Source organism: Bombina bombina, chromosome 1 (assembly GCF_027579735.1).
Source record: "Bombina bombina isolate aBomBom1 chromosome 1, aBomBom1.pri, whole genome shotgun sequence".
NCBI lineage: Eukaryota > Metazoa > Chordata > Amphibia > Anura > Bombinatoridae > Bombina > Bombina bombina.
Window position 1 is genome coordinate 517932307 of NC_069499.1, and position 72089 is coordinate 518004395.

Here is a 72089-nt window from a genome sequence, read left to right on the forward strand (position 1 = left end):
CTGTTAGTGCCATAGAGAGAAAAGATCTCCTGCATTTGAAATCCGCTGAGAAGACTGGGTTCAAAGGTGTAACCTTTGTTACCAATCATAGTGCACAGTATCAAGACATCTGTAAAATTGTCTCGCAAGCACTTCTCACTCCTCTCTGCGGATGATAAACTAATTAGAACTGTTAAAAATGGCATCAGATGCTCCTATAGGAGGAGCCCAACTTTAGGTAATATCTTGGCACCTACACTACTTAAACCAAAAAATGAGCCAGGGGGATCTTGGTTAAGGCATACTGGCATGTACAGATGTGGCAGACGAAAATGTAAACCGTGCGACCTTGTGAAAGTGACAAAGAAATTTTTGTAGTAAGGTCACTCCACAGAACTTATGATATTGACACTTGCATGAACTGCACTACTGAATATGCCATATACCTCATCGAATGTTCCCTTTGTAATATTCAGTATGTAGGGCTCACCTCTAGAGATCTCAATACTAGAATATCGTGAACACCTATCATCGTTTAAACAAAATAGAGCAACTACACCTATAGTTCAGCACTTTGGGAGGTTTTCATAACAATGATCTCAAGCATTTTTCATGGTGTGCCATAGAGAAGATCATAAGACCAACTAGGGGTGGTGACATTGACACCATTCTGGCACGAAGGGAAGCATATTGGATATTTACATTAGATACTAGGCTGCCAAACGGACTTAACTCCAGGTTTGATATTATCAATCACTGGGAGTAAGTATTCTCTGCTCACTTCTGTTTATGAGCATTCTATGCTCACTTTCCTTCCACCTATAGTTTAAAACCTAATAGTTAGTTTACCGTATAGATTTGCTCTTTAGTCCGGTCCTCTGCGCCTTAGTCCTAACATACATGATATATCTATCTATCTGTGATATTTAGAGAGTGTACATAGTGTGATATATTTAGAACACTTATTGTAGATTATGTTCTTATATATCATTCATAAATTTTAATATTTATGTATACTTATATATTTGATACAATATTATCTATCTTTCGATATATATGAACTTTATATATGATCAGCTACTTAGTGTATTTAGACTGTGTACCTATACATACATATATATATTCTTTTACGTTGTTATTAACATACTATTTGTCTACTATCATCATAGCACCGATTTTACATGCTCTCATATGAGAATATATCAATAGATTTTGTGCTAAACGTAATATCAATATGTCTTTTGAGCTCTTCTGTGCATTTAATCTTAGCCTATGTAGAATTACTTTGTTATTGATGTACACAAATTAATATATCTCTTGCCTATCATTTTGTTAACATGTACATGCAGCAAGAAAATGTAATCCCCCTTTTTTTACTTTTTATATATGTATATTTATATTGGAATGTATACACAGAGTCTATTTTCTCACTTGTTCTCTCTCATTTCTCCATGTTTGATTTACATCTATCAGGTGTTTTGTCAATTTAACCTCCTCGCCTCTTCATTTAATCTAATTCATTTCTTAGAATTACATGTGTAATACGTGTGCCATTATGTTACTCTTTTAAAGAATAGATACTAGTTTCTTAATGACATATTTCATATATTGGTCAGAAAAACTAGGGGCGTTGTTTTGTTTTTACCAATCACATTTACCCTTTGGCTTTTTAAATGGGACGTGGGGGTTTAGCACTTAGGCTGTGACTACGGAATTCACTTCCGAAACGCGTATGCCTGCGTGCTGCGCCTTGGTTTACCTGACCGTTTGTTTGCTGTGTTCCTGTTTTTAACGAATATGAATAAAGACTGAATACTTTTATATAAATGATGGATGTCGGAATCTCTTTTCATGTGTGACTTATTCCAGTGTCATCCGACACATCAGCTGTGTTACTGTTTTGGAGCGGACCCCGAGCGGCAGTTTCTTTCCTGGTAAAGAATCCATATGATTGGTGGATTGCCGAGCACGTCATCACCCACACCTTCCAACAAGCCACTCAGCGTAAACCCTGTGAGCCGCGTAATTTGAAGCTGGCGTCTTCGTGTGCGGCACAGGAGTAGCCGAAGGATATTGGCAGCGCTAGTGGCGGAACTTATGTGTCGATCTCATGAAGTGGTGTGGTGAGTTTTTCTTTACCTATATGCTTTCTGCTCCAATATCAAAGGAGTGATACTGAGGATTGACTTTGTGCAACTTGGGTCTATATCGAATTGTGAGCCAAACATAGCTCACGGCCGTACTGTTTGGGTTTCTTTGTGTTTGTATTTTGTGTATTGGGTATACCCTGGATATACCAACACCCACACAGAGGCCACCTCAAGTCTTCAACACACACGACACAGAAATGGATACTACACAGCAAACTTTTTATTCTTTATTACCAGTAACGGAACGCACCACTAATCACACTGACTGTGAACTTATCTTTTCTGAGGATAAAAGCATTCTAGCTTTAAGCACACTGTTTGAACTTTTGGAAAAACTCCTGCTGAGAGAATCTAAGATGCAGTGGGATATTTGGACTCTAGAAAAATATAAGAGTCTTAACATGATACCAAGGGGACTGCGGGTCTATAAATTTCCCACATTTGAGGTGGATTTGAATGAAAAAGAATTTATAGACTCTTGGAATGCAGTGCTTTCAGAATGCTCATTGAGACTTATGATGTTACTAATAATGTTTAAAACCAAACAGTTGGAATCTATCAGAAAGGATATTAATGATTTACAGGTGGAAATGAATAGAAGGAGTGGCAATTCTGATTTTATGAAATTTGACAAAATACTTAGGGATCTTGTTGCTAAGGGCAGGTCTGAAATAATGGATAGAAAACACACTAAATTCATTAGAGATAAATACGACTATACAAATAATGCTGTGTATATCTGGAACAGAAAAGTGAGAGGGAATTTTAGACAAAATCAGCCCCGCTTTGGTAGACGGAGGAGGGGTAATAAGAATAATTCAAATAAAAAAAACAAAAACAACCAAAATTCACAGAAAAATGTCACTTTTTCAGGTAGCGACACAGAATATTCTAGTGATGGAGAAAGACACACAGAAGAAGAGTATGACACACAACAAACAGCAGGTTTAAATACAGATAACACGGTTACTAATACCATTGTTCCCTACCCCATACCTACCCCTATTACTAGTCAAGCAAAACATTCCACCAAACCAAAACAGTCCATATACGTAGAAACTGCACGTAATATATCAAGTATTGATAATTCCGTTATGGAACAGGTTTTTTCTCAGGCACAGGGGGGTGTAGCGGGGGGAGGGGGGAAACCGCCTAATTCAGGGCCAAAATCTGGCCAACAACCGAGAAGGTTACCAGTTGAGGGAACCAAGACCACAGACGAAGTACAAATAGTGGGCAATGTGGTTAACCTGTCATCTTTTTCTTTAAATGCAGCAGAGTACAAAGTACTTAATCTTGGTCTAAACTTTGCTCCTACAAATGATTTCGATCTATTTCAAACCATCATAGATGTCAATAGACTTACCAGAAATATTACACTTCAAAAACATTTTTCTGATGCCCCAGAGAATACTGATGAAACTATATCTGATATTACACAGAACCATGATATGTATCTTAATAAACCTAGTTTCCATGAAGGTTGTGACATTGTTTCCTTACAACAACTTCAAATTAGCTCAACTACTGAGCAAGATATGAGAAGTAGGGGACCTAGTATCAAAAAAAAGTCCAGATTTTATCCCATCCAAAGTAGAGGAAACATTATAGAAACCTTCCATAGCAGAGTAGAACAAGACCTAGTAGCACTTAAATCTCACAGATCTAGCCGCAAGTCCAATCTGTCCTTGTCTGAAAAAGAAGCTATTTCTTCTCTAAAAAACAATAATGACCTGGTTGTCAGAAAATCAGATAAGGGCGGAATGGTAGTGGTATTAGATCGTACACAATATGTGGCAGAGGGTTTAAGACAACTACAGAACGAAGAAGACTATTTGATCTTAAATAGGGATCCTACACCAGAATATAAACGTGAATTGAAACATCTTTTGGATGATGGTTTGGAACAAGGGTGTATCGATACTAACACGGCTGAATTTCTTTTTGTTGATAGCCCAAAGACTCCCTTGTTCCACCATTTCCCAAAAACACATAAATCTCTTACTGAAGTAAAAGGCCGCCCCATTGTGAGTGGTGTTGAATCCCTTTTGGGAAATTTGTCCCAATGGATCGACAACATTCTGCAGCCTTTGGTGTTGTCACTGCTCTCCTATGTAAGAGATACCAAGCACATTCTTAATACACTTGAACATGTAAAATGGTCAGACTCTTGTATATGGTTAACTATTGATGTTGTTTCCCTCTACTCCAGCATTCCACACTCTAAGGGAGTGGAAGCTGTTACCTTTTTCCTGGATTATTTTACTGATTATGACTCCACTCTTAAGAATTACATTCTGAAAGTACTCACATTTTTACTTACTCATAATTTTTTCAAGTTTGAGGACATATACTATCTCCAAAGGTGTGGTACAGCCATGGGGGCGAAGTTTGCCCCCTCCTATGCAAATTTATTTCTAGGATGGTGGGAGTTTTGCCACATCTTTGGAGATAGTAACCCTTTTAGAGATCATATATCTCTTTATCAGAGATATATAGATGATCTCATTTTTATTTGGACAGGTGACGAAGCAACTATCCCAGATTTTCTGGAGTATCTACACATGAATGACATTAATCTTAAATTCACCTATGAGTACAGTTCACATAGCATTAACTATCTCGATGTAACTTTAAGCAGCAATTCTCAAGGTAAGATTGAGTCTACTGTATATAGAAAACCAATATCAGGTAACTCTCTGCTTCAGGGTACCAGTTGCCATCCGAAACATGTCCCTTTCGCTATCGCAAAAGGTGAATTTACAAGACTCAGACGAAACTGCACAAGTCCTGAGCAGTTCGAAAAAGAGTCTGTTGATCTTGAACAGAGGTTGATCAGTAGAAAATACCCAAGAGCTATAGTAAAAAGAGCCAAGAAGGCTGTTAGTGCCATAGAGAGAAAAGATCTCCTGCATTTGAAATCCGCTGAGAAGACTGGGTTCAAAGGTGTAACCTTTGTTACCAATCATAGTGCACAGTATCAAGACATCTGTAAAATTGTCCGCAAGCACTTCTCACTCCTCTCTGCGGATGATAAACTAATTAGAACTGTTAAAAATGGCATCAGATGCTCCTATAGGAGGAGCCCAACTTTAGGTAATATCTTGGCACCTACACTACTTAAACCAAAAAATGAGCCAGGGGGATCTTGGTTAAGGCATACTGGCATGTACAGATGTGGCAGACGAAAATGTAAACCGTGCGACCTTGTGAAAGTGACAAAGAATTTTTGTAGTAAGGTCACTCACAGAACTTATGATATTGACACTTGCATGAACTGCACTACTGAATATGCCATATACCTCATCGAATGTTCCCTTTGTAATATTCAGTATGTAGGGCTCACCTCTAGAGATCTCAATACTAGAATACGTGAACACCTATCATCGTTTAAACAAAATAGAGCAACTACACCTATAGTTCAGCACTTTGGAGGTTTTCATAACAATGATCTCAAGCATTTTTCATGGTGTGCCATAGAGAAGATCATAAGACCAACTAGGGGTGGTGACATTGACACCATTCTGGCACGAAGGGAAGCATATTGGATATTTACATTAGATACTAGGCTGCCAAACGGACTTAACTCCAGGTTTGATATTATCAATCACTGGGAGTAAGTATTCTCTGCTCACTTCTGTTTATGAGCATTCTATGCTCACTTTCCTTCCACCTATAGTTTAAAACCTAATAGTTAGTTTACCGTATAGATTTGCTCTTTAGTCCGGTCCTCTGCCGCTTAGTCCTAACATACATGATATATCTATCTATCTGTGATATTTAGAGAGTGTACATAGTGTGATATATTTAGAACACTTATTGTAGATTATGTTCTTATATATCATTCATAAATTTTAATATTTATGTATACTTATATATTTGATACAATATTATCTATCTTTCGATATATATGAATTTTATATATGATCAGCTACTTAGTGTATTTAGACTGTGTACCTATACATACATATATATATTCTTTTACGTTGTTATTAACATACTATTTGTCTACTATCATCATAGCACCGATTTTACATGCTCTCATATGAGAATATATCAATAGATTTTGTGCTAAACGTAATATCAATATGTCTTTTGAGCTCTTCTGTGCATTTAATCTTAGCCTATGTAGAATTACTTTGTTATTGATGTACACAAATTAATATATCTCTTGCCTATCATTTTGTTAACATGTACATGCAGCAAGAAAATGTAATCCCCCTTTTTTTACTTTTTATATATGTATATTTATATTGGAATGTATACACAGAGTCTATTTTCTCACTTGTTCTCTCTCATTTCTCCATGTTTGATTTACATCTATCAGGTGTTTTGTCAATTTAACTCCTCGCCTCTTCATTTAATCTAATTCATTTCTTAGAATTACATGTGTAATACGTGTGCCATTATGTTACTCTTTTAAAGAATAGATACTAGTTTCTTAATGACATATTTCATATTATTGGTCAGAAAAACTAGGGCGTTGTTTTGTTTTTACCAATCACATTTACCCTTTGGCTTTTTAAATGGGACGTGGGGGTTTAGCACTTAGGCTGTGACTACGGAATTCACTTCCGAAACGCGTATGCCTGCGTGCTGCGCCTTGGTTTACCTGACCGTTTGTTTGCTGTGTTCCTGTTTTTAACGAATATGAATAAAGACTGAATACTTTTATATAAATGATGGATGTCGGAATCTCTTTTCATGTGTGTTTTACTAAGGAGACTCCGCTTTGTAGTAGAGTTAAGTCCCTGGACATTATGTGTTATTACTTGGAGATGCATGAGTATCGGTGAAGGAGAAATATATATTAAAAAAAAAAAAAAAAAAAAAAAAGGGGGGGGGGGAATCGAGGGAAAGGGAGGTAAGGGAGGGGATAGGGGGGAACTAGTTGTGTAGAGGAGCTGATGTACTGGCAATGTTATATGGGTATTAGAGAATCAAAGTAAATTGCTTCTGTTCAAAACTGAAAGGGAGGAAAAACTATTTTGTGACAAATGTCTTTTCTCTTTTTCTCCCTTTTTTCTTTTTCTTTTCCTTTTTTTCCTTTTTCTCCTTTTTTTTTTTTTTTTGAAGGGTCTTGATTCAAGGAACCTGATGTAAAGCGAGGGGGGAATCAGGGAGATGTCAGCGGATAAGCACCGCTCTAATTACAAATAATATATCTATATAACAATAGTAATAAAATACTAAAGATATAGGGTATAAGCAATAGAGATAGTGTTATTGTCAATTATGGTCACCTGCATTAAGGAGGGGGGGCGGAGGACCATAAGAATGTTAATTGACAAGGTCAATTAGCTAGTATGTAATATGCTACGGGGTGTGGTACTAAGTTTTATGGTGAGTGAACAAAGTATCAATTCTATGTTAATAGAAATAAGAGAGAGGAAACATAAAGAAAAAGGGGGGGGGGGCGTAGCCCCAATTCACTAAAGTTGAGAAGTAGTTTACCATGCAAGAAAGATATATCTATCTTAGTGTGGGTTGTACATATATTACAGTGAGCCGTGAGGGGAAAAAAAACAAAAACAAGCCTTGTGTATGTTGTAGAAAAAAAAAAGGGACTCACAGGTGTACACTGGAAGGATACAGTTATATAATCAAATTAAACTCCTAGAAAAGGCCCATTGCTAGGGCTAGAAGTCTAGTTACAGCTATACCAAAACATAAGTGTACAAGCTAGACTCTTCACTTACAAGTACATCATGGCATCCTAGGGTTACATAAATTAACATTAAACAAGATTGCTTCTATTAAGAGTCTATGAGGGAAAATACATACACCAAACATTTTACATTCAAGTAATATAATGAGGCATGAACCGAAGACCTGAATAGCTGTATGTAGATTTACTAAAGATAGATACAAACATAGAAGAACAGTAACTTATCTGTTTGGGGCATGCTCTATTTATGATAGTAAAATTATATTAGTAGAGAATATTTAGGGTTAGAATGTCTATACAATAACGTAAAAGGGTATCTACTTACCCTCAGGAAGTGGTTCTCATCAGACATAGCCATACTGGTGTCTATACCCATTGCTCAGGGATACGGGTATTTGTATGTATAACCTAAATTGCCCTCTAGAGATCTAACCTGTATTATTATATAAACATTAATCTATTCTAAACGAATTGCTAATAATTATGACAGATCTTCTGGATTCAACTAAATGCCTAAGAACATAACAAATACTGTAAAACATCAGTATTATAAACTTTGGAGATAAAAAACAGTTAATGTTATTTAACTAGTTGGAATTTAAAACATTATGCATAGTACTGGAGATCCAGTGTACATTTTTGCAACAGGGTAATATTCATTTACCATTTCTTGTATATAAACCCCTAATAGGAATCAGGGGGGAGAGATAGTAACTTTTACATTCTCAAAGATCAGGAGGATCAACTAAAGTTGAGCCTGCCCTTTACTTCAAGAAGGCTCCTGGTCTGACAAAGTTCTTCTTTTAGAAGGTGGGGGTGAGCGTCTAGGTTTTGGAGCCCACTCCAGGGCTGTGGCTCGAAGTAGGAGAGGGTGGTCTTGAGGGGAGGGGCCCTGAGTGAGATCTTTTTGGGGACCCGGTCTTGGATCTGAACTAGAAGAAAGGGCTGTAGGAGATTTCTGAAGAAGATCCAGTTTCCCCAGCATCTCCAATCCTTGTTTAAGGTCAAGTATGGTGTAGGAATTACCGTCAAATTGAAAAAAGAGTTTCACTGGGAAGCCCCATCTATATTTTATTGAGTACTTCCGTAAGCATTGGGTGACAGGAAAAAATGATCTTCTTTTTGCCAAAGTGTGCGTAGAAAGATCAGGGAAAAACTGGACCTCCTTGTATGGTTCAGGTAGGTCTTTGTTGAGGAAAGCCGCTTTCAAGATTTTTTCTTTAAAGTCGTAATAATGTAGTCGTACAATTACATCCCTCGGTTGTGCCTGGTTAGCATTTCGAGCTCTCAAGGCTCTATGAGCCCTATCAATCCTGTAGTCAGAGTCTTGAGGTGAATTAAGTAGGGTAGAGAACATTTTCACTAAGTATTGTGGGAGATCACTAGCTGCAACGCTTTCAGGAATCCCTCTGATACGGACATTATTGTGTCTAGATCTATCCTCTAGATCAGCTAATTTGCCCTCCAGGTCAGAGATCAGTTCAGCCATCGTTTGAGTATATGATAGAAGATTTGAATGATCCGTAGCCAGATCATCATGTTTACGCTCTAAAATGTCCGATCTCTCCCCTAGGGTTGCTATGTCTCGCTTGAGTTCAGCAACAGATGACTTGAGTTCCAGCTTCATAGAAGTATGATGGGTATCCATTTTGGCTGATAGGGAATTGATAAGTTCTCTGAGAGAGGATGTTTCGGCACTATCTGAAGGTCTAGCACCCGAGGGATGTGCTGGGACTTCATCTTCTTGTCTCACAGGGGAATCTCTTGAATCATCATCAGAGAGATCCCTCTCAGTGGTGAATTTGCTATGAAAGTGGTCAGCTACAGTTCTTTTAGGAGCATCTGTCTGCCTATGTTTTTTCCTGCTGGAGTGGGACATCATGACGGAAGTCAGCGAATACAGGTGTATTAATGTAGGGTAAGAGACCAGAAGCACTTCTTTATTATGTTTGAATTGGGGCCCCGGGCCACCCTCTACTTAATGCTCTAGCACATCTTTACAATGTGAAAGTATAGGTGGGAGAATAAGGATCTGCAAGAAAAATAGTGTAATAAAACCTGTAGCTATTACAGTTTACAATAAAAGAATACTCAGTCAGGTATAAGATAAACGGTAAATACCAATCCAATAGAGAGCTAAGCTACTCTCAGTATTAAAAACCTAATGTGGTCCTCTCCTGGGGTGTTGTCACTATTTGACTATATTGGAAAAGGGAAAGGGGATATGACCCGCCAGCACTGGTCTGGCGGGAAAGTGATGGAGAGGATCCAGTAGCAGTTAAACAAAAAAAAGGCGATTATTTGTGAATATACTAAAACCACAATATAAGGTAAGCAATGTACATATAGCTAAATGAGACTCTGGAACCCTGAGGGGTAAAAATTGCAAGGTTAAAACAGGATATTAAATTACACTCCACCTCAGGATATGAGCCTGAGGACAATAAGGCTGACGCAGCAGCCAGTATATTCTAGTTTTGTGACAGTGGTATCTAGAGTCCCCAGTTCATATGCATGAGTATGTGTTGCAGGTACAGATATTAGGAACTTAGGATGCAGAAAGTGTTACATCGCTTAGTTATAGAAACTGAGTTCTTTGTTGAAGAGCAGAGTTGCAGAACTCACAGAAGTTCTAGTTAGTGGGGAAGGGCAGATCAGTAGTTGTATTAGATTTGTTTCAGGATATAAAGATATTGTACAGGGCTAGATATGAAACAGAGTCACCCAATATGTTGTGTTAATTGAACTTTAACATTCCTGTGTATTCAGCCTGGGTTTTATTTGCTTGCCTCTGTATTAACACTGTTTCTTTTTGTTCTGCTGTTATTTAATAGCCCCTTGCTGTTCCGTTAGGAGCCCTCTGTCAAGAGCCCTCTTTTTGGGCGTTTGGTGAAATTAAGTTAGTAAGACTGCTCCTGATTTCTAGAGTGTAAGGTGTATTACAGCCGTCACATTGTTAATACCCAGACTCAAAATGGCGTGGTTTCGCGCCTTTTAGACGCCACCGATCACTGACTGCAAGAAGGCCCTGCGGCTAACCTCGTGGTCATTAAATTAATTGGGACGGCTCACCCTCTTTGATGGGAGATTAGATTAGATGCGCCCTTCTCCTCTCTTCCTCCACCCATACACTGACCTTATTTGGGCCGAGGCTTCTAATGAAATACAGGACCGATCAGACTGACTGCAAAGTGTCCGGATCTCTGGGTAAGTGCTCCGGAGCGGATCCCCGACCCTCCGGAGCAGTGTATAGGTGAGTCTGTAGTCTGTAGTGATCAGCCTGCTGAACGTGATCTCTCTCTAGTCTCCAAGCAGTATAACCGGTGGATTGGGTTCTCACTCCCCAATTGCCGCTAACAGTGTAAGTGCTCCGGAGCGGGTCCCCGGCCCTCCGGAGCAATGCGGCAACTAGCTTTCAGGTAAGCAGCGATGAGATGCAGAATGAAGATCTGCGGCTTGTATCCTCACCGCTCCAGCTGCGTGAAGAGTCCGTGATAAGTAGTGTTCCGGCTCACAGCTTCTGTATTACCTCCCAGGTTGGTGTAGAACTGCCTTTAGAGATAACCGTTATGAAGGTGGCAGTTAGGAGTCCTGAGGCTGAACTTTATAGGGCTGTATTGAAATAGATAGGTGCCGCCACTTGTTAGGTAAAGTAGCAATGTCTCACAGATGAAAGTATTAAACAAAAGTCCACAATGCGGTTTCCTAGCTGTGAGATATATCAAACAGACCGTAAAATAGGACTATATATCACAAATATCTGTATCTCGGTCAAGATTTAAATATAAAATTACAACTTTATATCATATATCAATTGTATATCACCGGAGCTCAGCACACACACGTCTTAGCTGTATAACGGCTAGCTCCGCCCCCAGAATGCCATTTTAAAGTCATTTCTATGTATTTTGAATGTCATTGTTTTCTTTTGTGCTTGAAAAATACATTGAAATGAATGTAAAATGGCATATCATAATGTTCCACATTGCATTCTCTTTCTAACTTAGGTTTGGCAATGTTAATACACCACATTGTTCTTAAAATGTTATTTAAAAAACACAGTAATCACTGACCTTTTAAGTCTCCACAATGCTGCCATCCAAACACAGAAAATCTGAATTATGATTGCAACCATAGTTAAATACTCATGTGATTATTTAGTTAATTGCACAAACAATACACCTGCATGTATTACAGCTGCTGAACTCACCTGGATGATCTAATTCTAGACATTCATTTTGACACAAAATTGTGCTCGTCAAATGACGCAATAATAAAGAAATTTGGTTAATCGTGAATAAATTATTAAATCAATTTGCTCGTAAAATGACGCAAGACTCATGAAATCCTGTAAGTCATTGGTTAGGTAATGTGTGGTGCATCTCTTATTCAATTGCTGAAATCATTCACAGCTGTAGAACTTGGCAGTATAAAAGGGGCTTTCAATCACTTCAATTCATTATTATTTTGAGCATGGACATTCTAAATGCTTTACACTTTGTTCTGTTCTTAAGGAGATGCAGGGAAAGACGGATGTTGATGGCTGCGGTTGTGCGACAACGAAGATGCCAGCGGGTGCCGAGGGTGTTCCTGCCTAGGGTTGGTCTCCATGCCCTCAGTGACCGAGAGGTGATCCGTAGATTTCGACTAAATAGGGCCTCTATTGAGAGGCTCTATGTCGAAATCAAGGACTCTCTCGAGCCACTCACTGCAAGGACTAAGGAATCCCTGGGATGGTGAAATTACTATTGGTTCTCTATTTCTTGGCAACTGGATCATTCCAGGCTGTGGCAGGTCTAGGCGTAGGTATGAGTCAGGCAACCTTCTCATGTCATCTGAAGGTTGTCCTGAATGCCTTGCACGAATACCTAGGCCATCATGTTCACTTCCCAAATACACCTGAGGAGTGGCATGCTGTCAAGCTCCAGTTCTATCATCTGGCTGGATTGCCAAGAGTATTGGGGGCCATAGATTGCACGCATGTATTGGTGCAGCCTCCCAGGGGTACAGAGGAGCCATACCGTTACAGGAAGCACAACCACTCGCTGAATATCCAGGTCATCTGCAATGCCAGGTTGAGGATAATGAGCGTACGCTCTGAACTCCCTGGCTGCAACCACGATTCCTTCGTCCTCCGGAATACGGCCATCTACCATTGTTTCCAGGAGGGACAAATGCATCCTGATAGGTAAATATCTCATATATACTCCAACATATGTATATGATATATTTTATTAATTCTGATTGCTAATGTCAATGATCTATTTTATTACGCAGGTGATTCTGGATATTCGTGTCTTCCGTGGCTGTTCACACCCATCCACAACCCCAACAGAGTGGAAGAGGTGCGCTACAATTTGGCACACATCGCCACTAGATTGGTGATTGAGCGCACCTTTGGCGTATTGAAGAGCCGTTTCCGCTGCTTGGACATCTCTGGTGGGGTTTTTCAGTATGCCTCCTCCTAAGTCTCCTTAATTTTTTTGATTTGCTGTATGTTGCATAACATTTACCTAACAATCCCTGATATAGATCTGGAGAGCTTGGATAACCATGAGTATGGGGAACATCTAGCTCCATTAGAGGGGAATGATGCTAGGGGATTCCAAGCTCGAGCAGACTATATTCAGGCGGTTTTTGGGCAATAATGTTGACAGAGCAACATACAGTATTTATTTTATTCCTATTTACTTTACAGTATATTTTTTAATCCAAAAGATTATATATTTTGGATTGTTTTTGCAATATTTGTCATTTAAATATCGACAAAATGATATTCTATATCATCGTCTTTCCATTGATTTAAAGTGGTTAATATCTTCAAATAAATATTTTTTTTGGCTGTTCACTTGACTCTGTTTTTATTTTTAAAGTTATAGCAATAACATTTTTAAATATGTGTTTACCTTCTATCTATGTTTTTTCAAACTGCCCCCTTATTTCATTTCTTTAGACAGACTTGCATTTTAGCCACTCACTGTTAACTTCAGGGTAACTTAATGTGCATGAGCTTAATGTTATCTATATGAAACACATTAAAGGGATACTAAACCCAAACATTTTCTTTCATGATTCAGATAGAGCATGCAATTTTAAGCAACTTTCTCATTTGCTCCTGTGGAGTTATAAAATCATGATTAGAATAAATTATAAAATCATGATTAGGAAAATATACAATTTCAAAGAAGAATTACACATTAAATATGTTATTCATAGATAAAACATTTAGATATAAATTAAGATATAGAATATGGAAGAGTTATAAATTAAATTAACTTAGATAGGATTAGTCAGTTTAGTTAGTAATGGGTTAAATAGTGTTTTAAAGACAATGTATTTAAAACTGTGACATTTACATTCAGTTGCTGTTGTCAATCAAAACACCTATACTGCTAGCTAGACACATAGTATTATTAACACTCTAATACACTGCGCATGAACAAGTTAAAATAGTATTTTCTATATGTCAGCCAAAATTATAAAGTCTTTTAAGGAAGTTAAAATATACAAAGATAGCATTTTCATTTATGGTATGCTTTGATTTCATTGGCTTAAAATGTGTATATAAGCTTTGCCTATGTATGAGGCTATTGTTATCTTCTGCCTTAAGATCTCGAGGTATGTAATTAATCTTGCTGTGATTAATAAATAGTTTATGTCAACTAATATTTGATAAATATGAGTATTAATTTAATCTGTTAGATAACCCAGATTAAATATTTGTCTATAGTTAGGGTTTTGTCTAACGAAGGCATATAAAGTCATATAAGAATAATTCTTACAAGCATCTAATTTTTATCTTCTTTTGCGAGAATCATACATATACATCTGTTGCTAAACACTCATTTAGTGACAGCCCTTAGACTAGAGAGGTATATACGACACTTTGGGGGCATCGTCCTGTTGAAATTCGAAACCCTTGGACCATAGTGCATTCTTAAGCTGGACTTTGAACACTGTGTGTGTGTCTGCTGCCACTGATGCTCTGTAAGTAACTTATTCTTTTTTATCAAATAGAGTTAAATTATGGCTGTGCACACCATGAATTTTGACTTAATTGACATAGATCAGAGATTAACCCCTGTATTGTATAATCTCCCTCCTGTGTTTCAAGATTGTGTAATTGCTAGTATAAAAAAACACGGTGGTCCTTTTAAAATGCAAGATGCTTCTGAGCCTGCTTTGCATGAATGGTTGAATTCTTTAAGTGATATTGTAGATATCAAAGACAAAAGAATTAAGAAAGGAAAAATATTGCAGGGTCTATTAGACACATTACTGCAATCTTTGTGTTTAAATGAGCAATTACATATTAATTATAATCTGCAGGCATCTCTTTTAGATTCCTTAAATATACAGTTAGAAGATTGTAGGAAACAGAGTATGTTATCAGCACATACATGTGGTCTTTTGCATGATAAACTTTCTATATTAGAAAATACTAATACTTCTCTTGAAGGAGTTGTTGAATCTTTGCAAAATTTGCGACAAACCTCTGCAAATGTTAAATTCTCTGATAGTACATATGGCAGTGGTATTTTTATGTATTGTACTAAACAAAATTGTTTTATTCAAATTGGTACTTTAAATACTGACCTTCCCCATAGTCTGAAACAAAATGAGAATGTGTTTTTAGACAATTCAGATGCATGTGTTACACCATCTGCTCCTCCCTTGTATAAAAACACATATTCAGACTTTCAAAGTTCTGAGACTATTCCAGTATTTCCTCTCTCACGCCCTCCTGCTTTATCAGAAAATGAGGTACTCTCAGCTGAAAAGTTACAATCTCTAATGGCCCATTATGATAAAATATGTAAAGATTTTTATGTCAACTAATATTTGATAAATATGAGTATTAATTTAATCTGTTAGATAACCCAGATTAAATATTTGTCTATAGTTAGGGTTTTGTCTAACGAAGGCATATAAAGTCATATAAGAATAATTCTTACAAGCATCTAATTTTTATCTTCTTTTGCGAGAATCATACATATACATCTGTTGCTAAACACTCATTTAGTGACAGCCCTTAGACTAGAGAGGTATATACGACAGCTCCTATTATCAAATTTTATTTGTTCTCTTGTTGTCTTCATTTGAAATAGCAGTAATGTAAGGTTAGGAGCCGGCCCATTTTTGCTTCGGCACCTGGGTAGCACTTGCTGATTGGTTTGTTACATTTAGCCACCAATCAGCAAGTGCTACCCAGGTTCTAAACCAAAAATGGGACGGCTCTTAAGCTTACATTCTAGCTTTTTAAAATCAAAATATCATGTAAACAAGGAAAAATTGATAATAGGAGTGAATTAGAAAGTTGCTTAAAATTGCATGCTGTACCTGAATCATGAAAGACAAAATTTGGGTTTAGTATCCCTTTAACTAATGACCTCTAGTGGTCTAAATTATTTCTGAATAGAGGCAGTCTTAAAGGTTTAATACATTTGCATATGAACTTCCTATGCTTTGTTTTCAACTAAGAATACAAAAAGAACAAATCAAATTTTAAAAATAAAATTGATTTTATAAAATTAAATTTTACATTTTAAAAACATTTTTTTTGTACATTTTGATTTTTTTAAAATTAACTTTTCACCCATATCAAAAAATGCAATTCATTAGATTGCTATAATTTGTTGAAGTAGCAGCAATGCACTACAGGTTTAGAAATGAACACATGTGTCTCTCTCTCTCACACACAAAATTTCTCTCTCTTTTGCACTCTCTCTTTTGAAATATATATATATATTTTTAAATTCAACAAATAGAAGGTTTATTTAGCTGTTCAGCCTTCACTTCATCACAGTTTGTTGGATTAAGAGCTTACATTGTTTGGCAGTTTTAGTGGGACACAGGTTTTTGAAGCAACCTTGACGAGGTACCCGTGCTTGTACCATTTTTCAAAATGTGTTAACTAACCCTTTAATTATTGATTTTCATCTTAGTTGAGAGATTGTGATTGAGTTATGTACTTGCTCTGTGTATTACTTTAAAAATATCTTGATGAATGTTCAATATTGTACTTGTGCACAGTACTGTCCATGCTTAAACACCCAATTTGGTTTCAATAAAAAATGTGTAATTCTTTTTATTACACATTCCCCAGTTTAGCAACAATAACAAAAACAAGGTTATATTGATATACTTTTTACCTCTGTGATTAACTTTTATATAAGCATATTCTGACAACCCCCCTGATAAAATGACATTTAATTAATTAACTATTGACTTTCATTTAGCAAATTAAAAATAAACCTTTAATAATGTTTTTTTATAAATATACATTATTTGTAAATATTTTATATTATTACTATTAAATGTTGGATCTGAGTTTTACATTTCTTTGTTGGTGTTCAGTGTCCCTTTATTTAAAATGGTCATATATAAATGAAATATGATAATGAATACATTTACACAATTTTAATATATTTTTAATTCCTTGACTATCACATGGTAATTATAACTCATTAAATTAAAATTATGGATGTATTGAACCTTTAATAGAAGTGATTTGTTTAGGCCAAAGTCAAGACTATATAATTGTTTTTTAATATTTTTTATTCAAAACATATATATCGTAGATTCAACCTTTAAGAAGCAGAAAACAGTATATCTTACACATGCATTAAATTTGATCAATCAAAATTTATTAATTTTCTTCGAATTATTTTTATTCATAATTTGGATAAAATCCAATTTCAAAATTTTATAAAAGAAAAATACATACATAATCACACAAAAACAAAATAAATTAAAAAAAAATATAAAAGAGCACAATAAAAACCCTTTTTTTTCGCTATTTTGAGGATGGAGACAGGGGGGGGAGATCTATCCCTTGTTCCCCTTCTCCTAAACATTAAAAACAATTCTCTATTAAAAATCCGGTTGTCTCCGTCTCCCCTCTCCAGACGCTGGAGTTCTCCCTGCTCTACAGCTGCCCTGGCCCTATCTACCTCTAATATCTCCCTATCAAAATTTATTCTATCAGTATCCCTCTGCCCTTCGTAAAATAAATCTATCCCTCTCTAATTCTAATCTTGCACTATCCCTCATCCGTTCATATTCAAATCTTTCCCTCTCCAAATCTATTCTACCTGATTCTATTCTCAACCTTTCCCTCTCTAAATCTAATCTTTCTCTATCTACTATGATGACCCTCTCTAATATCTGCCCCTGTTGCTCAACAGATAATCTTAATGCCCCTTGCAACTCATGGTGATCATTCCAGTACTACCTGGCCAGATGTAACATTTGACAAACTGCCTCATCATCATTGATGGGAGGCAGTTTGTGGCCAGGATCAGCATAGCCATGAGCTGCTGGGGCATGAGCAACAGGTGCAGGATGGGCACCAGTGTCCAGAGCAGCTTGGTCTTCTGGGGCAGGAGGGGCAGCATAGATGAGAGCCTCCATATCCGATGTCCCCTGGGAGATTCCCTGCTCCTGGGATTCTGTTAATTGGGTATCTCCCAGGGACTCCTCCTCCTCCACAATGGCTCTCATCTGACAAACACAACCATCAATCTCCTCTGAAACATTATGTGCATGTTCCATATCTAAAGAAATTGGAGGGGAGAAATCTTAGTATCCCATGTAATGTTAAGTGAAAGATTAAAGTCATATAAAAGTAAACAGATAGCTTCCATGATTCCTATTGTGATTATCAATTTCAAACACTGTATTTTGACAGGAAGAATTCTGCTACTTATATGTTATCTTAAAGGCATACTCCATCAAAGTTTGTAATACAAATGAATGTGTCTCACCTTTTTCAAAAATATATTTAATTTTTGCTATATAAATGTTTGAACAAAAGTGCTTATTATAAAAGCTATATCATATTCAAAAGTGTATTTAAGTATTCACCATGCACCATCATTTTCCACACAGCACTTTTTTTTTATTTCCGTTTTAAAACTGTTTTTAGACTGTTTCTTAATTACTGACATGATACAAGCCGCACAATGCTGTTGCGCAGAGAATATCGTATTCTGAGCCACATGGATGTGCATGTAAAAACATAAATTATTAAAATTAATATTTAGATTTTAGCTGAGATAGATAGATCTATCTATATATTGATCTATCTATGTGATAATGCTGATGTTTGCATAGGCTAAAGCAATATTCTATTCAAAATATAAGTGTAATGATTGTGATAGAACATGAACTTTCAATGAACTTTATACTTAAATCAATTAACATTTTTATCTGTTAATATTGTTTGAAATGTAGTCTTAGATGTTCTTTGTTTGTTAAGCACATAGGTATCACTTGATGATTGTTGTTGGAATGTAGGCAAACAATCATCAGGCAAAACACAGTTGATGATCCAAACCTGTGATTCCTTCTAAGTTTAAAGGGACATGAAACCCAAAAATGTTCTTTCATGATTAAAGGGACACTGAACCCAATTTTTTTGTTTTGTGATTCAGATAGAGCATGCAATTTTAAGTAACTTTCTAATTTACTCCTTTTATCAAATTTTCTTCATTCTCTTGGTATGTTTATTTGAAAAGCAAGAATGTCAGTTTAGATGCTGGCCCATTTTTGATGAACAACCTGAGTTGTCCTTGCTGATTCGACAGCACCAATAAACAAGTGCTGTCTATGGTTCTGAACCAAAAAATTGGCTCCTTAGCTTAGATGCCTTCAAATAAAGATAGAAAGAGAACGAAGAAAACTTGATAATAGGAGTAAATAAGAAAGTTGCTTAAAATTGCATGCTCTATGTGAATCAGGAAAGAAAAAATTTGGGTTCAGTGTCTCTTTAAGCTAGAGAATACAATTTTATTTTTTTCAATTAAAAATTGACTTCTATTATCTAATTTGTTTTATTCTCTTGGTATGCTTTGTTGAATGAGCAGCAATGCACTACTGGTTGCTGACTGAAGACATTGGTGAGCCAATGACAATCAGTATATATATTCAGCAACCAATCATCAGCTATAACCTAGGTTCTTTGCTACTCCTGAGCTTGCCAAGATAAACATTTCAGCAAAGGATGACAAGAGAAGAAAGCACATTAAATAATCAAAGTAAATTTTAAAATTGATTACTATAGTATTCTCTATCTGAATCCACAAAGTAAAGGGTTGTGTTTCTTGTCCCTTTAAATTTTTTAATAAAAATAGATAATAATATTAAGAATAATATTTAAATATTTGACAATTTTTGGATGTATATATTAAATGCATGTTCTATGTAAATGAGGAATATCATCGTTTGACTATACTATTATTATAAATACTCTAAAATGACAGTTTTTATCAACCATCAATGGAATTTAACATTCGTGTTTAAGAATGTGATATTCTTCATTAATACAAAGTTAACTTTAACATGATGTTATTGACAGTCCCGCTAATTTGAGCAAACATAACATTAATGTTTGATCTTGTTTTTGTTACCTGAGGAGATCGAAGATGTTGGAGGGTGTCTCAAAGCCCTTGTGACCTCAGCTGGAAAAAAAATAAATGTGTAAATACAGAGTTAAAATCAAATTACAATCATCTGAGTAAGAGCATTTTAATCAAACAAAATATAACATTAAAAAACATACCTGTAGAACGGCCAATGCTTGCTCCATCAGCACATTATGTCAGGATGTGTGGCGGCCGAGGAGAAGCTGTGGCTGTAATCAGTATGGATACTGAAGAGCAATAGTAGTGTCTCATCCCCAGTAGTGGCAGCATCAGCAGCAGCTGTACCTGCAGCAGCAGCACTGGTAGATGCTTTAGAAAAAGAAAAACTTGAGTACAAATATAATTTTACACCCTTATGTCAACTAAAAAAAATTTGCGACATGAAAAACGCAAGTAATAAAACTTTAATTACCTGCCAACTCGTCAGTATCATGCCCAACCAAATCCCGACCGAGAGTCATATTTGACCCCAGCTTCTCCATCAGCTGAGTCTCGTATGTAGACAACTCAGATGTATACCGCACGCCACCACCTGTAGAACGTGCAGCCTGCTTCTCCCTGGCCAGCTTGGCCTTCAAGATTCTCTTGATGTCCGAGAATCTCTTCTTACAGTGCTCCACCGATTTTGCATGAGCGCCTTCAGCGGAGACACTGTCAGCTATATCTCTCCAGATCTGTTGTTTTCTAGAGAGAAGTGTCTGTTGGGCTTTGGAACCATATATAAAATCATAGTTTTCTAAAACCAGGGTAACTAAAACTCTATTATGCTCAAAAGAAAACTGAATGTTTCGCCCGGACTTAAGTCTTTCCGGACGCCATTTCCAAAGAACAAAAGTAAAGCACACCAAAGTCGCAATAAAACTAAGAAAAAACAATAACAAGAAAACCTACAGCTCTCATCAAAGCTTTGTAGGACTTAATATACTCCATTTTCATCCCCGTTTTATAGTTAGTCAATACGTAGACAATCAGCCGTTAAAAATTATACAATTATCAATTAAAAAGTGTTACAGTATTAGCTTTATTGACCGTTATTCAATTATTTTAGTACATGCTATTAATAATTCCGTCATTATTGACGCATATATTATTAAATGTTCAGGTAAGTGAGTTCTAAAATTAAATTGTTTGTTAAATTTAATCAATATTGTTATATAATCAATAACTTCAATGAAATTCGTTAACATTGATTCAATACACTTATGTAAGTAAATATACATTTATATTTTTTTATTGAGGATTTATAAGCAAGTGAGGAAAAAAAAAGATGTTATAGGATATAGTTTTCATAACTCAATCATTGGTGACGCATATTATATAATATGTTTATATTTTCAATGTGGATTACGCAGCAATTGTCATAAACACATGATGAATATAATCTGCCAATCAGATATTAATATTTTTTTTCCACTGTCAATAACCAATCAGATTGCTCTCTAATTGGTATAGTTGTGTCACACTTAAAAAATATGTTATATAATTGTTTGGAGTTCAAGATGGCGCAAGTTTTAGTGATGGGGAAATGTTGATCCTAGTGTATGGGACGGACAGATATTTCCCAAGGAGGATAGGAGGTGTGCGAGGGATTGCTCATGGGATAGGGACCGTATCATCTATGAGATGATGCGGCGCATGAGAAGGGTGTCGGGTATTTGGAGGTCGCGTCAGGGGTTGTCTACGGAGGTTTTTGGACCTTCGGAGATGCAAAAACTAGCGATACCAAGTTTTGTTGCAGGCCCATTTTAATTTCAAAAAATGGATTGTTTTTAATGAATGTTGGCTTTATGACAGTCACCAATTTTATGTCAGCCCCCAATAAAACAGTTCTGTACAGGGTCATTAAAATAAAACTGGCTGCCTCCTTAGCTTATATACATTATTTTTTTAATAAAGACAGCCATAGAAAGAAGAAAAATGGATAATACGAGTGAATATGGTTGATTACAAATTCATACTCTATCAGAATCCTTTCCAAAAAATAAAATCAAGTTTATTTAAAAAAATAAATATATATACAGTGGGGCAAAAAAGTATTTAGTCAGCCACCAATTGTGCAAGTTCTCCCACTTAAGAAGATGAGAGAGGCCTGTAATTTTCATCATAGGTATACCTCAACTATGAGAGATAAAATGTGAAAACAAATCCAGACAATCACATTGTCTGATTTGGAAAGAATTTATTTGCATATTATGGTGGAAAATAAGTATTTGGTCACCTACAAACAAGCAAGATTTCTGGCTCTCACAGACCTGTATCTTTTTCTTTAAGAGGCTCCTCTGTCCTCCACTCATTACCTGTATTAATGGCACCTGTTTGAACTTGTTATCAGTATAAAAGACACCTGTCCACAACCTCAAACAGTCACACTCCAAAGAGCTGTCGAAGGACTCCAGAAACAAAATTGTAGACCTGCACCAGGCTGGGAAGACTGCATCTGCAATAGGTAAGCAGCTTGGTGTGAAGAAATCAATTGTGGGAGCAATAATTAGAAAATGGAAGACATACAAGACCACTGATAATCTCCCTCGATCTGGGGCTCCACGCAAGATCTCACCCCGTGGGGTCAAAATGATCACAAGAACGGTGAGCAAACATCCCAGAACCACACGGGGGGACCTAGTGAATGACCTGCAGAGAGCTGGGACAACGTAACAAAGGCTACCATCAGTAACACACTACGCCACCAGGGACTCAGATCCTGCAGTGCCAGGCATGTCCCCCTGCTTGAGCCAGTACATGTCCGGGCCCATCTGAAGTATGCTAGAGAGCATTTGAATTATCCAGAAGCGGATTGGGAGAATGTCATATGGTCAGATGAAACCAAAGTAGAACTGTTTGGTAGAAACACAACTCCTCGTGTTTGGAGGAGAGAGAATGCTGAGTTGCAACCAAAGAACAGCATACTGACTATGAAGCATGGGGGTGGCAACATCATGCTGTGGGGCTGTTATCTGCAAAGGGAACAGGACAACTGATCCGTGTACATGAACGAATGAATGGAGCCATGTATTGTGAGATTTTGAGTGCAAACCTCCTTCCATCAGCAAGGGCATTGAAGAGGAAACTGGGCTGGGTCTTTCAGCATGACAAAGATCCCAAACACACCGCCCGGGTAACGAAGGAGTGGCTTCGTAAGAAGCATTTCAAGGTCCTGGAGTGGCCTAGCCAGTCTCCAGATCTCAACCCCATAGAAAACCTTTGGAGGGAGTTGAAAGTCTTTGTTGCCCAGTGACAGCCCCAACACATCACTGCTCTAGAGGAGATCTGCATGCAGGAATGGGCCAACATACCAGCAACAGTGTGTGACAACCTTGTGAAGTCTTACAGAAAACGTTTGACCTCTATCATTGCCAACAAAGGATATATAACAAAGTATTGAGATGAACTTTGACCAAATACTTATTTTCCACCATAATTTGCAAATAAATTCTTTCCAAATCAGACAATGTGATTGTCTGGATTTGTTTCCACATTTTGTCTCTCATAGTTGAGGTATACCTATGATGAAAGTTACAGGCCTCTCTCATCTTCTTAAGTGGGAGAACTTGCACAATCGGTGGCTGACTAAATACTTTTTTGCCCCACTGTATATATATATATATATATATATATATATACTGCATGTGTATATATATATATATATATATATATATATATATATATATATATATATATATATTCAAATATATATATATGTTATATATATATATATATATACTGCATGTAAATATATATATATATATATTTTTTTTTTATTTTAAATTGGCTGTTATTTTCATTGTAGGAAATAAAGATTACATACATTACAGCTGCAGATACATTACACAAAAGAGAAATATCCCATGGATCTAATGTTGACATACAATGTTATATTTTTACAGACCTCAGGCTTCCCAGAGAACGTATCCCCCGGTACGTCAGGCCAGTGTCAATGGCGACACCTATGAGCAACCGCTCTTCTCCCCCGCTGCCATTGACACTCCTGGAGGGTCATCATGAGGATGAGTCAGGGACAGATGTGGACGTCCCTGATATCCAAGGTAAATTTCAATGTTTGCAGTATTTTACATTAAAAAATAATAATTTTGCTACAGGTTCATTCAGGCTGTAGGGTAAATGGACAGTCTACTCCAGAATTTTGATTGTTTAGAAAGATAGATAATCCCTTTATCACCCATTCCCCAGTTTTGCATAACCAACACTGTTCTATTTATACACATATTACCTCTGTGATTACCTTGTATCTAAGTCTCTGTAGACTGTCCCCTTACCTCAGTGCTTTTGACAGACATGCAGTTTAGCCAATCAGTGCAGACTCCTAAAAAACTCCATGGGAGTTAGCACGATGTTATCTATATGACACACATGAACTAGTACTGTCTAACTGTGAAAAACTTTAAAAATGAGCTAAGAGGCGGTTTTCAACGGTTTTAGAAATCAGTTTGAGCCTACCTAGGTTTAGCTTTTCAAAAAATACCACCAAGGGAACAAAGACATTTTGATGATAAAAGTACATTGGAAAGTTAAAATAACATGCCCTATCTAAATCATGAAAGTTTATTTTTGTCTAGACTGTCCATTTAATGTAATGGATTGAATTTCAAAAAAAAAAATTAGACCAGTTTTTCAACAACAATTTTGTGTATAATATAGGCCTTGTCATATATTCCTCATACTAACAATGATATGTGTTTGTGCTTCATCTCTGACAGACGACTAAGTACCGGTGGAGGATCTTGCCCCAGTCTTTTCGCCAGTGCTGCCAGATGAGGAGGTGGCTGCAGTCGAATGTAAGAAAACTTAATATAAGGTTTTAACAATTGTATCTTGATAATTAATTTGTATAACATATTTTTTTATGTCTTTTTATAGATATGGAACAGGGCACACAAACAAAGCCCTTTGTTGCCAAAATATTTCACCAGCTGGCAGAGGTGCTGGATATTGTATCCCCGGCTGTGCGGGCCCTGCAGGAGGCTATGACCGATGTGAATGAATTTTTATTTATAAAAAAAAATAAATTTAAAGTTATCAAATTTTTTAATATTAAATATCTATGTAATCAAAATTATGGTTGTGACGGATCCCCGGCTACCCCGGCTGGGAAGCTCCGCCAAACCGGTCCTTCTGCTGCCTGGAACAATCTGCTATGTAGCCCAGGAAAGTGATTCCTATGTAGCCCAGGAAAGTGATTCTAGCAGAAGCCCACCTAAATGACTAGACAGACTAGCATTCAGGTGAAAAAAAGAATTGCCTTTATTGGGACAAACGCACATCTTTTATACACACGCACATCTTGATAAAACAGGGAGACAATGCCACAGTTTTCCTGCCATTCCCGCCCCTCCAGACTGACCGGCGCCTCCATAGCAACCATAGGCCTACAGAATCCCAGGACACAGTGGTGACAGTTTTGGGGTGATCCCGGGGGGCGGCGGCACTTCCATTTGAAAGCTCTCGGTCCCCAGATGCCGTAGTCCAAAAAGCGTCATGATTCGATATTGGGAACGGAGATACAGCCCATTGAAGTTATGGGGGTCGGGGTGTCCAGAACCCCCAGTTCCCAAAGCAGCTCCCCTCCGGTAATTCCCCCACATCTTGTCCTCCCTAGGGGCTACTAATCCCCAAAAGAGCGGAGCTCTGGGGCACATGGTTGATGGAGCGACCAGGGGTAAAGTTAGCGGGTGTCCTGCTGTCCTGTGGCCGACCGGGAGATCTAGGAGCCCGGACAGCCTGAGAGGGGTTAGGCGGGTGTCTGTGGTGAGGCGGCCGACTGGGAGTTCCAGGGGCCCGGCCAGCCTAGGAGGGTTTTCCTGGTCATACACCAGCTTTTCACAAGACAAGCAAACCAAAGCTTCCAGGGATTGTGGTTGCTATGAGGAGCACAAAACCACTGAGAAACAACAGGGGTGACTTATAGGGGGTAGGGGTTTACCCCTTGCCACCTGGTATCCGTGACATCTCCCCCCCTCCAGTTCGGCATGCCCGGCTAGATCCACATACGGGTCGGCCTGGGGATGTCCGAGGAATTTATGCCACTTCAGTCCGCCGGGAAAGTCCGTCAACATTCCCATTGCTTTTTCCTGGTTGGTACTGAATGTCAAAGTTAAATGGCTGTAGGGCTAGGCTCCACCTCAACAGTCTCCCCGGAAACTTGGTTGAGCCATACAAGGGGATTATGGTCAGTGAGGACGGTGAAGGGTCTTCCATATAGGTAGGGCTGCAACTTCTTCAAAGCTCATACCAGCGCCAGACACTCTTTCTCAACAGCCACGTAGCCTACTTCCCGGGGTAGCAGTTTTCGACTGAGGTAGGCAATGGGGTGGTCCTTTCCTTCCTCTTCTGCCTGAGATAGTATGCCCCCCAACCCAAACATGGAGGCATCTGTGTGGACAGAAAAGCGTTTGGCTGGGTTAGGAGCGGCCAGTACTGGAGCAGAGATTAAGGCAGACTTAAGACTCTGGAAGGCTTCTTCACACTCAGGGGACCACAGGACCTGTCGGGGAAGTCATTTTCGGGTCAGGTCAGTCAGAGGTTTGGCGAGGGTGCTGTAATTGGGGACAAACCTCCGGTAGTAGCCTGCAGTACCCAGAAAGGCAAGGACTTGGGTTTTGGTCCTGGGGGTGGGCCAGTTAGCCACTGCCTCGACTTTGGCCGGTTCGGGTCGCTGCTTACTGCAGCTGACTCTGTGGCCCAAGTATTGAACCTCTGAGTGCCCAAATGGTACACTTATCTGGCTTCAAGGTTAGTCCAGCGGCTCAAAGACGATCTAAGACGACACCTAGGTGGACCAGATGATCCTCCCAGGTCTTGCTATAGCTAGCGATGTCATCCAGGTATGCACAGGCATAGTCCTGGAGGCCATCTAACAGGCGGTCTAACATTCTTTGGAAAGTGGCTGGGGCATTCTTCATTCCAAACGGCATGACCTTAAACTGGTATAAGCCGAAGGGAGTGATGAAGGCAGACTTGGGGATGGACTCACGATAGAGGGGAATTTGCCAATAACCCTTGCATAGGTCGAGGGTGGTCAGGAAGTGGCCCTGGGTGATTCGATCTAACAGGTCATCTACTCGGGGCATGGGATAGGCGTCAGTGGTGGTTCTGTCGTTGAGTCTACGGTAGTCAACGCAGAACCAGGTAGTTCCGTCCTTCTTGGGTACTAACACTACCGGGGAGGCCCAGTGTCAGGGTTTTTTCCCTGTTGTGTTTGCCATGTGCTGCTGGCAGTCATTTTACTCACCTCTCTTCCTGATTATGGTGCATTGTGGGGGATGCTGCTCAATTCCTGCACTTCCTTTTATGGCCAGACTGGTGTGCATCATCCATGTGAGACAGGATGCAGTCTCAGAATTGTGATGTCATCACTTATTATTTAAAGGGCCTCTGTTCAGTATGCATTGCCTTTGCGTTGTCTCAGACCTGTTTGTGAGAGTTCCTGTGTATTACCTGGCTGCCTGACGTCCTTCCTGGTTCCTGATCCCTGGCTTGTTCCTGACTCTGCTGTTTTCCTTGTTCCTGATTCCGGCTCGTCTGACTATTCGCTTTGGCTCCTGACTCGGCACGTCTGACTACCAGCTCTGGTTTTGACTCCTGGCTTGTTATTTGACTTGTGGACTTTTTATTATTTTTTGCTATTAATAAAGGTGTGATTATTTTTGCACTTCTCGTCTCAGTCTGATTCCTGGCACCCTGACATTACGCAAAGGACATGAATCCTTTGGTGCTAATAATCCACCTTTACCTGCCATCATTTCCAGGATGTATGTACAGGATCACCGCTTGGATCAATTTGCATTAGCCCTGCAAACCCTGCTGACTCGCACTGCACATTTGGACCAAAGTGTCCCGCAAGTTATGGCTGCTCCTGTTTCCGCTGCATGCACCTATGCCTATCAGGAGCATGTCCGGTTCTGCACCTCTACCTCAGCAATATGGAGGTGATTCTATTCAGTGCAGAGGGTTTTTGAACCAGGTGGGCATTTACTTTGAGATGTTACCTCAAACGTTTCCCTCTGAGAGAGCTAAGGTGGAATTTCTCATCTCGTTACTCTCTGACACAGCTCTTGCCTGGGCTAATCCCTTGTGGCAGACTAATAAACCTGTGATTTCAAATTACCCTGAATTTGTGGCCTCCTTTCGAAGGGTATTTGATGTTCCGGCTCGCTCCTCCTCTGCTGCTAAACGACTCATGTCCATTCAGCAAGGTACAAGATCTGTGTGGTAACCTGAGTTTACCTTGCAATATGGGCTACCTAGAAAGGTAGTGTATCTCTTAATTAGTAACAATGACTATATTACTTGGGGAGTATACAGTGAGAATGTTTGCTTAAAGAAGATTTCACTAAAATGAGGAATAAGTTATATAGATAACCTCATTTAGATTGTATTACTTTTGTATCCACAATTTGAATATGTTGATAATAAATTATTTCAGCATGAGAGGTTGTACTATTGATGTTAAACATACAGTCCAGCAGTTTTATGAGGAATAAAGTACTGAGTCCTATTTGATAGAACTAATGAGTATAAACTCAGTAATGTGATACTTAGAGAATTTCCATTGGTAGTTCAGCGTTATATCTTCACACACTCACACATCGTTCATACTAAAATATGTACAAGTCTCAGTCACTCCTTCATACATATACACTTGGCAAGTGTGATAGATTTATATACAAGTTGGTTTTGTTCCCAGAGATAGAAATTATATAAAATGATAAAGACACAGCTTTTACGCATTGGAAGTTGTTAGCAAGATAGAGGTGAAGTTTGCTATGTAATACAGCGGTAAGCAGTAACTTGCGGTTTGTGAAACAAATATGAGACCTCAGAGTAAGAGGCGGTATGCAATATTCAACTGACAGGATAAATCCAGACAGAAGAGTAATTGTAACGATACCTTTACCAAACAGTTCTCCTTACAGAACTGCAGCTCCATGTGCGTGAAAGTCCGGTGTGAGTGTGACTGACATCCGGAACGCCGCGGTATGTAGATCCGTCCTTAGGTGGAGTAGTGATCCAAAAAGTACCGGCAACTTGTTTGAGGAACTTTAGATGAAAACTAACTCAGAATTAAAAGAGCTGTTTAGTAATGTTAAAGTGAATAGAAGTAGATACACTTCTAATAGCGGTAACAAACGAATATAAGGCTTAGCTTTGACCTGAAGAGAAAGATAGCTCATACAAGGAAAATATTTAGCAGTAATAGCATAAAGCTTCAATTTTCAGGCAAGGCTAAGGTCTTAATGAGAGCTTTAAATAGGGTGGTGTAAGGAATGGGAGGGGAGTTACCTTAAAGGTACACCACATATCCCCCTCATCAAGGAATCACCCCAGGGGATTCCAATGTAGGTTTAAGCGGATTACGGATATGAAAGTGTCTTAGAAGACGTGGAGCAAGAACATCGGAGTGTAATTGCCAGGAATCCTCCTCTGGACCATATCCCTTCCAGCGAACCAAGTATTCCAACTTGCTACGATGAATTCTGGAGTCCAGAATATCACAAACCTCAAATTGTTCCTGATTGTCAATTAAAATAGGTGGAGGTACATTCTGGTGAACACTTCGGTCTCTGGACTTATATGGTTTGAGCAATGAAACGTGAAATGATGTGTGTATCTTGTAATCCTTGGGTAAACTCAAGCCAACAGCATTAGGATTGATGATTTTGTTAATGGTAAACTGACCTATAAAATGGTTTGCCAATTTCTTGCTGGGTATATGTAATTTAAGATGTTTTGTGGAGAGTAACACTTTGTCTCCTATTCTAAATTCTGGACTTGGTCTATGTTTTGAGTTGTAATATTGTTTTTGATGTTCTTTGGCTTCAGTTAAATGTAGTTTAAGGATTTCTAATCTTTTTTGTAAATCATTCGCATAGTCTGAGGCGTTTGGGGACTTAACAGAGCTTCTGGATAATGATATAGTTTGTGGATGGAAACCATATGTTGCGAAGAAAGGTGACATTTTTATGGATGTTGATTTTGAGTTATTGTATGAAAACTCAGCCATAGGGAGATAGGTCTCCCAATCATCCTGTAAGTAGGTGATATAACATCTTAGGTATTGCTCCAGTGTCTTGTTTAACCTTTCGGTTAAACCGTTTGTTTGAGGGTGGAAAGCCGTGGAGTATCTAGAATTGATACGCAAGAGTTTACAGATAGATCTCCAAAAGGAGGAGGTAAATTGAGTACCTCTATCTGTAATAATGTTAACGGGTAAACTATGTAGGCAAAAGATAGAATCTATAAATACTTTTGCAGTAGTTTTTGCTGTTGGTAATCCTTTGAGAGGTATAAAATGTGCCAACCTAGTTAGATGATCTATAATGACTAATATAGTGTTGTAGTTTTGTGACATGGGTAAATCTACTATGAAGTCCATGGATATAGTTGACCAGGGCTTATGAGGGATCGGAAGAGGCATAAGTAAACCTACAGGTTTTCTATGTTCTACTTTGTTACGTGCACAAGTGTCACAAGAGGATACGTAATTGGTTATGTATTGTTCGATTTTAGGCCACCAAAAATGTCTCTTGGTTAGGTCTAAAGTCTTTTGTATACCCAAATGTCCTGATATGGTACTGTCATGTGTGTGTTCTAGAATGGTTTGTCTCATTTTTTCAGGTATGTATAATCTGTTCTCATAATATAATAATCCTGAAATGGGATCTTTCTTACAACAATCAGGATAATGATGTTCTGTTTTTTGAGCCTGAAAAACCTCATTTTCTAATGTGGTGAGACTTCCTATTATTTTCTCTGATGGGATAGTATATTCTATTGACTCCTGTTCAGGAGTAGGGTCAAATTGACGTGAAAGAGCATCAGCTTTTGTGTTCTGATGTCCTGGTCTGTAAGTGATAATGGAATTAAAACGGTCTAAGAATAGAGACCATCTTACTTGGCGGGCTGTCAACGTTTTGTTTTTTCTGAGATATTCTAGATTTTTTGTGATCTGTATATATGGTGAATGTTTCTTTGGAGCCTTCCAAAAGGTGTCTCCAGTGTTCTAATGAGCATTTTATTGCTAATAATTCCTTGTCTCCAACGGTGTAATTGATTTCTGAAGTAGACAGAGCCCTTGAGTAAAATTCTATAGGATGACATTCAGAGGTAAAATTGTCTATTTGGGATAAAACAGCTCCCAAACCAGTGTTTGAGGCATCAACTTCTAGAATGTATTTTAGATTATAGTTAGGCATAGATAACACAGGAGCGCTTGTAAAACATTGTTTTAAGCAGGAGAAGGCTTTTTGAGCTTCTTCTGACCATTTAAATTTTTGTTTTTTTCTTGTTAAACTTGTTAAAGGTTTAACTACTGCTGAAAAGTTTTTTATAAATTTGCGATAAAAATGTGCAAATCCTATGAACCGTTGTACAGCTTTTACAGTGGTAGGTGTAGGCCAGTTAAGCATAGCTGTAATTTTATCAGGATCCATTTCTATTCTATTAGGTGTTATTATATAGCCTAGAAATTTTATGCGATTTACATGGAAACAACATTTTTCTAGTTTGCCGAATAGTCTATGTTCTTTAAGTCTACTCAATACCCATCGTACATGTTGTTCGTGTTCAGTTATGTTTTTTGAATAAATAAGAATATCATCAAGATAGACTATAACGCATACATCAATCAAATCATGAAATATTTCATTAATAAAATATTGAAATGTTGCCAGAGCGTTGGTAAGTCCAAAGGGCATAACATTATATTGGTAAAGTCCATATCGTGTTCGGAAGGCTGTCTTCCATTCATCTCCTTTTTTAATTCTAATGAGATTATAAGCCCCCTTCAGATCCAATTTGGTATAAATTGTAGCTTCAGTGAGGCGTTCTAGATTTTCTGGAATTAATGGCAGAGGGTATCGGTTTTTTTTACCGTGATGGCATTTAAAGCTATGTAATCTATAATTGGACGTAAAGTCCCATCTTTATTTTTTACTAGAAACATGCCTGCTGCTGCCGGTGAAGTAGAATGGGAGATGAATCCCTTTCTCAAATTGTCATCTAAATAAGTTCTTAGATAAGTTAACTCAGTTTGAGATAAAGGGTATATTTTACCATGTGGAATCTATGAACCTGGTATGGTGTCTATTGGAAAATCAAATGTCCTGTGTGGCGGTAAGCTTTCAGCTTCTTTTAAATCAAAAACCCCAGCTAGATCCAGATAGGGCCTTGGGATGCTAGGTGTGGTTGAAGATATAGTGCAATGTGGAAAACATGTCTTTTGACAATAAGGAGATTTAAATATAACGGTATTTTGTCCCCAATCTATTGTAGGGTTATGTTTAACTAACCATGTGTATCCCAATATTACTGAATGTATAGAATTTGGCAGAACGTCAAATGTAAAATATTCTAAATGTCCTGAGTCTGTAGTTAGAAGTAATGGTATGGTCTGATGTGTAATTGGTCCTTTCTGTAAAAGTCTTCCGTCAATTAACTTAACATACACTGGGTTATGCTTACACACTATTGGTATTTTATTAACCTCAACATAATTTGAATCAATGTAGTTGTCTGAGGCACCTGAATCAATCAGTCCTTTAGTTTGGATATTTCTGTGGTCCCACTGTAAAGAGAGAGCAATTAATAGATGTGACAAATTCACTATACTATGTAAATGGTTTATTGTCTGTGGCTTACCCCTCTTATGCATTCGGATACAGAATGTTCTTTGTGGGCACAATATAAACAAAGATTTCCTAGTCTCCTCCTAGTCTTCTCTTCTTGTGTGAGAGTTCCTTTGATGGTTCCTATTTCCATAGGTGTAGATTGAGTTGATGGTTTGTCTGTACTGGTTAGATATGGATGACGAATAGGTGGTTCGATAGTGGCTCTCTCAGCTCTCCTTTCCCTTAATCTGCGGTCTAAAGTGGTACTAAGTTTTATGAGAGAACTCAAAGTGTCTGGGATTTCTACTCTGGATAATTCATCTTTCCGAATTTCTGAGAGTCCCAATCGGAATTGATTTTTGAGGCTAATCTCATTCCACTGTGAATCAGTGGCCCACATCTGAAAGTCAGTTGTGTACTCTTCTACGGTATGTTTGCCTTGTTTTGTTTTTGTTAATTGTCGCAAGCGTGTTTCTGCATAGAGCTGTGTGTTTACATCCTCATATAAATAAGTCATGGCAACAAAAAAGTCCTGTATAAAATCTAGTATAGGATTATTTGTTTCATAGAAACGGTTAGCCCACGAACGTGGTTCTCCTTGTAGATAAGATATTACGGTACATACTTTTATTCTGTCTGAATGGTAAGTACGAGGTTTCAATGAAAATAAAAGATTACAGGCATTCTTAAAATCTCTGTACTTACTTCTTTTACCTGAAAAAGGTATGGGGTGTTGTATGTGTGGTTCAGGTATTTCAGGTTCTTTACTTGTCATGCAATCTTTAATTATACTTTTTAATGCAACATTTTCAGCCTGTACCTCTGTGAGGCCTCTGGCTAGGTAATCAAGTTTTTGATGAATGTTTGTAAACTCGTGTTTTATTTCTTCAGGAGTCATTTTATTTTATGGCCTGAAAATTATGTGGTAACCTGAGTTTACCTTGCAATATGGGCTACCTAGAAAGGTAGTGTATCTCTTAATTAGTACCCACCAAGTAACAATGACTATATTACTTGGGGAGTATACAGTGAGAATGTTTGCTTAAAGAAGATTTCACTAAAATGAGGAATAAGTTATATAGATAACCTCATTTAGATTGTATTACTTTTGTATCCACAATTTGAATATGTTGATAATAAATTATTTCAGCATGAGAGGTTGTACTATTGATGTTAAACATACAGTCCAGCAGTTTTATGAGGAATAAAGTACTGAGTCCTATTTGATAGAACTAATGAGTATAAACTCAGTAATGTGATACTTAGAGAATTTCCATTGGTAGTTCAGCGTTATATCTTCATACACTCACACATCGTTCATACTAAAATATGTACAGGTCTCAGTCACTCATTCATACATATACACTTGGCAAGTGTGATAGACTTATATACAAGTTGGTTTTGTTCCCAGAGATAGAAATTATATAAATTGATAAAGACACAGCTTTTACGTATTGGAAGTTGTTAGAAAGATAGAGGTGAAGTTTGCTATGTAATACAGCGGTAAGCAGTAACTTGCGGTTTGTGAAACAAATATGAGACCTCAGAGTAAGAGGCGGTATGCAATATTCAACTGACAGGATAAATCCAGATAGAAGAGTAATTGTAACTATACCTTTACCAAACAGTTCTCCTTACAGACCTGCAGCTCCGTGTGCGTGAAAGTCCGGTGTGAGTGTGACTGACATCCGGAATGCCGCGGTATGTAGATCCGTCCTTAGGTGGAGTAGTGATCCAAAAAGTACCGGCAACTTGTTTGAGGAACTTTAGATGAAAACTAACTCAGAATTAAAAGAGCTGTTTAGTAATGTTAAAGTGAATAGAAGTAGATACACTTCTAATAGCGGTAACAAATGAATATAAGGCTTAGCTTTGACCAGAAGAGAAAGATAGCTCATACAAGGAAAATATTTAGCAGTAATAGCATAAAGCTTCAATTTTCAGGCAAGGCTAAGGTCTTAATGAGAGCTTTAAATAGGGTGGTGTAAGGAATGGGAGGGGAGTTACCTTAAAGGTACACCACAATCTTTTGCTCAGTATGCTATTGAGTTCCGTGCGCTTGCCGCAGAGGTAGGTTGGAACAATGAAGCCCTTGTTGCCGCATTCTTACATGGGCTCTCTGATGCGATTAAAGACGAAGTTGCTGCCAGAGATTTACCAGAGGATCTCGAGGCATTTGGTGTCTTTTTTGATCGTAATTGACATCAGACTCAGAGAGAGGCCCTCTTTCAAGGAGCGCTTGCGGAAGCCTCCTGTTCCGTTGTCTCCTATGTGTTCATTCCCACCCATGCCTCCCTCTCCTCCCATGCCTCCTGGTCCCGAGTCACCAGGTACTGCTGAGCCAATGCTGCTGGGATTCACGCGTCTCTCCGTGGCGGAGAGGGCCTTTAGGAGGAGGGAGGGGCTCTGCCTCTATTGTGGGTTACAGGGCCACCTTTTGAAGTCTTGTCCTACACGGCCGGGAAACGCTCACACCTAAGGTTCTGTTGGGGGCAGACCTTGGGTGGTTTATCCTCATCCCCGGAACCGCTTAAGGAGAAACCTTTGGTCATGGTTGTCCTTTCCTGGGTGGACTCCTCCATAGTCACCCAGGCTCTTGTTGACTCCGGTGCTGCGGGCTATTTCATTGACAGTGCTTTTGTATCAAAGCACTCCATTCCTGTTTTGCCTTGGTCCGTTCCACTTGCTATTGAGGCCATTGATGGCAGGCCCCTTCAGCCCGCACTCGTTACTCACGAAACTGCTCCGTTGTCCATGGCTTTTGGGGCTCTCCATTTTGAAACCCTCCAGTTCCAGGTGATAAACTCTCCGCATTTTCCGGTTGTTCTGGGTTATCCCTGGCTCCAAAAGCACAATCCCAGTCTCGACTGGCGCAGGTCCGAAATTTTGTCGTGGTCCCCGTAATACATTTCCACTTGTCTTCGAAAACCATTTAAAGTCTTGTGCACTTCTTCGGTTTCTCAATTGCCAGAGGAGTACCGAGAGTTCCTAGACATGTTTGACAAGGTGCGTGCCGGTACGTTGCCTCCTCACCGGTCTTACGATTGTGCCATAGACCTGCAACTCGGAGCCATTGCTCCATGGGGCAGGGTGTACCCTCTGTCTGTTGCAGAGAATTGTGCTATGGAGGAGTATGTTGCCGATGCTCTGTCGCGGGGGATCATCCACAAATCCTGCTCTCCTGCAGGGGCTGGCTTCTTCTTTGTGAAGAAAAAGGATGGCGAGTTAAGACCATGTATCGATTATAGGGGTCTTAATCGTCTTACCATTAAGAATGCTTACCCTATTCCGCTTATTACGGAACTCTTTGACCGCCTCAAGGGAGCTACGGTCTTTACTAAACTTGATTTGAGAGGAGCGTACAATCTCATTAGGATTAAGGAGGGCCACGAATGGAAAACAGCATTTAACACCAGGAGCGGGCATTAGGAGTATCTTGTAATGCCCTTTGGCCTATGTAATGCTCCTGCTCTTTTTCAGGAATTTATTAATGATGTCCTACAAGATATGTTGTAACAGTGTGTTGTGGTGTACTTAGACGACATCCTCATACACTCACCCACACTTGAGGCTCATCACTCTGATGTTACACAGGTTTTTCAGAGACTACGTGAGAAGGGCCTGTTTTGTAAACTCAAGAAATGTGAGTTCCATCAGACTCAAGTAACCTTCCTAGGTTATGTTATCTCTGTTGCAGCATTCTCCATGGATCCTGACAAGTTATCTGCAGTTCTGCAGTGGCCTCACCCAGTTGGTATTCGGTCTATTCAATGTTTTTTGGGGTTTTGCCAATTACTATAGAAAGTTTATTAAAAACTTTTCTTCCTTCGTCAAAACTATCACAGACTTGACTCGTAAAGAGAATCATCCACTCCATTGGTCACCTACTGCCATTAAGGCATTTGATAGTCTTAAGACTGCCTTTGCTGCCGCTCCAGTTCTGGCTCATCCTAACCCTGTCCTGCCTTTCGTTCTTGAGGTCGATGCGTCTGAGACTGGAGTAGGTGCCCTCTTGTCTCAACGTCCTACGCCTGATGGTTTCTTGCATCCGTGTGGTTTCTTCTCTAAGAAATTGTCTCCAGCGGAGTGCAATTATGAAATTGGCGACAGGGAATTAATTTACTGGCCATAATTTTGGCACTTAAGGAATGGAGGCATCTTCTCGAGGGTACTAGCGTGCCAGTGCTCATTCTTACTGACAACAAGAATTTAACTTATCTATCTGAAGCAAAACGTTTGTCGCCCAGACAGGCCAGATGGGCGCTATTTTTGTCTCGGTTTAATTATGTGGTCTCCTACCTGCCTGGTAGTAAGAATGTTTGGGCTGATGCCCTCTCTCAACAATTTTCGCCTCTCACCTCCTGACCATATTTTGGCTACCATACGTACTAATTTGACTTCTCCCTTGGGGGAGGAGATCCTGGCTGCACAAACCAATGCACCTCCTGAGAAACCTAGTGCTAAAGGTGTTTTGTTCCTGAGAATCTTCAAACTAAACTTTTGCACACTTACCACTATCCTAAAGCCGCAGGTCACCCAGACAAGAACCAAATGATTTGGTCTGTCACTCGACAATTCTGGTGGCCAGGTCTTCGTTCTGATGTTGCTGCGTATGTTGCCTCCTGTTCAGTTTGTGCACAGAATAAGACTCCTCGACATCTTCCTTTGGGTCTTCTTCAACCTATTGCTAATGGTGAGCGTCCTTGGACACATCTTTCCATGGACTTCATTGTCGAGCTCCCTGTTTCCATTGGCAATACTGTTATCCTTATGGTGGTTGACCGTTTTTCTAAAATGTCACATTGCATTCCCTTGATGAAGCTGCCTTCCGCTCAGGAGCTTGCTTCAATTTTTGCCCGGGAGGTCTTCCATTTACATGGGTTACCCAAGGAGATAGTGTCGGACTGGGGTAGCCAGTTTGTCTCCAGATTTTGGCGTTCCTTTTGTGCTCAAATGGGGATCCAGCTTTCCTTCTCCTCTGCATATCACCCTCAATCCAATGGGGCTGCGGAATGGTCTAATCAAGCTCTGGAACAGTTCCTCCGTTGCTATGTCTCAGATCACCACAATAATTGTTACCTTGGGCAGAGTTTACTCGTAATAGTGCTATTAATGCTTCCTCCAAGATATCCCCGTTCATGGCGAACTATGGGTTTCAACCATCCTTGTTGCCCGATTCATTCATGTCTCAGGGTATTCCGGCTTTGGAGAAGCATCTCCGACAACTCCGTTCCACGTGGGTGCAGATTCAGGATTGCCTTCATTGTTCTATGCAGCGCCAAAAGTTCCAGGCTGATCGTAGGCGTCTGCCCGCACCATCCTATCAGGTTGGTGAGAGAGTTTGGCTGTCCTCCCGCAACTTGAACCTTTGTGTGCCTTCCAATAAATTCGCTCCCCGTTATGTTGGTCCTTTTCGAATACTCCGAGAGGTTAATCCTGTGGCCTACGCTCTTGACCTTCCTCCTGCTATGCGCATCTCCAATGTTTTTCATGTCTCCCTCTTGAAACCATTGTAATCGGTTTACCACTGTGTTGCCTCGTCCCCGTCCTATCTTTGTTAACAACCATGAGGACTATGAGGTCAGCAGCATTATTGACTCTCGTATGTCCAGGGGCCGTGTACAGTATTTGGTTCACTGGAGAGGCTCTCCTCCATGCCTTCCATGCCCATTTCCCCAATAAGCCTTTTGTCCTCCCGCGAGGGGAGGGGTCGTTGAGAGGAGGGTACTGTCAGGGTTTTTTCCCTGTTGTGTTTGCCATGTGCTGCTGGCATCCATTTTACTCACCTCTCTTCCTGATTATGGTGCATTGTGGGGGATGCTGCTCAATTCCTGCACTTCCTTTTATGGCCAGACTGGTGTGCATCATCCATGTGAGACAGGATGCAGTCTCAGAATTGTGATGTCATCACTTATTATTTAAAGGGCCTCTGTTCAGTATGCATTGCCTTTGCGTTGTCTCAGACCTGTTTGTGAGAGTTCCTGTGTATTACCTGGCTGCCTGACGTCCTTCCTGGTTCCTGATCCCTGGCTTGTTCCTGACTCTGCTGTTTTCCTTGTTCCTGATTCCGGCTCGTCTGACTATTCGCTTTAGCTCCTGACTTGGCTCGTCTGACTACCAGCTCTGGTTTTGACTCCTGGCTTGTTATTTGACTTGTGGACTTTTTATTATTTTTTGCTATTAATAAAAGGTCTGATTATTTTTGCACTTCTCGTCTCAGTCTGATTCCTGGCACCCTGACACCCAGGGACTGTTGGACGGTTCAATGACACCAAGGTCCAACATTCCCCAGAGCTCCCGGTGCATACTTTCCCTGACGGTCTCTGGGACCCTGTAGGCAGCCTGTCGCAGGGGGGTCTGTCCTGGGGTCTCCACCCGGTGGATGGCTGTGGTGGTAAACCTAGGGATAGTAGAGAACATTTCACTTCTCTGTTCTAGGAGTTGCCGGACCTGCCTTTTCTGTCTGGGCTCTAACCTGTCGCCTAGGGATATGTCATCCACCCCCTGGGGGGCATCAGTAGATCTGGGCAGCTCCAGCATTGGAGGACTTTCAGAGTCCTCCACTGCCAGTGCACAGATAGCGGCCACATCTCTGGGTTTTTCTATGTATGCCTTCAACATGTTCAAATGAAAGGTCAGATGGATCCTTTCATCTGAACACTTTGCTACCAGGTATGTGGTTTGTTCAGTTGTTCCACCGGTAGGGTCCTTGTCAAGAGGCCTGTAGCTTGTCTGTTTTGACAGGCTTCAGGGCGAGAACCTTCTGTCACACTATCAGGGTTCGGGTACGGGCATTGCGATCGTACCATCGCTTCTGTTTGTGCTGAGAGGCCTGAAGGTTCTCACGGACCTGGGCTGCCAGGTCCTGCAACCGGTACCTGAGCTGGAGTACGTACCCCACGACAGAGTGCTCTTCTCCCCCTCTGGCTCCCTCCAAGTGGGTTCATACCAAATCTAGCGGGCCCCTAACCTTTTGACCATACAGTAGTTCAAAGGGGAAAAACCTGTGGATTCCTGAGGCACCTCTCGCTATGCAAAGAGGAGATGCGGCAGGAATTTTTCCCAGTCCCTGTGAGTGGCCGAGAACATCCGTAGTAGTTGCTTTATGGTCCCGTTAAACCTCTCACACAGCCCATTCGTCTGGGGATGGTAAGGGGCGCTGTGCAGGGGTTTAATCCCGCACAACTTCCAGAGTTGTTGAGTGATTTCCGTAGTGAACTGTGTTCACTGATCGGAAACCACTTCACGAGGGAAGCCTACCCTGGTGAATATCTGGAGCATCGCATCTGCTATGGTCTCCGCCTGGATATTGGCCAAGGGGATTGCCTCTGGTTATCGGGTGGCATAGTCTACCACCGTAAGGATGTATTTCTTCCCTGAGGGGCTGGGCCGAGCTAATGCCCCCACGATGTCTACTGCTACTCGGCTAAAGGGTTCATCAATAATGGGCAGGGGATGGAGGGGGGCTTTCATATGATCTCCCGTCTTTCCTACCTTCTGGCAAACCTCACAGGATTTACAGTATTCCTTAATATCAGCTGTAATGCCTGGCCAGAAAAAGGTTTGAGTCAAGCGGTGGTGGGTCCTTTGTTTTCCTAAGTGGCCAGCTAAGGGAATGTCATGCCCTATTTTCAGCAGGTTGGACCAAAACTTCTTTGGTACGACCAGCTGGCATTTGGGCACCGGTCCTTTTCTCCTCTTGGAGATCCACTACAGGAGCTCACCCTCCCACTGGACCCTGGGCATCAGCACCTACTCAGTTTCGGCAAGGGGCTAGGGTCAGGTCACTCAAGGTCTCTTTGGCAAAGTCAGAAGGGGTTGCCCAGGAGGGGGTGTTGGCAAGTTCAGGTTTAGTGGGGACGGTCAGTCGGGTAAGGTAGGAGTTGGGTCAGTAGGTCTTACTTGGGTCCCCGGAGTTGGTGAGGTGGCTTGGCATCTGGCCTGCTGGCGGGTAGTCTCAGGGCAGGTGTCTGGAGAGGTATTCCCCAAAAAGGCAGAGACAAGGTGGCCGAGGTCATTTCCCAACAGGACCTCGGCAGGGATGTTTTGCATAACCCCCACTTCTACATTGCGGGCATCGGTTTTCCAGTCCAAATGAATCCAGGCTGTAGGAACCCTCAGAACAGCACCTCCCGCTACCCCTACAGCGAGGGTCCGTCCAGTGCAGCCAGAGGGGGGAACAAGGTGAGGCTGAATCAAAGAGATGGTGCCCCCCGTATCTCTCATTCCTTGAGCCGCCTGCCCGTTGACCCAGACATCTTGCCGATGTTGGTGTCGGTTGTCTTGGCCCACTGAGCTGACGTGGTGCAAGACACCCACTTCTTCCCCTGCCCACTCAGCATAGGGGTTGGAGCTCGCTGTATGCGCACAATGGGCAGTGGCCTGGTAGGTGCGGGCTTGAGGAGTCCCCCACAGAGTTGGTGCAGGGTTTCTTTGTCTTGTTGGGCAGTTCCGTACCACATGGCTGGGGTGTCCACACCCATAACACCCCCGGGAATTGCTGCCTCCAGCCGGGTAAACAGGGGGCAGTCGGGTCTGGGGCTGCCTAAAAACTGTTGGTGGTCGCGCTGGGGCTGGAGCGGAGTGGGTTGCTGGCCGGAGGTCTGTGGCCACCTGGCATCCACATACTGATCGGCCAGGACGGCAGCTTGGTCAGCTGTTCTTGGTCCCTTGTCCTTTACCCAGTCCCTTATCTCTGCTGGGGTGTGGTTGTAGAACTGCTCCAGGAGGAGAAGTTGAACAGCTCCATCTAGGGTGGTGATGTGGCACCCAGTAACCCAGGAGTTCAAGGACCGAGCTAAGCGGTGGGCAAACTCGGAATTTGGCTGCTTCTCTTGTCTTTGTAGCCCCCAGAATCTTAGCCGGTGAGCCTCCAGTGTGAGTCCATACCGGGCACGGATACGCTCCTTCACCCGTTCATAGTTGTCTTCGGAAGGAACAGTGTGGAAAGCCTCCAGGGCCCTACCGGACAGTTTTCCAATGAGAATAGTAACCCTGTCAGCATCCATGACCCCATACATCCTGCACTGGGTCTCGAACAGCTGTAGATAGCGGTCGATATCCTCGCTCTCATCATCCTGGAATGTTCGGAAAGCCCCCGTGAGGTAGTTTCTTGGGCCGTGAAGGGGAGTCCAGGGGATCCAGCATGACCCCCCCCCCCATAGACTTCTGAAGCTCCAACATATGTACCTTGGTGGCGTCAGTCACTATCCAAGTAATGATCTCCTCGGGGGGGGGGGTTAGGTCCATAGAGAGCCAGTTGCCACTGCACCTGCCGCTGCATGTTGGACACTGTAGTCCCTTGAGTGGAGGCTGTACTTGGCTGTCCTCCGCTTTGGTCACTGTCTGACCCACCAGCCTGTTTTTACTAAAAATAGGTATAAGGTGCACTAGGACATAAAGAAACCAAACTCACCCTAAATGACAATATCCCTATAATTGTCACAAGTTAAATTTAGAAAAGTAAAAGGGAATATAAGGGAAGCGCTATAACAAAGCCAAAGGTTTCATTCACTTAAAAAAAATATACATTTATTAAAACATACATATATGAATCTTACATAAAAAGGGACGTCTCCCCAGATATTACTGTATAAAATAGTATAAAATCAGACACTAAAACGGGTGAAATGCTATATGGATCACTATAATATAAAATCTAATGTGCACTTTGTATACGGCTCTATCATAAACATTAAGTACAGTGTATAGCCAGTAATATTTCGAATACAGTCCAAGAGAATATAGAAAGTTATGCCACCAAGCTGCCAATCATAAAATGAGGTAGAACTGCCAATCAGAAGTACTTTGAAAAATCCACAATTCTTTATGTGAGATTGATACCCAGCGTTACATCAGAGGTGATAAGAGTTAAGTTCTAGGCAATTTTACTTTACCCACGATCTCCTGATCGTATATGGTTCACCTTCCCTATTCGGTATCCTCCTCGAGTGGATCCGACTGGGGTTTCTCTGCGTCTGACGTCACTGAATAGAGTTCCGGTAAAGGGAAAGCAGCCAGAACTTTGTGCTTCTTGTAAACTTCACAGGTACGGTTCTCTCACATCCACCCTGCACTTAGTGCTCGATGCACGCAAGGGTATAGACAAGTATTGTAGAACGGTGGGCACTGTGGTGAATATTCAAACTTCATTCAAACCACATGCCATAACATAGATACTCCAAATAGGAAAACAAAGTCCCAATACTATAACCCGGGTTAAAGTTCAAAAGGTGTAGATATATTGCATATAATAAATGCCAAAATGTAGTCCTGCCAACACAGCCGACGTGTTTCGCCCACTTATGGGCTTTCTCAAGATAGTGATGGCAAGTCTGGATATCTTTATTTAAAGGGGTATCTTCAATTTGATTGGTGCTGGTTTTGATTGACAATCTCTTTTAAGGTGGTATTTTGCTCCATCTGCAGCTTCTTCTTAAGGTGGTATTCTGACATTTCAATAGTGCAACATAGATAAACCTTAGTGCATCTATACAACCACAATTGCTCTATTTCACAATGGAAATCCTAAATTGATTATCTATTCCCCATAGGGATGAACTTAGATACGTTTATGGTGATAGCTCAAATATATTCTAAATCTCATGTCTCAAACATATAAAAAAGATACAGCTAGTATATAACTAGCATCAAAAGTGCATACATATAAATATAAAGTTTATTTGTTATAGTCTTTAAAGTGCTACGTGAAAAAATAAAAATAGATAAAAATTATTTATATAAAACTGTGTTACTCAAATAGGAAAGGGGACAAATCTAATTCCGAATTCAGCCCTTTGGGGTATAAAGTATCGTCAAATGTATTCGGCCTCCCTTATTAGCAGCATTTTTTCAATGTTCCCACCCCTCCAGTGATTTTTTATCTTGTGTATCCCCCAATATTTTAAATCCTTAGTGTTACCCCCGTGAACCTCCTTAAAGTGCTTGTATAAATGTGTGTCTACTTTCTCTTTTTCTATACATAAAAGATGTTCCCTTATTCTATCCCGGAGACTTCTTTTAGTCTCTCCGAAATAGAATAAGTTACATGTACATTTAAGTACATAAATAACATTCTTGTGGGTGCATCTTATTAATTCCTTAATTGTGATATCTTCACCTACATTATTAATCCTGAGACTGTTTAATTTAGAGCTATGTGTGCACGCTTTACAAGTATAGCAGGGGAAATATCCTGCTATCCTCTTACCCTCCAGGTCTAACTGCTTGGTATTTCTAGTTTTATGGCGTATTTCACTAGGAGCCAAAATGGTTTTAAAACTTTTAGCTTTCTTAAAGATAAAGGTTGGTTTGTCCGCCAGCTGGTCACCTATAATATTATCTTCCTTCAATAAGTGCCAGTTTCTCTTTATAATTTTTTTAATTAGATAGTGGTCTGCATTATAGTCTGTCACAAAGGGAACAATAATTTTATCTGTTTTGATAGGTTATTTCATTTTGTAATTTAACAGGTCGTCCCTTTTTTTCTTTTTCGCTTTTTAAAATTGCCTAGAACTTAAATCTTATCACCTCTGATATAACGCTGGGTATCAATCTCACATAAAGAATTGTGGATTTTTCAAAGTACTTCTGATTGGCAGTTCTACCTCATTTTATGATTGGCAGCTTGGTGGCATAACTCTCTATATTCTCTTGGACTGTATTCGAAATATTACTGGCTATACACTGTACTTAATGTTTATGATAGAGCCGTATACAAAGTGCACATTAGATTTTATATTATAGCGGTCCATACAGCATTTCACCCATTTTAGTGTCTGATTTTATACTATTTTATACAGTGATATCTGGGGAGACGTCCCTTTTTATGTAAGATTCATATATGTATGTTTTAATAAATGTATAATTTTTTTAAGTGAATGAAACCTTTGGCTTTGTTATAGTGCTTCCCTTATATTCCCTTTTACTTTTCCACCAGCCTGTTTGCTAGCCCGATCGTCCTCTATCAGTTCGGCTATGAGTACTGCCTTTGTCTTGTTGCCAGCGACTTTCCCTCTAGCCTGCAGCAACGTTCTCAATTCTTTCTTCCGGAGCCCATGGTACTGCTCCATCCGGCAAGATCTTCAGTTGGTGGTTTGGACGTTCCAGGTAGATGGAAGCATCCCACCGCTGCAAACCAATGTGACAGATCCCCGGCTACCCCAGCTGGGTAGCTCCGCCAAATGGGTCCTTCCGCTGCCTGGAACAAGCTGCTATGTAGCCCAGGAAAGTGATTCCTATGTAGCCCAGGAAAGTGATTCTAGCAGGAGCCCACCTAAATGACTAGACAGACTAGCATTCAGATGAAAAAAAGAACTGCCTTTATTGGGACAAACACACATCTTTAATACACACACACATCTTGATAAAACAGGGAGACAATGCCACAGTTTTCCCGCCATTCCCGCCCCTCCAGACTGACCGGCACCTCCATAGCAACCATAGTTCCACAGAATCCCAGGACACAGTGGTGACGGTTTTGGGGTGATCACGGGGGAGCGGCAGCATTTCATTTGAAAGCTCTCTGTCCACAGATGCCGCAGTCCAAAAAGCAGCGTGATTCGTTATTGGGGACTGGAGATACCGCCCGTTGAAGTTATGGGGGTAGGAGTGTCCAAAACCCCTGGTTCCCAAAGCAGCTCCCCTCCGGTAATTCCCCAACCTCTTGTCCTCCCTAGGGGCTACTAGTTCCCAAAAGAGCGGAGCTCTGGGGCACATGGATGCTGGAGCGACCAGGGGTAAAGTTAGCAGGTGTCCTGCTGTCCTGTGGCCGACCGGGAGTTCCAGGAGCCCAGACAGCCTGAGAGGGGCAAGGTGGGTGTCCATGGTGAGGCGGCCGACCGGTAGTTCCAGGAGCCCGGCCAGCCTAGGAGGGTTTTCCTGGTCATACACCAGCTTTTCACAAGACAAGCAAACCAAAGCTTCCAGGGATTGTGGTTGCTCTGAGGAGCCCAAAACCACTGAGAAACAACAGGGGTGAGGTTATAGGGGGTAGGGGTTTAACCCTTGCAGCCTGGTATCCGTGACAATGGTGTAGCTGTATTAATTTAAATATTATTTTGAAGTGGCATGAAAACAAAATATATGTTGGATCATGTATCAATAGCATGCAATGTGTAAAATTACATATTTTTTAATATATTTTTTAAATATAATTCATTTAATTTCATCTTTGAAATAAACTTTGAAGAAGAGCATATGCAGATAAACTATATAGCTGCTGATTGATGACTGCACATAGATGGCTTATACATGTGAATTCCTATTTCTACTAAAAAAGATATCTGAGGATTAAAGTGAAACTGAACCTCAATTTTATCTTTCATGCTTCAGATAGAGCGTGCAATTTTAAGCAATTTTCTAATTTACTCCTATTATCCAAATTTCTTCATTCTATTTGTATCTTGATTTGAAATTTGAGAATGTAAGTTTCTGAGCAGGCCCATTTTTGAAGAACAACCTGGGTTGAACTTGCTGATTGAACAGCACCAATAAACAAGTGCTGTCCAGGGTGGTTAAACTGAATTTGTCTGTCTCCTTAGCTTAGATGCCTTATTTTTCACATAAAGATAACAATAGAACATATAATAATTGATAATTGGAGTAATTTTGAAAGTTGATTTCGATTGAATGTTCTATCGTAATCCTGAAAGTTAATAATTGTGCTTAGTGTCCCTTTAATAAAAGTTCAAGGGTTGTAATTTTGCTTGATATGTTCTTCTATGATATTGGTGTCCCTTTAATTTAGGAATTATTTTATATAAAAAAATAATAATAATAATAAATGTATAATAAATGTATATTCATATATATCTTTACATACATATATACATCTTTTATTTTTACATTTAAATAGATACATATGTAGATAGATGCATACATATAAATACATCAAGGAATAAGAATATATATATATATATATATATATATATATATATATATATATATATATATATATATATACACCCTGTTCCAAATTATTATACCAATGATATCTTTCTCATTTACCTGTTGAACAACAGTCAGCATAATTTTCTTGTTATCAACTATTAAGAGTACAATTCAAATTATCCTAATAATAACAGTATTTTTTTTTCAAAATAAAATTTTTATAATGCACTGTTCCAAATTATTACACACAGTAAGTTTCAAAACACTTTAGAGGTTGTAAAGAACTGAAAATTGTCATTTGTTGTGTTTGCAGCATATTTACTGAAATCTAAAGCTATTTCAATCAAACTTTGAACAACATTTTAACTTTTTAAACATTTTAACAGGTCAAGTTACATTTTAACATAGGACCCCTTATTTGATAGCAGCTTCACAAGCCTTGCATCCATTGAACTTGTGAGTTTTTGGACAGTTTCTGCTTGAATTTGTTTGCAAGATGTCAGAATAGCCTCCCAGAACTGCTGTTTGGATGTAAACTGCCTCCCACCCTCATAGATCTTTTGCTTGAGGATGCTCCAAAGGTTCTCAATAGGATTGAGGTCAGGGGAGGATGGAGGCCACACCATGACTTTCTCTCCTTTTATCCCCATAGCAGCCATTGATGCAGAGGTATTCTTTGCAGCATGAGATGGTGCATTGTCATGCATGAAGATGATTTTATTACGAAAAGCATAGTTCTTCCTTCTGTACCAGGGAAGGAAGTGGTTAGTCAGGAACTCCACATACTTTGCAGAGGTCATCTTTACACCTTCAGGGACCCTAAAGGGGCCGACCAGCTCTCTTCCCATGATTCCGGCCCAAAACACGACTCCACCACCGCCTTGCTGACGTCGCAGCCTTGTTGAAACAGGGTGGCCGTCCACCAACCATCCACTACTCAATCCATCTGGACCATCCAGGGTTGCACGGCACTCATCAGTGAACAGGACTGTTTGAAAATTAGTCTTCATGTATTTTTCTGCCCAATGTAGCTGTTTCTGCTTGTGAGCATTGGTTAGTGGTGGCCGAATGGAAGGTTTATGCACAGTTGCAAGACTCTAGAGGACTCTACACCTTGATTTCCGTGGGACTGCAGAGCCACCAGTAGCTTCAAATATTTGTTTGCTGCTATGTAATGGTATTTTAGCAGCTGCTCTCTTGATCCGATGCATGGATCTGGCAGAAATCTTCCTCAATGTGCCTTTATCTGCACGAACCCGTCTGTGCTCTGAATCAGCCACAAATCTCTGACTAGTGTGATGATCACGCTTAAGTTTTCGTGAAATATCTAATGTTTTCATACCTCGTCCAAGGCATTGAACTATTTCACTCTTTTCGGCAGCAGAGAGATCCTTTTTTCTTCCCCATATTGCTTGAAAATGGTGCTCTGATTAATAATATGGAACACCCTCCTTTAGTAGTTTTTCCTTTAATTGGGCTCACCTGGCAATCTAATTATCCCAGGTGTCCAAGATTGTTTTCAGTGATCAAAAGAGCCCTGAGACACAATGCCATCCATGAGTTAAACTGAAAAAAAAAAAAAATGTAATCTTTGTGACACTGAAATAGAATTTGCATAATAATTTGGAACAGGGTATATATATATATATATATATATATATATATATATATATATATATATATATATATATATATATATATATACACACACACACATACATAATAAAATATGTATGCACAATCTTCAAAAAAATTCTAATAATTGACTGTCCACTTTGCACAAAATATGTCGCTACTTGCTATATTGGCAACTAATAACTGCTCCGAAAAAAATACATTTCCACTATATACAATAATGTGCTAGAGAAATGTGCTTGTTCATGGACAATAATGAAGGTATAAATAAAGTTGGGAAAAACCTGAATAGACGCGAGATCAATGATTGTTAGTTAACAACAGTCCGATGCTCATTGCGCCGTACTTGCCGCGTGTGTTTTTGACGTTTTTATTTAATAAATCTGGAGATCGTACTGAGATCCGTGGGCGCGATGTTTGCCGAGCGTATTGACGCCCCACGAATGCAACATACTTCACGCTTTGATAAATATCCCCCAATGGGTAGATTTATCAAAGCTTCAACTGATAATACGCTGGAATCCCACATTCGACGCGAGATTGAGCCGCCGTAGTTAACAAAGCGACAAGATCGTCAAATGCTGAAATGTGTGACGTAATATACGCTACCGCAATATCAATCCAACGCAGATCGATGCTTGCGTCATTCCAGATGTTTCAAATTCACATGCAACTCTATTTGACCCTCTTCCCAATTTATCAAACATTCAACAGGTATGCTTGCGTCAATTCGGACGCAGCGTACCTATCGTTCAAACCGCCACCCTTGAGGCCACGAATGCCATAGAAATTAATGGGAGTCTGAAAACACAGAAAGGTTATGTTCGATGCTGCAAGACAATGAAGCATATTAGATAATAAAAGTAAATTAGAAACTTTCTGAAAATTGTATACTCTTTCTAAATCAAACAATATTATTGCTCCAAATTTGGTGCAAAGTATTGCTCCAAATTTGGTGTAAAGTATTGCTTCAAATTTGGTGCACTAGTAGATATAGGGATACAAATTAAATACATTACTACTTATGGATTATGTTCCATCTTTGTCTCTCATTACAAAGCAAGGGGACAATATTATTGCTCCAAATTTGGTCCGAAGTATTGCTCCAAACTTGGTGCCCTAGTAGATATAGGGATAAAAATGAAATACATTACTACTTATGGATTATGTTACATCTTTGTCTCTCATTACAAAGCAAGGGGACGATATTATTGCTCCATATTTGGTGCAAAGTATTGCTCCAAACTTGGTGCACTAGTAGATATAGAGATAAAAATGAAATAAATACATAATATAGCTAACTTAATTTTTCTTTTTATAAATCTATTTGCACCATGTTTAAGGCATTTAATACAAGTCCCACCCACTCTCCACAAATTTGACGCAATACTCCTAAACAACCCACAAACTAGTGACATTTTCCATTACTTTTGATTGGGAAATGCATAATCACATGATTTATGACATCAGCCAATCTGATTCAAATATACATTTTCTACTATCACTAACTAATCAAATTGCTCAATACTTGTGTTATCGATCACTCATCAGAACTTGTAAGTGCCATTTGTTACATTGTGTATTATACTTTGAAAGTATGTATATGTGAAATTAGTATAAAAGTTAAAAATTGATGATGACATTAGGACACACAGTGTAATATTTAGACAATGATTTTAAAATGTGAATGATGTTTGATTCAATATAATCTTAAGCTAATAGCTCAAAGGGATAGCCCACCTAACATTAAACTGCCATGATTCAGATACAGCAGAAATTAAAATAACCTCTTTACTGTTATGCTATTTTCAGTGTTTTTCTTCTTTCTCTTGAATTTCATTTTCATTAAGAAATGTCATCTTATATATCAGCCCATTTTATAACACCTGTGTAAAAGTGGTATTTAAAACTAGACTGCATTCAGGAGGGGTTACACAGGTGCAGAAAGAAAACTGGCCTAGCTCTTAAAATATCCATTGATTGCAAATAAATACATATGATACCCTGATTACATGTTATATTTGCAATTATTCCTGCTCAGAATAATAAACATTTTTTACACTATACATATAGTGGTATAAATAAACACAGAGATATGAAAGACAACATTGTTTAGAACAAAAAACAAAATTTATGCTTACCTTATAAATTTATTTCTCTTGTGGTGTATCCAGTCCACGGGTTCATCCATTACTTGTGGGATATTCTCCTTCCCAACAGGAAGTTGCAAGAGGACACCCACAGCAGAGCTGTCTATATAGGTCCTCTCCTAACTGCCACCCCCAGTCATTCGACCGAAGACAAGCAAGAAAAAAGGAGAAACTATAGGTTGCAGTGGTGACTGTAGTTTAAAAATAAAAAACACCTGCCTAAAATTGACAGGGCGGGCCGTGGACTGGATACACCACAAGAGAAATAAATTTATCAGGTAAGCATTAATTTTGTTTTCTCTTGTAAAGGTGTATCCAGTCCACGGGTTCATCCATTACTTGTGGGATACCAATACCAAAGCTTTAGGACACTGATGAAGGGAGGGGCAAGGCAGGCACTTAAACGGAGGGCACCACTGCCTGTAAGACCTTCTCCCAAAAATAGCCTCTGAAGAAGCAAAATTATCGAATTTGTAGAATTTAGAAAAAGTATGAAGCGAAGACCAAGTCGCCGCCTTACAAATCTGTTCAACAGAGGCCTCATTTATAAAAGCCCATGTGGAAGCCACCGCTCTAGTGGAATGAGCTGTAATTCTTTCAGGAGGCTGCTGGCCAGCAGTCTCATAAGCTAAGCGGATTATGCTTCTTAGCCAAAAAGAAAGAGAAGTTGCCGAAGCCTTTTGGCCTCTCCTCTGTCCAGAGTAGACAACAAACAAAGCAGATGTTTGTCGAAAATCCTTAGTAGCTTGTAAATAAAACTTTAAAGCACGAACTACATCAAGATTGTGTAAAACACGTTCCTTCTTTGAGGAAGGATTAGGACATAATGAAGGAACAACAATCTCCTGATTGATATTCTTATTAGATACTACCTTAGGAAGAAACCTAGGTTTGGTACGCAAAACTACCTTATCTGCATGGAAAATCAGATAAGGGGAATCACACTGTAAAGCAGATAACTGCGAAACTCTTTGAGCCAAGGAGATAGCTAATAAAAATAGAACTTTCCAAGATAAAAGTTTAATATCTATGGAATGCAAAGGTTCAAACGGAACCCCTTGAAGAACTTTAAGAACTAAATTTAAACTCCATGGTGGAGCAACAGGTTTAAACACAGGCTTGATTCTAACTAAAGCCTGACAAAATGCCTGAACGTCTGGAACCTCAGCCAGGCGTTTGTGCAAAAGAATAGACAGAGCAGAAATCTGTCCCTTTAAGGAACTAGCAGACAATCCTTTCTCCAATCCCTCTTGGAGAAAGGATAAGATTCTAGGAACCCTGACTTTACTCCATGAGTAACCCTTGGATTCACACCAATGAAGATATTTACACCATATCTTATGATAGATTTTCCTGGTGACAGGCATTCGAGCCTGAATTAAGGTATCAATGACTAATTCGGAAAAAACACGCTTCGATAGAATCAAGCGTTCAATCTCCAAGCAGTCAGCCGCAGAGAATTTAGATTTGGATGTTTGAAAGGACCCTGAAGTAGAAGGTCCTGCCGTAGCGGCAGAGTCCATGGTGGAAAGGATGACATGTCCACCAGATCTGCATACCAAGTCCTGCGTGGCCACGCAGGAGCTATCAAAATCACTGAACCTCTCTCCTGCTTGATCTTGGCAATCAGCCGAGGGAGCAGAGGAAATGGTGGAAACACATAAGCCAGGCTGAAGGACCAGGGTGCTGCTAGAGCATCTAATAGCGCTGCCTTGGGATCCCTGGACCTGGACCCGTAACGAGGAAGCTTGGCGTTCTGACGAGACACCATGAGATCCAGTTCTGGTTTGCCCCATAGTTGAATCAACTGGGCAAATACCTCCAGATGGAGCTCCCACTCCCCCGGATGAAAAGTCTGCCAACTTAAAAATTCCGCCTCCCAGTTCTCTACTCCTGGGATATGGATAGCTGAAAGATGGCAAGAGTGAACCTCTGCCCATAGAATTATCTTTTAAATTTTTACAGTGTGTACAAGAGACTAAAGCAGCATTGCACCCACTTGCAAATGGATGATTAACCCCTTAGGCCCAAAACCGGATTAGAAAAAAGGTAACACAGTTAAAAAACAGTCAAACACACTGCCACAGCTCTACTGTGGCTCCTACCTTCCCTTAAACACAATTTGTGCAGGAAAGAACCCCTCTATAGTGGTCCTAGATGCCAGAGGACTCCTTTAGAGAAGCTGGATGTCTCAGTCTGCATAACAACTGCGCATAAAGTGCGCGAAAATAGGCCCCTCCCACCATGCACTCACAGTCAGAGGGCCATAAAAAACTACTCCTAGGAGTAAAATAACAGCCATGTGGAAAACTAGGCCCCAAAATAAAGATTTATCACCCTCAGAGAAAAAACGTTTTTTCTTGTAAGCATGATCCCAGTCGCTGTTAAATCACTGTATCAGACTTACCTCAAATATATCAGGCACTGTCAGCATTTTCTAGACCTTATCATCTCTCTAGAAAAAAAATATACTGAACATACCTCAAATCAGGTGATTTGCCAACCGTCCCCCCAACTGAAGTTTTTTTTCCATACTCTTCAGTTATGTGTGAGAACAGGAATGGACCTTAGTTACAAACCGCTAAGATCATTAACCTCCAGGCAGATTCTTCTTCCAATTTCTGCCTGAGAGTGAAACAGTACAACGCCGGTACCGTTTAACCCCTTAATGACAACTGACGTACCAGGTACGTCAAGCAAAAACTAACTGTTAATGACAATAGACGTACCTGGTATGTCAGTTGTCTTACAGAGTGCTGGAAGCGATCGCAATCGCTTCCAGCAGCTCTCAGGGTATTGCAGTGATGCCTCGATATGGAGGCATCCTGCAATACCTTTTAACAAGCCTCCGATGCAGAGAGAGCCACTCTGTGGCCCTCTATGCACCGGTAACAATGGTGCTGTTTTCCGGGGGGAGTGTAGAAAGGAGGCGGCAGCGTGCGCACGCACATTAGTCACTGACACCAATGGAAAAAAGTTAAAAAATAAAAAGTTAAAAATAAAAAATAGTTCAAAACATTAAAATATATATATATATATATATATATAAGGATCTGGGGGGGGGTATTGGGGGGGGGGTTGGGGGTATTGAGGGGGGCTGCTACACTACAGAAAAGTTTGAAAATACTGTTTTTGGGGGCAAATTGGGTACTGGCAGACAGCTGCCAGTACCCAAGATGGCAGCAATTAAGTAGCAGGGAGGGTTATAGAGCTGTTTGGTGGGGGATCAGGGAGGTTGGGGGCTAAGGCAGGGCTCCATTACAGCTGAATAAATTTAAAAATAAAATAAAATAAAAAAACTCCTTTTATTTAGTACTGGCAGACTTTCTGCCAGTACTTAAGATGGCGGGGACAATTGTGGGGTGGGGGAGGGAAGAGAGCTGTTTGGGAGGAATCAGGGGGTGAGATGTGTCAGGTGGGAGGCTGATCTCTACACTAAAGCTAAAATTAATCCTGCCAGCGCCCTACAAGCTACCTAATTAACTCCTTCACTGCTGGGCATAATTCACGTGTTGTGCGCAGCAGCATTTAGCGGCCTTCTAATTAACAAAAAGCAACGCCAAAGCCATATATGTCTGCTATTTCTGAACAAAGGGGATCCCAGAGAAGCTTTTACAACCATTTGTGCCATAATTGCACAAACTGTTTGTAAATAATTTCAGTGAGAAACCTAAAATTGTGAAAAATTTAAAGTTTTTTTTTTTATTTGCTCGCATTTGGCGGTGAAATGGTGGCATGAAATATACCAAAATTGGCCTAGATCAATACTTGGGGTTGTCTACTACACTAAACTAAAGCTAAAATTAATCCTACAAGCCCCCTACATGCTCCCTAATTAACCCCTTCACTGCTGGGCATAAAACACGTGTGGTGCGCAGGGGCATTTAGCGGCCTTCTAATTACCAAAAAGCAACCCCAAAGCCATATAAGTCTGCTATTTCTGAACAAAGGCGATCCCAGAGAAGCATTTACAACCATTTGTGCCATAATTGCAGAAGCTGTTTGTAAATAATTTCAGTGGGAAACCTAAAGTTTGTGACAAAATGTGTGAAATATACCAAAATGGGCCTAGATCAATACTTTGGGATGTCTTCTAAAAAAAAAATATACATGTCAAGGGATATTCAGGTATTCCTGACAGATATCAGTGTTCCAATGTAACTAGCGCTAATTTTGAAAAAAAAGTGGTTTGGAAATAGCAAAGTGCTACTTGTATTTATTGCCCTATAACTTGCAAAAAAGCAAAAGAACATGTAAACATTGGGTATTTCTAAACTCAGGACAAAATTTAGAAACTATTTAGCATGGGTGTTTATTGGTGGTTGTAGATGTGTAACAGATTTTGGGGGTCAAAGTTAGAAAAAGTGTGTTTTTTCCATTTTTTCCTCATTTTATAAATTTTTTTATAGATAAGATATAATGAAAATAATGATATATTTAGAAAGTCCATTTAATGGCGAGAAAAACGGTATATAATATGTGTGGGTACAGTAAAAGAGTAAGAGAAAAATTACAGCTGAACACAAACACCACAGAAATGTAAAAATAGCCATTGTCATTAAGGGTAAGAAAATTGAAAAATGTTCCGGTCATTAAGGGGTTAAAAATAACAAACTTTTGATTGACGGTAAAACTACACTAAATCACCACATATCTCTTGATACTTCCTTTCTTGTCGAGAACTTGCAAGAGAATGACTGGGGGTGGCATTTAGGGGAGGAGCTATATAGACAGCTCTGCTGTGGGTGTCCTCTTGCAACTTCCTGTTGGGAAGGAGAATATCCCACAAGTAATGGATGAACCCGTGGACTGGATACACCTTTACAAGAGAAAAAGGAATTTAGGGACATGTAAATATGTTTGCAAAATATCTTGGACATAACACACACATATACACACACACACACAAGTATGTGCAAAGATATATGTACAAATTATAGCATTAATAATCATTTTAAAAAACAAAAAAACATGAGATAGGCATATCATGATTTCTAGAAATACAAATATACATTAATATATGTGGAAATATCATATATCAGTTTTTTTGTATAACAAATACAAAGAAAATAACTTTCTATGAGATATTATTGTTTGTTCAGGTATAAATCTAGCTATTTCTTGGACATTAACAGATGGGAAAAAAAAGATTAGCTTTAGAGAAATGTGTTTGTTCATGTACAGTAATGAAATGGTATAAATAAAATTAGAAAAAACAGAATATCTGCAATCTTATTTATCAACAGTCCATCGCTCATCACTCGAAACTTGACATGCGTGTTTTTGACAGACTTTTTAATAAATAAGACTATTGCATGTAGATGCACGGCAGCGATGTCTGGTGATGTCTGGCGAGCGTATTTACTCCAGCGAATGCGTCAAGATTGACACAATGATAAATAGGCCCTTAAAGGGACATGAAATCCAAAAATTTTCATTCATGATTCTGAGAGAATACAATTTTAAACAACTTTCCAATTTACTGAAAGGTTTATTAGGCAAGCTTAGGAGCAGCAGAGAACCTAGATTCTAGCTGCTGATTGGTGGATGCATATTTATACAGATTCTCATTGGCTCACCCATGTGTTCAGTTGGAAACCATTAGTTCACTGCTGCTCCTTCAACAAATGATACCAAGAGAATGAAACAAATTAGATAATAGAAGTAAATTAGAAAGTTGTTTAAAATATTTTTTACTATCTGAATCCTGAAAGAAAAAATTTGGGTTTCATTTCCCTTTAAGTCTTGTAAGACAATGTTTCAAGTTTAACATCAGTTATGAGCAAACTAAAAGAGGGGAGAAAAGGGGGGGAAAGAAGGAAGGGAGGGAGAGAGAAGAGTAAAGTGGGGAGGGAGAGGAGAAAAGGGGGACGGAAAAAGGGAAGGGAAAGAAAGGAGTGAAAGAAGGGTGCAAGGGAGGGCGTTGAGACAAAGAAGGGAAAGAGTGAAAGAAGGAAGGGAGGGAGGGAAATAAGAGAGGGAGAAAGGGAAAGAGAGAGAAGAGGAAGGGAGGGAAAGAAGAATACACTTTGAAACAATCACTGCCCTTCACATGCAACAACATACAGTAATTACCATCATTCAAGTAATGAAACATTTTAAGTGTCCATTCACTATTTACTCCGTGGGTTCATTAATGTAGAGAAAGCTAGCTATTAGAGTTTATGATTAGACATCACAAGCTGATCTAAGAAGTGCACAGACGGATCCAGTCTGTTAGTTACTAAGACCTGCAATAAGCACTGCGCTCGCAGACCCACCACAGCTGACAAGGGGAGGCAGCATATCGGCACAAGGTCTTCTCCTCCAGCATATCCCTGGCAAGTTTCTCACCAAGAACGCTTCCACTGCAAAAATGCTGATGGCTCTAAATGAAGCAATGGTTTTAAGGAGAACTGCCTGTGAAGAGTGATCTTAATCAGCGCACGTGCCTTGTCTTCTCTGTAAAAGCCTGCACTTTATCGCTTACTGTACTGTGTGCTGGCTTTTAGAGAGAGGGTAGGGCAGATGTGCTGCCCCTCCCAAATTTGCTGCACTAGGCACCGGCCTTGTTGGCCTAGGCCATAAAATGCCCCTGGGTTGCACGTATAAGCTGTATTAGGACATGTACAAATTGCCTAAATGACATAAGATGTTGTTTACAATTGGTTCCATCCCCTCTCCAAACTGTCCCATTTTACAGATGCAAATACTCCAAAATCCAAACCTTTTCCGTTCCCCAGAAGTTTGGATAAAGGGTTTTCTATCTGTATCTGTATAATGATGATATGGCAGCTTCCTGGTAACTGTTGCCACAGTTAAAGACAACTTACCAGTGTCTAGTTCATGGCTATATAAAGCAGAGTATAGATCAGCCTATGGTTTATAGTCTGGATCAAAACTCTAATCACCTAGCACTCTAGTAAGAGATCAAAGCTTCCTATGATGTGGTAACCTCAGGGAAGAAGACTCTTTGAACTCCAATTTTGGTATGTTTGGTAATATCATATTATATTCTTTAACCACTCGAGGGAGCTTGTATAGGCATTACATTTTTGATATAGGAAATAGTTCATTCTTGTTTGGGGGGTTGGACTATGGCTCCCTCGAAATATATATATATATATATATATATATATATTTTTTGTTTTTTTAATGAGGACATAGTTAACAGTTAACACAGGTTTTTGCAAATAGTAGGCCAAGTGACAAATTTCAGTAACAAACACAGTACAAAAAAAGACCTAGATCTTAATGCCCATATTTTACCTGTAAAACAGCAATGTAAGAAATATAGAAAAAAACAGAATTTATGTTTACCTGATAAATTACTTTCTCCAACGGTGTGTCCGGTCCACGGCGTCATCCTTACTTGTGGGATATTCTCTTCCCCAACAGGAAATGGCAAAGAGCCCAGCAAAGCTGGTCACATGATCCCTCCTAGGCTCCGCCTACCCCAGTCATTCGACCGACGTTAAGGAGGAATATTTGCATAGGAGAAACCATATGATACCGTGGTGACTGTAGTTAAAGAAAATAAATTATCAGACCTGATTAAAAAACCAGGGCGGGCCGTGGACCGGACACCCCGTTGGAGAAAGTAATTTATCAGGTAAACATAAATTCTGTTTTCTCCAACATAGGTGTGTCCGGTCCACGGCGTCATCCTTACTTGTGGGAACCAATACCAAAGCTTTAGGACACGGATGAAGGGAGGGAGCAAATCAGGTCACCTAAATGGAAGGCACCACGGCTTGCAAAACCTTTCTCCCAAAAATAGCCTCAGAAGAAGCAAAAGTATCAAACTTGTAAAATTTGGTAAAAGTGTGCAGTGAAGACCAAGTCGCTGCCTTACATATCTGATCAACAGAAGCCTCGTTCTTGAAGGCCCATGTGGAAGCCACAGCCCTAGTGGAATGAGCTGTGATTCTTTCAGGAGGCCGCCGTCCGGCAGTCTCGTAAGCCAATCTGATGATGCTTTTAATCCAAAAAGAGAGAGAGGTAGAAGTTGCTTTTTGACCTCTCCTTTTACCAGAATAAACAACAAACAAGGAAGATGTTTGTCTAAAATCCTTTGTAGCATCTAAATAGAATTTTAGAGCGCGAACAACATCCAAATTGTGCAACAAACGTTCCTTCTTCGAAACTGGTTTCGGACACAAAGAAGGCACGACTATCTCCTGGTTAATGTTTTTGTTAGAAACAACTTTTGGAAGAAAACCAGGTTTAGTTCGTAAAACCACCTTATCTGCATGGAACACCAGATAAGGAGGAGAACACTGCAGAGCAGATAATTCTGAAACTCTTCTGGCAGAAGAAATTGCAACCAAAAACAAAACTTTCCAAGATAATAACTTAATAACAACGGAATGTAAGGGTTCAAACGGAACCCCCTGAAGAACTGAAAGAACTAAGTTGGGGAGTCAAAGGTTTGTAAACAGGCTTAATTCTAACCAGAGCCTGAACAAAGGCTTGAACATCTGGCACAGCTGCCAGCTTTTTGTGGAGTAACACAGACAAGGCAGAAATCTGTCCCTTCAAGGAACTTGCAGATAATCCTTTCTCCAATCCTTCTTGAAGAAAGGATAGAATCTTAGGAATCTTTACCTTGTCCCAAGGGAATCCTTTAGATTCACACCAACAGATATATTTTTTCCATATTTTGTGGTAAATTTTTCTAGTTACAGGCTTTCTGGCCTGAACAAGAGTATCAATAACAGAATCTGAGAACCCTCGTTTTGATAAGATCAAGCGTTCAATCTCCAAGCAGTCAGCTGGAGTGAGACCAGATTCGGATGTTCGAACGGACCTTGAACAAGAAGGTCTCGTCTCAAAGGTAGCTTCCATGGTGGAGCCGATGACATATTCACCAGATATGCATACCAAGTCCTGCGTGGCCACGCAGGAGCTATCAAGATCACCGACGCCCTCTCCTGATGGATCCTGGCTACCAGCCTGGGGATGAGAGGAAACGGCGGGAATACATAAGCTAGTTTGAAGGTCCAAGGTGCTACTAGTGCATCTACTAGAGTCGCCTTGGGATCCCTGGATCTGGACCCGTAGCAAGGAACCTTGAAGTTCTGACGAGAGGCCATCAGATCCATGTCTGGAATGCCCCACAGTTGAGTAATTTGGGCAAAGATTTCCGGATGGAGTTCCCACTCCCCCGGATGTAATGTCTGACGACTCAGAAAATCCGCTTCCCAATTTTCCACTCCTGGGATGTGGATTGCAGACAGGTGGCAGGAGTGAGTCTCCGCCCATTGAATGATTTTGGTCACTTCTTCCATCGCCAGGGAACTCCTTGTCCCCCCTGATGGTTGATGTACGCAACAGTCGTCATGTTGTCTGATTGAAACCGTATGAACTTGGCCTTTGCTAGCTGAGGCCAAGCCTTGAGAGCATTGAATATCGCTCTCAGTTCCAGAATATTTATCGGTAGAAGAGATTCTTCCCGAGACCAAAGACCCTGAGCTTTCAGGGATCCCCAGACCGCGCCCCAGCCCATCAGACTGGCGTCGGTCGTGACAATGACCCACTCTGGTCTGCGGAAGGTCATCCCTTGTGACAGGTTGTCCAGGGACAGCCACCAACGGAGTGAGTCTCTGGTCCTCTGATTTACTTGTATCTTCGGAGACAAGTCTGTATAGTCCCCATTCCACTGACTGAGCATGCACAGTTGTAATGGTCTTAGATGAATGCGCGCAAAAGGAACTATGTCCATTGCCGCTACCATCAAACCTATTACTTCCATGCACTGCGCTATGGAAGGAAGAGGAACGGAATGAAGTGTCCGACAAGAGTTTAGAAGTTTTGTTTTTCTGGCCTCTGTCAGAAAAATCCTCATTTCTAAGGAGTCTATTATTGTTCCCAAGAAGGGAACCCTTGTCGACGGAGATAGAGAACTCTTTCCCACGTTCACTTTCCATCCGTGAGGTCTGAGAAAGGCCAGGACTATGTCCGTGTGAGCCTTTGCTTGAGGAAGGGACGACGCTTGAATCAGAATGTCGTCCAAGTAAGGTACTACTGCAATGCCCCTTGGTCTTAGCACCGCTAGAAGGGACCCTAGTACCTTTGTGAAAATCCTTGGAGCAGTGGCTAATCCGAAAGGAAGCGCCACGAACTGGTAATGCTTGTCCAGGAATGCGAACCTTAGGAACCGATGATGTTCCTTGTGGATAGGAATATGTAGATACGCATCCTTTAAATCCACCGTGGTCATGAATTGACCTTCCTGGATGGAAGGAAGAATTGTTCGAATGGTTTCCATTTTGAACGATGGAACCTTGAGAAACTTGTTTAAGATCTTGAGATCTAAGATTGGTCTGAACGTTCCCTCTTTTTTGGGAACTATGAACAGATTGGAGTAGAACCCCATCCCTTGTTCTCCTAATGGAACAGGATGAATCACTCCCATTTTTAACAGGTCTTCTACACAATGTAAGAATGCCTGTCTTTTTATGTGGTCTGAAGACAATTGAGACCTGTGGAACCTCCCCCTTGGGGGAAGCCCCTTGAATTCCAGAAGATAACCTTGGGAGACTATTTCTAGTGCCCAAGGATCCAGAACATCTCTTGCCCAAGCCTGAGCGAAGAGAGAGAGTCTGCCCCCCACCAGATCCGGTCCCGGATCGGGGGCCAACATTTCATGCTGTCTTGGTAGCAGTGGCAGGTTTCTTGGCCTGCTTTCCCTTGTTCCAGCCTTGCATTGGTCTCCAGGCTGGCTTGGCTTGAGAAGTATTACCCTCTTGCTTAGAGGACGTAGCACTTGGGGCTGGTCCGTTTCTACGAAAGGGACGAAAATTAGGTTTATTTTTGGCCTTGAAAGACCTATCCTGAGGAAGGGCGTGGCCCTTACCCCCAGTGATATCAGAGATAATCTCTTTCAAGTCAGGGCCAAACAGCGTTTTCCCCTTGAAAGGAATGTTAAGGAGTTTGTTCTTGGAAGACGCATCAGCTGACCAAGATTTCAACCAAAGCGCTCTGCGCGCCACAATAGCAAACCCAGAATTCTTTGCCGCTAACCTAGCCAATTGCAAAGTGGCGTCTAGGGTGAAAGAATTAGCCAATTTGAGAGCACGGATTCTGTCCATAATCTCCTCATAAGGAGGAGAATCACTATCGATCGCCTTTACTAGCTCATCGAACCAGAAACACGCGGCTGTAGTGACAGGGACAATGCATGAAATTGGTTGTAGAAGGTAACCCTGCTGAACAAACATCTTTTTAAGCAAACCTTCTAATTTTTTATCCATAGGATCTTTGAAAGCACAACTATCTTCTATGGGTATAGTGGTGCGTTTGTTTAAAGTAGAAACCGCTCCCTCGACCTTGGGGACTGTCTGCCATAAGTCCTTTCTGGGGTCGACCATAGGAAACAATTTTTTAAATATGGGGGGAGGGACGAAAGGTATACCGGGCCTTTCCCATTCTTTATTTACAATGTCCGCCACCCGCTTGGGTATAGGAAAAGCTTCTGGGAGCCCCGGGACCTCTAGGAACTTGTCCATTTTACATAGTTTCTCTGGGATGATCAAATTCTCACAATCATCCAGAGTGGATAATACCTCCTTAAGCAGAGCGCGGAGATGTTCCAACTTAAATTTAAATGTAATCACATCGGGTTCAGCTTGTTGAGAAATTTTCCCTGAATCTGAAATTTCTCCCTCAGACAAAACCTCCCTGGCCCCCTCAGACTGGTGTAGGGGCATTTCAGAACCATTATCATCAGCGTCCTCATGCTCTTCAGTATCTAAAACAGAGCAGTCGCGCTTACGCTGATAAGTGGGCATTTTGGCTAAAATGTTTTTGATAGAATTATCCATTACAGCCGTTAATTGTTGCATAGTAAGGAGTATTGGCGCGCTAGATGTACTAGGGGCCTCCTGAGTGGGCAAGACTCGTGTAGACGAATGAGGGAATGATGCAGTACCATGCTTACTCCCCTCACTTGAGGAATCATCTTGGGCATCATTTTCAGTGTCACATAAATCACATTTATTTAAATGAGAAGGAACCCTGGCTTCCCCACATTCAGAACACAGTCTATCTGGTAGTTCAGACATGTTAAACAGGCATAAACTTGATAACAAAGTACAAAAAACGTTTTAAAATAAAACCGTTACTGTCACTTTAAATTTTAAACTGAACACACTTTATTACTGCAATTGCGAAAAAGTATGAAGGAATTGTTCAAAATTCACCAAAATTTCACCACAGTGTCTTAAAGCCTTAAAAGTATTGCACACCAAATTTGGAAGCTTTAACCCTTAAAATAACGGAACCGGAGCCGTTTTTAACTTTAACCCCTTTACAGTCCCTGGTATCTGCTTTGCTGAGACCCAACCAAGCCCAAAGGGGAATACGATACCAAATGACGCCTTCAGAAAGTCCTTTCTATGTATCAGAGCTCCTCACACATGCGACTGCATGTCATGCCTCTCAAAAACAAGTGCGCAATACCGGCGCGAAAATGAGGCTCTGCCTATGATTAGGGAAAGCCCCTAAAGAATAAGGTGTCTAAAACAGTGCCTGCCGATATTATTTTACCAAAATACCCAGATTAAATGATTCCTCAAGGCTAAATATGTGTAATATATGAATCGATTTAGCCCAGAAAATGTCTACAGTCTTAATAAGCCCTTGTGAAGCCCTTATTTACTGTCTGAATAAAAATGGCTTACCGGATCCCATAGGGAAAATGACAGCTTCCAGCATTACATCGTCTTGTTAGAATGTGTCATACCTCAAGCAGCAAAAGACTGCTCACTGTTCCCCCAACTGAAGTTAATTCCTCTCAACAGTCCTGTGTGGAACAGCCATGGATTTTAGTAACGGTTGCTAAAATCATTTTCCTCTTACAAACAGAAATCTTCATCTCTTTTCTGTTTCAGAGTAAATAGTACATACCAGCACTATTTTAAAATAACAAACTCTTGATTGAATAATAAAAACTACAGTTAAACACTAAAAAAACTCTAAGCCATCTCCGTGGAGATGTTGCCTGTACAACGGCAAAGAGAATGACTGGGGTAGGCGGAGCCTAGGAGGGATCATGTGACCAGCTTTGCTGGGCTCTTTGCCATTTCCTGTTGGGGAAGAGAATATCCCACAAGTAAGGATGACGCCGTGGACCGGACACACCTATGTTGGAGAAAAAAAGTCCTCAGAATTTTCTTAGCTGCCATAGAACTATGAGGTCACTTTTGGACCACCTAAAAAATGATTATTAATAGGAGGTTTGGTTGAATAGAAGGCCACTTTTGGACCTTCTTACCTTTGCAGGTAAGTAAACATAAGCATAGTACATGACCAAGATGTAAAGACAAGATGTAAAGAAGTATGGTCATAAATTAGAAATGATTAACAAAGAGACCTTAATTCAGTGTTAGCGTAGTAGTATAATTAGAAAACTCAGGTAACTCCAATCTAAGTAGTTGAAAACCTTAACCAAGAATGTAAGCATGCGTGGGCAAGGGGTCTGAGCTGCATGTTAACAAGTCATGGTTATCACATAGCTATCTGATACAATAATCTCAATTTAGGCAATATGTGCTGCAAATGATGAACTCTGAGATAACTGTACTAAGGTCTTTGCATATAGCTTAGAAGCGGGGCTTTTTACAAGTTATCTCCTACATTATAAACAAATCAACTTGATGCCGTGTTAAGCTATAAACTAATACCAACAGTGTTAACTCGAGGTACTGGGGTTCAAGATAAAATTCACATAGATGGTGAATGAATTAAGTTGCTGGTGCTGCATAACAAAACTATATATACATATCACTGTCCCAAGCAAGAAATATAGCATAAGACATATATATCATAAAGCAATACACATTGTAAAACCAGATTAAACACAAAATGAACTTTAAATGTATGGGAATTACATAACATGGTAGACATAAGCATAGTACATGACCAAGATGTAAAGTAGCATAGTCAAAAATTAGTTATGATCAAGGTGTCCTTGCTTCAGTGCTAGCATAGTAGTATAAGTAGAAGGCACAGATAACTCCAATCTAAGTAGTTAAGAACATGTAAGTAAACATGCATGAGCAAGGAGTCTAAGCTGCATGTGAATAGGTCAAGGTTATCATATAACTAGCTGATACAGAACTCTCAATTTAAACAGTATGTGCTGAGAATGCTAAATTCTGTACTATCAGTACTAAGGCATTTGCATATGGCTCAGAAGTTAGGCTTCATAGATGGTGAATGGATTAAGTTGCTGGGGCTGCATAACAAGCTTATATATGTACATAGTACTGCTCAATGCATGAATTATAGCATAGAACATGATATATCATGAAAGCAATACACAATGTAAACCGGGTTAGACATATAATGAACTTTAGATGAATAGGGATTGCATAACAGGGCTAACTGTATATGGACATTGGGGAGTTATAGTAACAGTAAATATATGTCACGTATTGGTCGGATAGCATTAAAACAAAACTATCACACATGTCACCTCTGGAACTAGTAGCGACCATTGAATATGGGGTTACTAGTAGCAACCATACTGAACACGGCCTGCCAGAGAAGCTAATAATTGTGAAAGCCATCTCACACTTGTGCTTCACCTGAGGCCAGGATGCAATAAACCTCCAGGGCTCCAACTCATGTATAGAAACCCCTTCCACCATATAAACTGTGATGCAGGGAGGTCGCATAGAAAGTTGTCGGCAAGGGAGTTAATCTAGCTTTGTTGGATCCCCACATGTTTGATTTCTGGGCTGTTAGAGGACTCACTGTAAGCAGCCATGAGGTCCCTGGAGGGCACCTTCTCTGTGTCCCCGCAACCACTACTCATGTTAGAAGCCGATTTCACTTTTTTTAGAACCGTTCTTGTGCTCAATCTCATCCGATCTTTGGGGAAATTAGTCTGGTAGCTTTGAGCACAATTCTCCCACTCTGATTCAGCGCGGGTAAGTGCACACGACCATTGCCTGGGTAAAGTAATCACCTGGTTCTGTTCTGGAACAATAATGGTGGTGTTTTTTAGAGTCTGTGCTTGATGGTCACTCTGGGTCTTGTACTGTTGCTCTGGGTTTCGCTACTTGGCCAGAAGAATGACGGACAGTTTACTTTCTAGCTCAGAGAAGTGGACATTGAGCGATTGCAGCAATGCTTTCTGCCATCTGTCGACAGCTGCCATTATGTTCGTCAGGATCTCAGCTGTATTGTTTCAGCACTGGTGTAACAGTTGGTATGATAGAGGGTAGCAAGTACTGCTAGGGTTATTAGTTATTAAGACTAAGATAAATGCAGCTGAAGTAGCTGTCCTACCCGGTTTCTCCGGGGGGGGGGGGGGGGTTAGGTGCAGGCCGTGGGTATATTCACTCCGCTGTTGAAGGCTCACAATTCCAGTACTTTAAAGCTGGAAATAGGGTCTCCAAAGTAACTTCTCGTGTTCCAAAGAGCTCTAGGTGCACAATGTGTGAAGATTAAGAGTAAATGGAAGCCCTATCCACTGATATACAACGGTTTTATCAGCTTGTCCACGGAGCTTCAAAATAAGTCAGCCATCTTCGCCACCGTATAGTGTATGTTATATACATACATTTAACATAACTAAGGGATAGTATCATGAATTGTTGTTATATTTTTGTAAGCATGTCTCTATAGTAAATTCCAGACGTTTTGGAAAATTGTGCTGCTGAAATGTCGTTTGTTCCTAGGATAGCAGCTAGAATTTAAAAAAACACAGTAGAAATAGGAGGCCTGAGTTTACTAAATAAGACTCTATTATGAAGCAGCAATGATCACTCATGCTAAAGCATAGAGATGGTTTGTATGTTGGAACATTGTTTGCTTTTATGAATTAATAAATAAAGTATTTTTAAAAAAATCTGTGTAAATCCAGATCTTTTATTTTCCAACATTTTTATTGAGGTATAGCTGCATTACAACAAATAAATGACATAAAAGTAAAGAAGTTACAATAACCGCTATATCTTCAAATAGGGTTCAGTTTGTTGCATATCAAAAATGGTAAACATACACTGAAAATAAACCTCAAGTTTTCCATTTTTTGTTGCTAAGAACTAGGACATTTTCAAATACTTTTTTCAACATCTGATATACTCTTAGAAATATAATCTTAGCTAATAGATCTCAGAAAAATGTAGCGATACAAAATACATACCTCTTATTAGAACAAAAAGAAAACTAGCACAAATGAAATAGAAAAATGTCACAATAATACTTGCAAAATAAAAGGTTGCGGTACAAATAAGCTAAACCGCTTAAGTAGCTCTTCCAATTAGGAAGGTACATTATGGGGGGGAGGAGGTGGTAAACTGAATATAATAAAGTAACAGAGGTGTGAGAAAGGGTAACCTGGATCTTAATAAGCTAGGTGTATGTATTCTGTCTTGTAGCAGTCTTAGAGTATCTGTGTGGCGGAATTGTAGAGTTGACTAACTGTAGGTAGAAGAGATATATAGATCATGGTACACCGTGAAAACAGCCAATATAAATGTCCCCAATAAACATCTATTTTCCTGGGAGCACTATCTCTGGATTCAGTCAAACCTCTTATAGAATTAGAGATATAAATGCAGTTGTAGCTGCAATAATGGACAGGGGCACATCGTGGTATCACAACAAATAGCTTAGAAACAGGCTGCAATGGAGTAACTATGTGCAGTTTTTTATAAGATTTAGGATTGGATATATACAATTACAAAAGTGGTAAGCTGGGGGAGATTCATGGTGCAACACTCTGAGCTCAGATACCGAACTAAAGTATCTCTATATATATGTGGATGGAGGGGGGGGGGGGGCGAGGATGGCGTCATTCATAAACAAGCCAGATAATGTAAGCAAGATATGCGTCATATGGAGGGAAAAATTTATTTCCAATAAATGTACCAGACATCTTAGTTACTTGGGTGGAAAAAACATCAGATCACCCAATAGACTCCCATAAATATGGCGATCGGAATAGTATTTCAGCACATTGTGTAGTGTCAATTCAAACGCTAAAACAGATATGTAGGATCCTCATGCAATATACCTGTAAGCCAAACAGAACACTCCCCAACAGTCCAAATCATATTTACATGAAAACAAAAAACAAATAGAGAGCAGGTCTACCACGGGGCATGGGCCCTATGCCCCGCGGCAACAGTTATAGAATCTCGACAGACAGTTGAGCGCAAATATAAGTATATACATTTTCAGGGTAAAAACAGTAGAAAATACTATTGGGGTATTGAGGATCTTATTAGTATCCACATGAGTAAATGTGTGGCTATATACTATAGGGGTATCCAAGAGGGACTAGTAGGTAACATTATAAGATTGTGTTACTGTGCCTGACTCAAAATGCTAGGGCAATAATAATGAACTAGTAACTAATGGTGAAGAGCTGAAAGAAGAGAAATTTAAAAACCAACAACAGGCTTAACATCATGCAAACGTATGTGGAACTATTGAAAAAAGAAAGAATCACATTGAATATCCCATGCACTCCCTTGTGAATAGGAAAACTTTATATTGCAAGTCCACTTCAGATGTCAAAGTCTGTAACTTAATCATAGGAGTCTCCTGAACCTCTCATCCATAGAACCAGACAGGTAAGATTAAGAAGGTAGGCTTAGGTTATAGCCACACTGGTCTATGGCATAGAGTAATTAAGGCCATGATCTGAAAGGGATGCGAGTCCAAAAGGATAAGTCCCCAAGCAGAGTCAATGTGTTCCGCACTGCAAAGAATAGTGTCCCCAAGTCCCAGTTACCGCAAGTGTTGTGCTCTGTTAGTGGGTACTGCAGTAATGACGAAGTCTTTCACGGCCAAGATACCGGGCTGATTTGAGGCCCTGCGGGTCTATCCAATGCCTTTTCTGAGGCGTCTCGAGGGAACAGAGGACCTCATAGGCCGGCACCGGACACCCTCACTCCCGCTCCAGAGATGGCCGATGTCTGCCTCTTTCAAGTCATGTCCAGCGCAGCAAGTAGCAGGCACAGGGTCAATCACCTCAAGATCAGTGCTACGGAGCAGAGGGAGAGCTTTCCAAACATGGCCGCATACTGTAGATACCGCACGTCTTGCAGCTGAAGGTGAGTGTGGGAGTGAGGCGCTATTTGTTTCAGGGACCAAGGTTACACCGGTCCGTCCTGGTTCTGGGTGCATGACACTTTCTCTCGCCTCCTCAGTTACACAAGCCTCATCGCTTGTCCGCACAGCATATCGGTAATCAGAAGGTTCCTTGAATTGCAGGAGATCTGATAGACCGCACGAGATCCCAGGGGATGCCATGTCAGCACTATTACTCTGATCCAAGGCAGTGTTGGCTGTGGTCAGGCTGAAGGCAGCGTCCGTAGATTCGGCAACTGTAGCATAGTTCTCATATAGTGTCGCCTCCATTTTTGCGAAATGTTCAAGCAGGAGCTGCGCCACCGCCGATCCCCAGGCCTCCCTTTCAGTCATATTTTGGTTTGGGTTCCCTAAGTTAGGGATATCCGCTTGATTACCCTCCAAGTCTTTGGTGCTAGCGTAGGCAAAAGATTTCCCTTGTGATTCAAGAAAAAATATTACTTTAAGGGCAATTAAACATGTTTTTTAAGTCTTTTAGGAGACAGGAGCTCCATACACGCACGTCTGATTTCCTTGGTAGTTGGCTCCGCCCCCCGTAAATCCAGATCTTAAAGGGACACCGAACCCAATTTTTTTCTTTTGTGATTCAGATAGAGCATGCAATTTTAAACAACTTTCTAATTTACTCCTATTATCAATTTTTCTTCGTTCTCTTGCTTTCTTTATTTGAAAAAGAAGGCCTCTAAGCTATTTTTTGGTTCAGAACCATGGAAAGCACTTGTTTATTGGTAGGTGAATTTACCCACCAATCAGCAAGAACAACACAGTGTGTTCACCAAAAATGGGCCGGCATCTAAACTTACATTGTTGCATTTCAAATAAAGATACCAAGAGAATGAAAATAATTTGATAATAGGAGTAAATTAGAAATTTGCTTAAAATTGCATGCTCTATCTGAATCACAATAGAAAAAATTTGGGTTCAGTGTCCCTTTAACATAGTGATCTTTAACAACAATCAATCCTGCTCCGAAAAGAGCCGAATAGCGAATACTTCCTCATTCAGATCCTAACTAAGAATCCAAATACACATGTCTATTAGGGTCTTAATTTGGATTTGGCATATTATGATGGCTTTTCCCTAAGATTTTCTTTTATAGAATTATATATATATATATATATATATATATATATATATATATATATATAATGAGCAAAAGAAGGTACACTCACGGGGTCTTCAATAACAAATGGAAGTTTATTACCACTGAACGGTAATGTTTCGGGGTCGCCCACATCCTCAGACCACAATTTTTTTTTACAGAACATTGCAATAACTCACCTTACTTATACCCTCCACTGTGTGTGTATGCTACATTACTATATATATATATATATATATATATATATATATATATATATATATATATATATATAAAAACCAGAAACAGAAAAATGTGCAGAATGAAAATGAACCCAGTCACTTATATATACTATATATAAATATATATATATATATATATATATATATAAAACTAGAAACAGAAAAATGTGCAGAATGAAAATGAACCCAGTCACTTATATATACTATATATAAATATATATATATATATATATATATATATATATATATATATATATATATATATATATATATATAAAACTAGAAACAGAAAAATGTGCAGAATGAAAATTAACTTAGTCACTTGATACTTAGCTGTTTAAGGGGACATTAAATACTTTGGGCTAGATTACAAGTGGCATGCTAACTTTAGCACATGCGATATAAGAATATATATATGAACCCAGTCACTTATATATACTATATATATATATATATATATATATATATATATATATATATATATATATATATCATAAAAAGAGCTTTCAGTGGATAACAGTATTAACTAGCTATTTATTCACAGAATTAAGAAATTATTATAAATTTACCCCCAAAAATAATATAATATCACATTACCCACAAGCCTTTCGCTTTCTAACTGTAGAACCTCTGCTTCAGCTAAGGCCACACGTATATATATTTTGCATTATTAAAATGATGCAATGGGGTAACTCTCATTTGGTATAGCAGAGCTGCCCAAATTCTCAAAATGTACCCCAAAACTATATATATATTTAAGGTTAACAACCAAAAGTATTAATCTAGGCCCATTTTGGAATATATTTTATAACACCTTTCGTCCATCAGATGTATGCAGAATACAATTATATAAAACAAAAACATTAACTTTTTCACAAACTTTGGCTTTTTCACACAAATTGTTTACACACAGTCATAAGACAAATGCTTGCAAAGGCTTCTATAAGATCCCCTGTTTACAGATTTTAAGGGTTTTACCAATGCTTTTGGTTATCAGAACTTCTGAAGGCTGCTAATTGCCTCTACGAACCACACTTCTGAAAGAGGATTTTTAAACACATTATGGCAAAGGGTGCAGGGCCTATTTGGGATGGCATAATATCTGGAATTTCAAAATTGACCCCCAAACTATATATATTTATAAAGTAGAGAACCCAAGGTATTGCTATAGGCCTATTTTTAGCATATTTCATGTGACCACTTGGCAGTCAGATGTGTGGCAAATGCGAACATATATAAAAAAAAAAAAAAAAACTTTTTCAAAAACTTTGAGTTTCTTCCTGAAATTATTTACATACAACTTATGCAGTCATAAGAAAAATGCTTGAAAAAGCTTCTCTAAGATCCCCTGTGTTTAAAATTAACATATAAATCCAAAAAATCCCAGCACTCAGCAGAGAGTTTGCACGTCACTTCAGGGCCACCACCTAGGGCCCTTAGGACAACAACAGGAACAAGAGGTTGAGGTGACAGCAAATAACTTTTATTACAAAGTTACAGAGACAAACAGAACAGCTATTAAAGGGACACTATACCCAAACATTTTCTTTCATGATTAAGGTAGAGAATATAATTTTAAACATCATTCCAATTTACTTCTATTACCTAATTTGCTTTATTCTTTAGATATACTTTAATGAAGAAATAGCAATGCACACAGTGAATCAATCAGAGGAGGCATCTATATGCAGCTACCAATCAGCAGCTACTAAGCATATCTAGATATGCTTTTCAGCAAAGAATATCAAGAGAATGAAGCAAAATAGTTAATAGAAGTAAATTAGAAAGTTGTTTAAAATTATATGCTTTTTCTAAATCATGAAAGAAAAAATTTGGGTTTCATGTCCCTTTAACAGACATTTAGGGGTATATTTATCATAGTGCGAGCAGACATGATACAATGTAGCGTGTATCATGTCCGCTGCACATTGATAAATGCCGACAACATACGCTGTCGGCATTTATTATTGCACCAGCAGTATTTGTGAACTGCTGGTGCAATGCTGCTCCTTGCAGATTCGTGGCCAATCGGCTGCTAGCAGGGGCTGTCAATCAACCTGATCCTATTCGATTAGGTTGATTTCTGTCAGCGGCCTCAGAGCAGACGGACAAGTTATGGAGCAGCGGTCTTTAGACAGGGAAGCTTGATAAATTGG